At 26.3% G+C, this 50477-nt stretch overlaps 2 protein-coding genes across 2 annotated transcripts; one reads left to right on the top strand and one right to left on the bottom strand.

Moving 5' to 3' along the window:
- Positions 1 to 6155: 6155 nt before the first annotated feature.
- LOC135926079 (putative GTP-binding protein 6) lies at positions 6156 to 18732 on the top strand. The gene is made up of 7 exons (XM_065461750.1): positions 6156 to 6379; positions 6422 to 6603; positions 7226 to 7587; positions 16857 to 17068; positions 17115 to 17263; positions 18206 to 18382; positions 18516 to 18732. The coding sequence occupies exons 1-7, from the start codon at positions 6299 to 6301 to the stop codon at positions 18655 to 18657; spliced, it is 1305 nt and encodes a 434-aa protein (XP_065317822.1). The 5' UTR covers positions 6156 to 6298; the 3' UTR covers positions 18658 to 18732.
- A 9712-nt stretch (positions 18733 to 28444) lies between these two features.
- LOC135927355 (leucine-rich repeat protein soc-2 homolog) lies at positions 28445 to 46718 on the bottom strand. The gene is made up of 16 exons (XM_065463322.1): positions 46526 to 46718; positions 46412 to 46480; positions 46340 to 46369; positions 46109 to 46294; positions 45972 to 46067; positions 45808 to 45928; positions 40366 to 40474; positions 39211 to 39304; positions 35730 to 35834; positions 35483 to 35597; positions 32893 to 33017; positions 32737 to 32824; positions 31729 to 31798; positions 31574 to 31641; positions 29574 to 29743; positions 28445 to 29474 (listed from the first exon to the last, which is right to left on the bottom strand). Exons 1-16 carry the CDS (start codon positions 46640 to 46642, stop codon positions 29433 to 29435), a joined length of 1605 nt encoding a protein of 534 aa, XP_065319394.1. The 5' UTR covers positions 46643 to 46718; the 3' UTR covers positions 28445 to 29432.
- Between the last annotated feature and the right edge of the window lie 3759 nt (positions 46719 to 50477).

The following is a 50477-nucleotide window of genomic DNA, read 5'->3' as shown; positions in this document are numbered from 1 at the left end:
ACTCAAGGTAAATATAATAAATGCAATAAATATTTGACAGTTTGCAAAGTAAAAAAACCAGCATGATTGACGAAACCCTATACTCAAGAAAGATATTAAAAATTCACAAATTATCATAAAAAAAGAGAAGCATATCTACCTTTTCAGGTTGAAGATTACTTCTTCTTTCTTTAAGAATTCTCCCAGTCGTGGAAAAATTCCGCTCACAGCTTGCACTTAAAGCAGGAATTGCCAATTTTGCTAAAATTGGAAATTCGCTTTGATGAGCCGCCCACCACTCTAACAAATTATCCACCTTTAATGTTTTATCTATTATTTATGTAATTATAATATTCATCATCGGGTATTGACATTTACCAGAATTACCATCGCCCCATTTGTCATAAAAGATTCAGTTTGTTTAACAACAGTCGTAATTTAACTGGTCGATGGTATTTCATTTAATTCCTGAGCCTCTTGTAAATTTAATATAATCTTTTATATAGTTTTCCGTCATTTTGCGATCTGTCCCCGACTACATACGTAATTGCTTGAATTTGGGACAGAGAAAAAGAGAAATAAAATGATACTTGTGTAAAACAAATTTTTCAATTAAAAAATGCTTTATATTAAGTAAAATCAATTTTATTTATCCTTTTCGCTTTGAAAGGTATTACAAACTTTAAGAAGTGATATTCCTTTATTTGATTGTTTTGGTAAAATATATTCTAAAAATTTAGATATGAATTATAAAAAATATATTAATAATACTTGAATATTGGGGCTTATTCAGTGGCGTAGCCAGGATTGATCCATGGGGGGGGGGGGGGGGGTTGAAAATTTTTTTAGGGGCTTCGCCCCCAAACCCCCTTATCAAAATTTGCCAATATTTTGTGTATTATACCCAGGCCAGCATAAATATTAAAAAATATTAGAATTAAAATTTTTGCCAAATTTATAATTAATAAGCGACTGAAAGCATTATTTTTAAAATGTTATCAATGTTTAGTAAATTGTATATTAATTCAATCTATTCGATGTAAAAAAAATTTGCCTCCCCCCAAACCTTCCAATTTTATGATCAACTCAATATATCTTATTCTATGTTAAAAATAATTATTTTAATTAAATTTTTGCATATAACAATATTTTGCAGAGATTTTATTTATTATTAACTTTATTTATTTAACTATGTATTTATTTTAATAATATATAAAAAAATAAATTTCAAAATATATAAATTTTATACAGATTATTATATTAAAAATTGAATGTAAATAACTATATTTTAAAAAAATAAAATTGCAATAAAATATGTAATTCTTGCTAAAAAAATACAATTTAACAATTTTATTTAGTATAAACCCTTTAATTAACTATGTGTTTATTTTATATACAAAAAATAAATTTCAAAATTAGAAATTTTATACAGATTACTATTTTAAAAATTGATTGTAAATATCTATATTTTAAAAAAATAAAATTACAATAAAATATAAGTAATTCTTGTATGCAATTTAAAAAAATATAATTTAACAGTTATATTTAATACAAATGAGTATATTATATAAATAATTCTTATTGTAGGTGCAATACTATTATTAAAAAAAATTCATTATAATTAAGTTTTACATATAAAAATTTTATGACTAAGAAAATATTACAATTATATGATTTTAATTTATAAAGAGAGGTCTACTTTTCTCTGAGATTTGGCTAATTCATCTAGAATCAAACTTTTATCTAGAATAATCTCCTTATAAATATTTAATAGGGCTAATCCATTTAAACGGTTTTCACCGGTGCTATTTCTTAAATAGGTTTTTAACCTTTTCAAAATTGAAAAAGATTTTTCATTAGTGCAGGTATTAATCGGTAAAGTAGCTAAAATAAAAAACAATGTTTTGATATTGGGCAGGGAATCTAAAGTGCAATTACACATGGAAAGGGCCTGCAAAGCATTTTTTGGTCTCAAAGAGTACTCTATTCTACCAAGATTTTTATACCAAAATTCGACATCACAAAGTAACTTATCATACGACCCTAATAAATCATCAGAATAAAACTCTGAGATGTTCTTAATATCCTCTCGCGTTTCAAGTGTAATCAACAATTCAGACTCAACCGGCAAAAGAAAATAAAAGCTTTTTAAAATAAAATTGTGACTTATAAATCTTTCCTTTAATTGAAATAAAAATGTATCAATAAGTGGAATAAAAATGTTAATTTTATAAAAATCCTCAATCGTAGATGCATCAATATTTGAGCGATTGGATTGTCTAGAAACTACTCTAGGTTTAAAAATTTCAATCCCAAACATATTAGCGATCTCCTTTACTTTCTCATATATTTCGTGAAATTTTTCATCCACATTATCTCTGATATTTGTTAATATTTCAACAATATCCTTTGCCCTATTCATAACCTCCCTTAAATCCAAATCAATTTTTTGTAACATTTTGCTAAAATCATATGTATAATTAAATAAAAAATAAACACATTGAATTGAAATTAAAAATTGAGGCTTCGTAATAGCCTGTAAAAGATTTTCCGCATCTGCGGAATCTTTTTCTTTGCGTAATATGTATGATTCCAGTGCCGCAAAAATAACCTCATATAACTCGATGAAAACCTTCACCGATTGTTGTCTTTCAATGAATCTTGTGGGACAAAATCTTTTTAATTTTTTTTTTGAATTTTTTGAATCAATTTCATCGAACGTTTGGGTAAAAATCTCCCTCTTCTTGGGTGGGGTAAAGAAATCACAAACCGACGATATTGTTTCTAAATTTTGAAAAATATATAAAAATTATATAAAGATATCTATAATACATAATAAAATCTAATAAATTTCAATTAAATCAAAATCTTTTTACGTAAACTGTTCCGGATGTCTCTAATTTCACATGCCTCAGTTATCATCAAATTCAGGCAATGTGAACTGCAGTGAACATAAAGAGCTGTGCTATAAAGCTCTCTAATTCTTGACTGGACCCCTTTAACATGGCCACTCATCGAGGGAGCTCCATCGTACCCTTGACCTCTCAGTAGATTTAAATTTAAATCCAGGTTTTGAAGTGATTTAATAATTTGATTAGCATTCGTTTCTGACTTAGTGTCTGGTAATTCAATAAATTGAACAAATAGTTCCTTCATTTTATAATTACCTGATTCCATATCAATAAACCTTATTGTTATGGATAGTTGTTCAATATTACCAATATCGGAAGTTTCATCCGCCAAAACACTAAAAAATGGTGATGCTTTGACTTTTGAAGAAACTTCCTTTAATATAAACTGATTGCATATTGATATTATTTCATTTTGAATAGTGGCACTTAGGTAAGTAGCATTTTTAGAGGAGCTTTCAAAAAGCTTTAGGTAGTTGTCATTATTATTACATAAAAATTTCAATAATTCCTTGAAATTTCCTTCATTGTGAGAAGGGGATGTAAGTGTTAGGGGGCCAGGAGATATCCTATGAGCTCTTAACGCCAAGCCCTGCCTCCCTAACCAAATGATAGCATCAATAATTATAATCTTGATCGATTTTTTGTAACAATATCAAAATTTTTTTTATTCATTGGATATTGATATCTTTTGATTCATTGAGATTTCTTTTAAAGAATCCATTATCTCACAGGAATTAAAATGATATATATTTTTTTGATGATAATTAAAATTTTCGAGCGCATCTTTCCATCTTGTGTACACCTGACTTACCAATGTTTTGAGTTTTTGTAACCCATTTCCAGCATATCTTGGGGAAAATATGACGCAAACTTTACAAAATGCGCCCTTTTCATCGGCTGAGTAAGCAAGCCACTTATATTTGTTAAGCCAGGATGCTTGAAAGGTTAAATTTCTTTTGCCCAAGGCAATGGAAATTTATAACATTTGTCAGGTATCCAAATATTTTCAACAGCTAACAATTTTTCATTATCATTTTTAAAATGAAAATTTAAGTTAAGTGAAACATCTTTTTGAGAACGGTGTGGTATTTCTATATTTTTTTTTAGATTTTAAATGATATATTTCAATATGAATTTCAATGTTAAGAGCTGAGCAGCACAAGAAAAAAATCTGGATTATAAAAAATGTATCTCAGATAGATATCAAAGTTTCTTAATAAAAATTTAAAGACAGATACAAGTAGAAGGAAATTACTATAGAATATCATTACCAATTTTAATTAATATTTTTATATTTGTAGGATGATTTACACTCATGGAAGTGAAGAAGGTAGTAATATTTAAATTATGAAAATAAGTTCCTAAATATTATAAGCTGCCCAAGATTGTATATACAAAAGATTTTAAGAAAATAATTATGTTCTTCACAAATAAATAATAAAAACTGTATTTTATAAACTATTCTAGTTTAATTGGTAATGATAAATCATCTGTATCTAAGATTCATTTTTTCACAACAAATCTGTATCTAGATTATTTTTCTGTAGGGCCTGCCCAACTCTGTTTGTATTGTAGATACAAGTTTTCAATACTGCTCAACTCTGTTTGACTTATAATGTACTACCTTTTGTAAAATAACACAAAAAAATGACTAACTTTAAAATTATAACTAAATATCGTACATTGCAAAATTTTAATAACTCAAAATGAAAATAGTATAATTTACAAATAAAAAAAATGGAATTAAAATAAATACTATACCATCATTTGATGATTTTCCAGCCAAATCAACTGATAGCTCACATGCTTTTGTAACACATAATGTTTCTATTTTTAATTAAAAAATATTAGAAATTATAAATAATTTAGAATATATACCATCATTTGATGATTTTGTAGCTAACTCATCATTGGTTTTCCCATGGAGTGGTAATGGTATGTCTGGTCTTTCTAATTGCAAGATTTAAATAAAAGATATTATAAATAATACCATTACCTCGTCATCTGAGGATACAACGAAAACCAACTCAACTGATGGCTGATTTTTACTAGCAAGAGCAACATCTATATCTATATATATTTCTAATTCAAATTACACAACTTAAATTTTTATATACCTTTTTCTTTTTGTTGTTGACGAAAAAACTTACGGATATCCATATTTAAAAATTATAAAAATTAAAATTTACAAACTATCTATATAGTTTAAAAATATATATTTAATAATTAAATTTATAAATATCTAATTTAACTATGCCAAGCCAGAAAATATTTACAAAATATCTTTATTGTTATTTAATAAATTTAACTATGCCAGAAATTATTTACATACAATATATCTTTATTCTTTTGTTGTTATTTAATATTTTAGTTCATATAATTTATATATATTTTTAAACGATGGGATCATTTAAAATTAAAACTCCTTTTTTTATAAATATATTTCATTGTGATATTCATATTCATATTGTATTATATATAATATATTATCTTATTTCTCTAAATTGAAACCGTTTTTTAAATATAATTATTTGCAATAAAAAAATAATAATTTTTTATTTTATAAAAAAAAAAAAAAAAATATTAAAAAAAAATTTTTTTTTCATGGGGGGGGAGGGGGGTTTCGACCTCAAACCCCCCCCCCCCTTTGTCTACGCCACTGGGCTTATTTAAGATATTCCTTTATTTGATTGTTTTGGTAAAATATGTTGTAAAAATTTAGATATGAATTATAAAAAAATATATTAATACTTTGAATAAATTCGCAGGAAATTAATAATTAGATCGATCTGTGGGTTGTTAGGTAGTGTTAACCATCACCCAATATTATATTAATCATAACTATAATATAATATAATCTTATAACTATTAACTCATGTAAAAATTTTTATAAAAAATATTAAGGCCCGGGCAGGGTTTAACAATCTTAGGCCCGGCCCGGGTTTAACAATCTTAGGTCCGGCCCGGGTTTAACAATCTTAGGCCTGGCCCGGATATATTTAAAAAAAACTGGCCCTGCAGGTCTCTGACGATAATAGAATAGGGCGTAGATCCACTTATTTTATTTATTACTACTGAATTACAAGGTTTGTTGGTAGCCTTTAGAAAAAAATCGGCATAATTATATGAAGTGGGCTTACATATAATTCACCGCTCACTTTGGGAAGGTTTTATGATCAACGTGCTAGATAAGATAAGAAGAGATGCAAAAAAATGTTATTTTTTCGCACAAGATATTAAATTACATTGTTTATGCATCAAAAATTTATACTGGAGCTGAACCCTTTGATAATTATATTAATTGTTTGTATGACATAAATAACAATAAAGAAAATAAGTTGCAGAAAAATTTAAATTTTAACTTCTTGGCTATTCAACCCAATATAAAATGGGGCCCACAGAAAAAAATGATTACTAATCCGTACCTTCAATTAGACGAATTAGTTTCTCTTATTGAAACATTACCAAATTATAGAGTTTTTAAAAAGGTAATATTTAATATTATTTCTATCTTATATAAATATATGAAGCTAGTTGTACCCATAAAAGATTACAAAAACGATTCTATATTTGGTAGAGGAAAAGTGGAGGAACTCACAGAAATAATTAAACATGATACCAATATTGATGGAGTGGTCATAGGCCTAAGTTCAATAGATGTTGCTCAATATATTACATTACAAAAGATATGGAGGAAACCATTATATGATAAGTATGTATCATAATATCTTTGAAAGCAATATTTTAATGCTAAGAACCCACTATTACGTCTTAAGTTTCTTTGCCAATCTTAAGAATAATTATATAATTTAATCAAAATTACTAGTGTACTAAGTTATGAAAATATATTTTTGCAATTTGTAATCTTTGCTAAATTTAGTTTGTTATATTCTATTTTATCATTTAATACGTGTTATCATATACCTTACTTTAGGCATTTAAATAACTATATCAAGATAGCCAAATATTATTAAGCCTCAATATTTAGCATATGACCAATGTTTAGCCCTCTTTTAGCGAAATCTTGAAACCTATATAAATTTCTTTTGGAAAAATTGATTTTACCATTTTTTTGAAGTGCCCAAATCAAGGTTTTTTATAACACTGATATTATATAAAATCTGACCAATATCATCAAAATGCATAGCAACTACTACTCAATTCATATATAAGCTATATTACTCTATTATTATTATAATAAATAATTATTTCTCCACAATATTTTGATATTACTATCATTACATTATATCAGAGACAAAAAATAAGATATTTGCTTTCTATTTTAATACAAAAGTTTCACCATTTTTATATATTTATATACATGTTCTTTATAGATATAGAATTATATTGCAAATTTTCAAACATTATGCTAAAACTAATGAATCTCGCCTACAAATAGCCTTAGCTGAAATACCTTATTTAAAAATGAAATTAAGAATGAACCAACAGATAGTTAAAATGAAGGAAATAGATCCAACATTGGATATATCATCCATTTTTCATGAAAACATTTATTTTAATAATGATAATCGTACATCATTCCATGAAAAATTAGAAATTTTAAACCAACGGGAAGATAAATTAAAAAAAAGTCTTGAAAAAATTAAGCAAGGTAGGGAAAATCGTAAAATGTCAAACTCATCATCTCTTCAAAATCCTTATCCTATAATAGCAGTCATTGGATACACAAATTCAGGTTTATTTTAAGATCATTGTCTATTTATTATTTATGAAGGCCTAAAAAATGGAATTATTTTTTTAAAACTTAAGAATTAGTATCTACCGTGGCCCCTACAACGGAAGGGGGTAAGAAGCAACTACTTCAGTAAATTTGAGTGGGGGTACCTTTTTTTAAATTTTCTTTATTATTTAATTCTTTTACTATTTTGTTACATCCATCATGATCAAGTGATTTCTGGTTTATAAATGTAATAATAAGACCCCCCTCGTAGATTACATTTAACAGGTGCTTTTCAATCATAGTTGATGGCACATATGATGTTTCGAAATCAGAAGCAATAGCTTTGATAGTAAGATATGTTGAAAATAGTGAGACATTGAAGCATGTTGAAAGACTGATTGACATATATTGTACGGGACCACAGATCTCGATATTAAGCATAATATAATATCCAAATTTGGCTCGATGAATTTACCCCTTGAATTTCTAGTTGGGCAAAGTTATGATGGCGCCTCAAACATGAGTGGAAGAATCAATGGTGTGCAGGCCTTGATTAGAGCAGAGGCGCCAAAGGCAGCTTTTATTTGGTGTTATTGTCATCGATTAAATTTAATCATTGTTCAATTATGCCAATCAATTAAAGAACTTCGAATTGTTCTAGGAATACTAGATGAGATTTATATCTATTTTAATGGTGTAAAAAGATATGAGGTACTCAAAAAATGTCACTGTAATGATCTGAAAAAATCGCAACGATTTCTACGCATCAAGAATACCACTCGGTAATAGTACCTTATTTTAGAGATCTGCAATTCGGGCCTACTTTTTTAAAAAAAATTCGGGTTGGGTCGGGCCTAATATTTAAAAAAAAAAATTCGGACCGGGCCGGGCCTTGAAAAAATTTTTAAAATATAATTAATAAATTGGGTCCAATTTTTTTTTGAAAATAAAGATATTTAATTTTATTTGTAGAAACTAGACGCCATATGGCGTATATCTAAAATAAATATATAATTAAACTTTTGAAATTTTTTCTAAGAAACAAGGCGGCAACAATTTTTATTTGTAAAAAAAAATATTTAATTTTATTTAATTACAAACTAGGCGCCATATGTCATGTCATATATCTTTTATTTTGGGTATAATAATTAAAAAATTTTATTTTATAAAAATTAAATTGTAATTTTTTTTATAAAATTTAACTATAATTTAAAAACGGATTTATTTTTTTAAAAAATCATATAAAAAATGGAACATATATTTGTAAGCCCCATTTAGGTAAAAGCAATATATGGGAAAATTTTGAAGACATATTTGATGATAAAAACAAAAAACTTGATTATGACCAATGCCAAAAATGTAATAATATATTACAATATAAAAGTACATCTGGAAATTCTCATTTAAGACGTCACAAGTGTGTTAAGAATGACGATTCCTCTATTCCTAAAATAACTAGATATATTCAAAAGAAAACCATAGATATAAATTCTTCCTTAACTATTAAAAAGAAAATATGTGATACCATGATCTATTATTGCACCAAGGTCATGCGTGCGTTTGATTCGATAACTGGAGATGGCTTTATAAAAATGGCTCAAAATTTTATTCAAATTGGCTCCATTTACGGTAATATTGACTGTAGCGAAATTATTCCCCATCCAACTACTTTATCGAGAAGTTCTATAGTTATGACGGATCAAATTAGAACAAATTTGGTTAATAAAATAAATGTTCAATTATTTGATAAAAAGTGCTCTACCACCACTGATATGTGGACAGATTCCTTTAAAAAGTTTTCCTATTCAACTGTTTCAATTCATTATATCGAAGGTGAAACCTTATATAAACATGTTTTATTTACGAGTAAGTTTATAGAAGAGAAAAAAAACCGCCGCGAACATACATAAGGAAATGCTACAAAATTTTGCTGCAATTGGAATAATTCCCGATCAAGTGAAAAATATAATATTTATATCTGATCAAGGAGCTAATATAATTAAAGCCCTAGAAAAATACACCAGATTAAATTGCAGCGCACATCTGTTAAATATAGTTCTTCGAAATACCTTTAAGAAACAATCTTTGAAAATTATCGCTCCTAATATATATCAAACCCTTATTTCTGCTAAAAAATTAACCGTGTATTTTAAACAAAGCGGCATGAATCAATATTTAGACAAAACATTGCAACAAGATATCGAAACAAGATGGAATTCGAAATTATATATGTTGAAATCTATTTATAACCAATATGATGACATCGTCAATTTTTATCATCCAAGGGAGATATTAATAAAATGGAAAACTTGGAGAAATCTATTTTAAAAAATTTGATTGATATTTTACATCCTTTTGATAAAGATACTAAAGAACTAGAAGGAGATATTAATCCTACTTTATATATAGTACTGCTATGCTTTAATAATATTCTTCACGAGGATTTAAATGATACTTTTCAAAACAATGAAATAAAACAAATAAAAACCAATTTAAAAATTTTTTTATTATCTAAATTTAAAATCGATATTTAGCATAAAATAGCGACATTTTTATGGCCCAGATATAGAAAATTAAGAATGTTATCATCAATGGAAATATTAGAAGTAGAAAATTCAGTGAAGAATTTTGTAAACCTTCAATTGATATTATAGATTTGGATATACAAGGCGTTTCTCAAATTATGGAATCTCCTAAAAGATCTAAAGGTACATTTAAAATTGTTCTATTTATCTTATTTTTATATATCAGACTATGAATATGAAAGATGGGAGGACAATGAGGAAGAATTTGAAAAAAAACAGATGAGCTTGAAATTTATAAGAATTTGAATATAAAAGAGAATATAGAAAATATAGATCCAGAAAAAGATATATTAAAATGGTGGAGCAAAAATGAAATTAGATTACCAAAGATGACGAAATTGGCTAGAAAAATTCTAGTTATTCCTGCAACGTCCACAACGTCAAAGAGAACTTTTTCAAAGACTGGAAAGCTATTAGAAGAAAGAAGAAATAGACTGAAACCTGAAAATGTTGATGCTTTGATATTTTTAAATGATAATTATAAATATGAATCTAATATATAGATGTGTAATTTAAAATTATAATTATTATTTGTTTGGTTTAAAGTATTTTGATAGTATTTTAAATAAATAATTAAATACTAGATAAATTGTCTGTCTAGTGTCTACTAAGAAAATACAAAATGTTAAATATAAAAAATTAACTAAAAGCTAAAAAAAATTAATTTCTATCGGGCAGACAAATTTTTACTTTGGGATGAATAAAAAAAAGTTCGGGCCGGTAAAAATTTCTAAAAAAAAATGGGGTTCTGGCCGGGCCGGCAAAATTTTCTAAAAAAAAATTCGGGTTCGGGCGGGGAAAACTTTTTTAAAAAAAATTTCAGGCCGGGCCGGGCTTAATTTTTATTCATCCCAAAGTAAAAATTATTTGTCCGCCCGATAGAAATTAATTTTTTTTAGCTTTTAGTTAATTTTTTATATTTAACATTTTGTATTTTCTTAGTAGACACTAGACAGACAATTTATCTAGAATTTAATTATTTATTTAAAATACTATCAAAAATACCTATAAACCAAACAAATAATAATTATAATTTTAAATTACACAACTATATATTAGATTCATATTTATAATTATCATTTAAAAATATCAAACCATCAACATTTTCAGGTTTCAGTCTATTTCTTCTTTCTTCTAATAGCTTTCCAGTCTTTGGAAAAGTTCTCTCTGACGTTGTGGACGTTGCAGGAAAAACTAGAATTTTTATAGCCAATTTCGTCATCTTTGGTAATCTAATTTCATTTTTGCTCCACCATTTTAATATATCTTTTTCTGGATCTATATTTTCTATATTCTCTTTTATATTCAAATTCTTATAAATTTCAAGCTCATCTCTTTCTTTTTTTTCAAATTCTTCCTCATTGTCCTCCCATCTTTCATATTCATTGTCTGATATATAAAAATAAGATAAATAGAACAATTTTAAATGTACCTTTAGATCTTTTAGGAGATTCCATAATTTGAGAAACGCCTTGTATATCCAAATCTATAATATCAATTGAAGGTTTACAAAATTCTTCACTGAATTTTCTACTTCTAATATTTCCATTGATGATAACATTCTTAATTTTCTATATTTGAGGCATAAAAATGTCGCTATTTTATGCAAAATATCGATTTTAAATTTAGATAATAAAAAAATTTTTAAATTGGTTTTTATTTCTTTTATTTCATTGTTTTGAAAAGTATCATTTAAATCCTCGTGAAGAATATTATTAAAGCATAGCAGTACTTTATATAAAATAGGATTAATATCTCCTTCTAGTTCTTTAGTAGTTTTATCAAAAGGATGTAAAATATCAATCAAATTTTTTAAAATAGATTTCTCCAAGTTTTCCATTTTATTAATATCTCCCTTGGATGATAAAAAATTGACAATGTCATCATATTGTTTATAAATAGATTTCAACATTTATAATTTCGAATTCCATCTTGTTTCGATATCTTGTTGCAATGTTTTGTCTAAATATTGATTCATGCCGCTTTGTTTAAAATACACGGTTAATTTTTTAGCAGAAATAAGGGTTTGATATATATTAGGAGCGATAATTTTCAAAGATTGTTTCTTAAAGGTATTTCGAAGAACTGTATTTAACAGATGTGCGCAGCAATTTAATCTGGTGTATTTTTCTAGGGCTTTAATTATATTAGCTCCTTGATCAGATATAAATATTATATTTTTCACTTGATCGGGAAATATTCCAATTGCAGCAAAAATTTGTAGCATTTCCTTATGTATGTTCGCAGCGGTTTTTTTCTCCTCTTTAAACTTACTCGTAAATAAAACATGTTTATATAAGGTTTCACCTTCGATATAATGAATTGAAACAGTTGAATAGGAAAACTTTTTAAAGGAATCTGTCCACATATCAGTGGTGGTAGAGCACTTTTTATCAAATAATTGAACATTTATTTTATTAACCAAATTTGTTCTAATTTGATCCGTCATAACTATAGCATTTCTCGATAAAGTAGTTGGGTGGGGAATAATTTCGCTACAGTCAATATTACCGTAAATGGAGCCAATTTGAATAAAATCTTGAGGCATAGGCCATCTCCAGTTATCGAATCAAAGGCACGCATGTCCTTGGCGCAATAATAGATTATGGTATCACATATTTTCTTTTTAATAGTTAAGGAAGAATTTAAATCTATGGTTTTATTGGAATCGTCATTCTTAACGCACTTGTGACGTCTTAAATGAGAATTTCCAGATGTACTTTTATATTGTAATATATTATTACATTTTTGGCATTGGACATAATCAAGTTTTTTGTTTTTATCATCAAATATGTCTTCAAAATTTTCCCATATATTGCTTTTACCTAAATTAGGCTTACAAATATATGTTCCATTTTTTATATGATTTTTAAAAAAAATAAAATCCATTTTTAAATTATAGTTAAATTTTATAAAAAAAATTACAATTTAATTTTTATAAAATAAAATTTTTTAATTATTATACCCAAAATAAAAGATATATGACATGACATATGGCGCCTAGTTTGTAACTAAATAAAATTAAATATTTTTATTTTACAAATAAAAATTGTTGCCGCCTTGTTTCTTAGAAAAAATTTCAAAAGTTTAATTATATATTTATTTTTACATGCCATATGGCGTCTAGTTGCTACTTGCTACAAATAAAATTAAATATTTTTATTTTACAAAAAAAAATTGGACCCAAAATATTAAAAAAAAATTTTTTTTTTACTTTATAAAACTAATTAATCTAGAATTTAATCAAATTTTAAAATTAATTAATCAAAAATATTTATGGATAGTACTTGCTTTGTGGTTTTAAAATAAAATTCAAATTATATGAAAAAAATTCGTTTTTACCTTTTAATAATGAATAATCTTGAATCTCCAGGTTCGTATCCTGGTAATACGGTTAACAACTGACAAAAAAAATATGTGGAACAGAAAAAATAAGAAAAAGAAATCTACTAAACTTAATTCCGAAAAATCTAAGTTAAAAACTACTAACTAGCCTTCCAAATCTAATACTAAAAATCAGGGGCGGAGGCGACGCTACAGCCTCATGGGCATTTTTTTATAGCGGCCTCATTTATATGGGGTCTTCGTCCCCATACTTCCATTTTGTGGGCCTTCGGCCCGCTTTTGCCCGGTCTTCGACCGGGTTCCCTTAAATGGCTTCTTATTTTTTGAAAATAAGTTAAAACTTTTTACATTTTTAGTAAAAAAAAGAATAGTATTATACAATAATCATATATTTTATTTTAAAAAAATGCACATTTAAAATCATATTCATTACCTATATAAAATAATATTCATCTAAAATATATATTTTATATTAGATTTACAACGATATTGCACTATAAAATCAAATCATACATCACATGTTAAATATAAAAAAAATGCATACTCAATATATTAAATCAATTAATTATAAATATAAAATTATTGCAGTCATATAATATTACAGAGAATAAAATTGCTGCCCTTTTATAAAATCAGGCACCGATCATATTGTAAATAATATTAATAAGATTCTAATAAAAGAATAAATAAAATATATAAATTTACGTTAATAAATCTCTCATTAACTTTGAACCTTTGCGCAAATATACAGGAATATCTTCTAGTTCAATCTATGCTAATAGTTCTCGTTCAACTTACATCATTAAAAACGCTTCTTATTTTTCTTGGTCAATATTAGCTCTCAGCTTATTTTTATCATTTTTAATTTACTAAATGCTTTTTCGCAATTAACCTGCGTAAATGATAAAGTTAAAATGTATTCATAAGCCAAAAATAAATTAGTGTCACTTGTATTCTTATTGTATCTTTTAAGAATTTCATACACGCATATTAAACACTTGGTACATTTATTATCACACTCTGATTTATTATCATATTGTAATATTAATATTCCATCTTCTTCATTTGACTCCTCACTTGTACATGCGATATCATCGTCCGTTTCTTTTAATTCTGCTACCAAATCTTTGAATACACTGAATGAACATAATTCGTTTAAAAATTTATCACTCAATATATATGTCAATTGTGCCAGTTTTTCCAAGGCCTTTTCAGAAATACCTTTACTATTTATTTCATCACAATGTCTTGGATACAAATATAGCACATTCAAGATAAGCTCTCAATTCGCAGAAAGTATTTCCGGAAAGGACTAAGTTCGAATCTATAAAGGTCAATCGATTCTTGAGGACGTTCATCTTGACATTTGTCACTATATATTCTCTTCGCTCGTCTTATTCGATCTTTTTACAGAGCATTTTCCAGATACTCTCCGAGAGCTATAAATATGAAAATGTTTCATTTAAATTAGCCGCCATTTTATTGCTTTATTTTGAATCGATGTAATAATCGATGATACAGAAGATTTAGCATCTTCTTTCATTTTCCATGCTGACAAAGTACCTAATTTTTTAGTTTGAAGATATGACAGTGGCCCCATTATTTTAAAAATTTCCAAATATATTATAGCTGTACTTAGAGTCATAAATTTACATAAATTATCTAGTTTTTGTCTCAAATTATTTATTATCTATTATAAATTGAAGTGCCTTTATCGTTATTGGGAGCAAGCTCTCTTTATATCCATCTAAGGGCTTTTTCACGTGCCCACCACCTTTTCTCACCCATTATTTGCAGTCTACTCTACTTATTTTGGCCAGATGAATTATTCTGTTTTACCCAAGCATCTATCCTTTTATCTGATTCACCGATCTGGATTTTATTTGATTTCAATGAATTAAGAACAAGAAATGTTGGCTATATTATTTCTACAATAAATCAATGTATAAAAATATTAGCTTTCACTCTACTCAAACGGAAGCGTTTTTACTTCATTTGAAAAAAACAAAGAAAAGAACGTGGTAATGATGTGTAGCAGCGACGTTATTGATATATTATTTAAAATATAGTAAACGACATGACAATTCTCAAGGAATGTGATATTTAAATAATAGAGATATCATTAAAAATAAATAAATAATAAGAGAAAATAATGTGAACATAATAATAATTTTATTCTAATCGGCCTCTATTTTGATATTTTCCTCTGATCGGCTTCAAAAATCGGCATTTTCTCGCGGCCTCGTGGGCAAAATGCCCACCGGTTCTTATGGCCAGTCCGCCCCTGCTAAAAATATTCAAAATATAAATTTTTATTGAAATGTATTTTTGAGAAAAAATCCATAAACAAAATTTTTTATTAATTTCATCGTAAAAAAAATTAATTAATCATCGTAAAAAAATTAATGATAATCTTGATTTTATAAAAAAAATCATAATAATCCAAATGTCAATCATTAATAATAAAAAATAAATAAGTTCTAAACTAGGACAAAAATGTCAATCATTAAAAATAAAAAAATAGTTACAAACAGTCTTATGAGAGGCAATAGAGCCGTAATTCCTTCTAAATTACGGGGTAAAATCATTGATCTATTACATGCCGGACATCAGGGTCGGGATAAAATGAAATCTTGGGCTCGTGAATATGTATGGTGGCCGGGTATGAGTGATGATATTGAAAAAATTACAAGGAAATGTGTTCCATGTAATACCTGTGCCCCGTAAAGAAGTAGGGCAATTTTGGCCTAAATCAAAGAGTGACAGAGTATGAAGAGATTAGGTCTATGTCACCCATGTTACCTGGAATTTGAGCTAATCTCCAATTAAATTGAGTTAAATTAAGAAAACCATTTTTCCAAAAAAAGTTTTAAATAAGGACTTAAAATGTTCGATACATTCTTTAAATAAAAAAAAAGGGGGAAATAACATAGATCCCTAAACAAAACGAAGACTAAAATTTGTTTTTTAGATAATAAAATAATTTTATTTCTACAAAACCTTTAAACCTAATAATTTCTTTTGAGCGCACCTTCATTAAACATTCATCCGTTTGATTTTGGACCCAATTCTAAATATCCTCACATCACCTCAATCAGAGCCTCTTTTTAATCGAATGCTTACATGTCCCAAAAATATTGCATTTCTATTGATACCAATTTTTAAAAAACATATATTGAATTACTTTTAGCATAAAATTACAAAAAAATTAATATTTTTTCGAAAATGATAGAGCAGGGTTTTTGATTAAATTTAAAATTCCGAATCTTTTTTGTAATTTTTTTAATCTTTTAAATTTGATTTTTAAATCTTGCCTTTATATTATTTTTTGATGTTATTATATTTAAAAAAAAGGCAAAACATCTTTGATTAAAGCACTAGCTGTCAATCAAACAAAATTAAGCCCGGAAAATAGACTGTTCGCTACTCTTGACGTCAGCTTACATCAAGGGATTTTACCCTACAGTGAAAAGGTTCTATATTTGGACACTATTGGTTTTATTTCAGACATTCCGGTATCACTGATTAGTGCGTTTCAAGTTACGCTTAGTGATATTAATCGCGCAGTATATACATGATTGAATTTTTTAAAAAGTGTTTATTTAATATTAGGATATCTTATTACATGTCAGAGATGCTAGTCATCCAGATACAAATTTTCAAAACCTTACGGTTATGGAGACGCTGAAATCTTTGGGAATAAAACAAGAATTGATTGATAACATGATAGAGGTCCACAATAAAATTGACCTCTTGCCTAAGTAATAAAAAAAAATCAACCTGCCCCTTTCGATTTTGGGAAATTTCACACCTAATTTCACTCGGCTAAATTACCTTAGGCGTATGAAGTACTTATAAACAATATTCTCCAATTTTTTATAATTAATTTTCACTAATAAATACTTCTTTTTTTTACTAAACATATATAAATATATTTACAAATTATATCTTCACATAGATACTTTATATAAAATATTGTCATTCAATTGAAAATTATAATTTTTGGCGAACACATCTTAAGCTTTATATTTTTTTCGATATCCCCGTAATATCAACCATCATCGACTCACTCTCCCAAGACCACGTTGGATCGAGCTTGGAGACCCATATTCGACCATCCCCCTATGACGCGTTCCTTACATTTTATTACGAAAGTTGATATAAATTAGTTTAAATAGGTATAAATTTTATTTCCCCGGAGTGTTATATTTTGCATTATAATATCGTAATTATACCTGTTATGACATCGAAAAAAAATTGTATCCCCATAATATTAACTTTAATTCGCGCATCCGATTTTACCAAAATCGAGAGGGGAAGACAACGATTTGACATGGAATTTTCTGTCGTTAAATGATAATTTTTTGAATTCATATACAACATATTTAAAACGTGCATTTCGCGAAATGTTGTATTTAAATTTGAAAAAACATTTTCATACAAATTGGGAGAAACAATTCCTATTTACGTCAACATAAAATAAATTCCATATTCCTAACCTGAAAATTTATTTATTTTTCAGCGTAATAAGGAAAAATGCTAAATGTTATAAAATTGATTTATATTAAAATTATAAAATAAATATTCCCAAACCCGGCCACCCTGAATTTTTTTTATCCCAAAAGTAAAATTAACCGTATGGGTTCGGTTAATTTTACCGCTAATTAAAATAAATTATAAAATTTATATTTAAAAAAAACTAGACTCACCGTACATACAAAAATCGAGAATCCGAAACTGAAAATATTTCCTACATCAATAACCAAATCTGTAGGCTTGTCTGAGTTGTTAACAGGAATCCATATGCTCCTACTGAAAAGGCAAAATAAATCAACCATCCATTTAAAAATTCCTATTCAGCTTTACTCAAAAATTTATAGGTATTCATTTTTATAAAAAAAACTCAAAAACTATTGCTGTCGCATTTTCTAACTGGTTTTTTTTAAATAAGCTAAGTCAAGGGGGGGCTGCATCCCTTAACGACCCCATTGTAAATCTTATTATTTTTTATAGCTATCTTCTCAAAATGAATGCCTCGATCGTTAAGACTGAACCGACGGACGACTCGCAAAATTATATGCTTGAAATCGTGATCGATCAGAAAACGTTGTCCATATTCAAAATTAATTTTGACCCACGATATATTGTAGTGTAATATGAATGATTAAATAAAATGAATAACAAAATATTAAACTTTTCAAAGATTTTTGGTGCAATAAAAATAATACATCGCTAATCCTTGTGTAGTTGTAAATATTTTATAAATAATTTATTTAAGATTGAACTAATATGATTTATGGGGTTCGAGCCTATCTCTTATCATTCTGTTGATAGGCCTTTTCATGTGAATAGCTCGTATCTATAATTCCTATTATCCCTTAAACGATAACCCGATTGTCAATTTTTAAAAACGGCCCGATTAAGATTATAGCCAAAATAATATTATATAAGTCTCGAGATTTGGTAAATAGAAGTCTAAACCTATCTGCCACTTATAAGTAAAATTTACAGGCTTACAAAATATTATTTTGGCTAAAATCTTAATCTAGCTCTTTTTAAAAAATCGATCCAAATCGTGCTTTTTAATAACACCTGTTAATATATATTTTTAAGAAAAATTTTTGAATTTCATATAAATATAACATTGAATTAGGTATTTTTAAAGCAAACTGGTTTAAAAACCAGGCCTTACTTAGAAGATATTAATCTTTATGTTAAGGCCATGACTGGGTTCTTCTTATTTCTAAAGAGTGGTATAGCTGTCTATAACTTCTTCTAAACAGCTTAAAAAGAAAGAGGCTATTTAAATTTGGATGATGAAAATTAATTTTATTTTATTTATACCAAAAAAATAAATAACAAATAATATTTATTTAAACACACTTAAAATAAACAGAAATAAGATGTTTTAGTTCAAAATCTGTTTAGCAGGACTAAACAAAAATATGACGAATCAAGACACATCCTAAACCGGTTCTTGTATTGGCTGTATCTAAAAAAGGTATCTCTGATTCTGAGCATCCTTTTATACTATCAAATGTCAATTAGGATGTGGGACTTTAAAAAAATCATTACATAATATTGTCAAATAAAGAAAAGTTAATTAGACTGAATATGCCCATAGAACATAATGTTTCGGTAATAAATGTTGTAATTGAGAATACAAATAAATAGTATATTAACTACTAATACTTTATTAATATAAATTGTAATTACATAATCATAACTAAAATAAAAAAATTAAAATATTAAAAATTGTTTGCAAATTCATAATAATTATTTTTCAAGTAAAATATTCCCGATTATATATACTTTTCATTTACATAGTGTTTAAACAACAAACTTAAATAATCTTGAACTTTATCTAATCTGAATAATACATCTTTTTTATTCATTTTTCTTTAACTCATTTGAATATTACAACACCCTTCCACTTAGATTAGACCCACATTCTGCGAAAGACCATAAGTCGTGCATGTATCCGATTACTACTCACCGGCAAATTCTGTTTCTTGCCTTCGTCTGGTATTGATGAGCTCTTTATCTCTGTATGCACTTACTAACCTGATTAAGGCATGCTTTTAAACGATCCACGATTGATGGTCAACGATTATCGATACTACGTCTTAAATTCTCCTGATAAATAAATTGTTCTTTTGCTTGTTTCTAACGTTCTCTTGTAACTAGTGATACGTGCTTTATCTCGGTCAACGATGGGCGATGCTTGATCTACGATTAACGATTGTTTTCACGAATTCTTGTTTCTAAGATCATCGATTTTGTATCCTATACTAAAGTTTTGATAAGCAATTGGCGATAATTGATCAACGATTAACTATTGCATCCTTGTATTGACCACTTGTTCTACCTAGTCGCTTGTCAATATATCAACTTCATCTTAAGATCTCTTATACGATATAGATTTCTTTTATCTTTTGATCAAATAAAAATTCGATCTCTACATGAGCTCGATTGCGGCATAAAATTTCTAATGATAAAAAGCCGTTTCTCTTTATGAAATTTTTGGTTATATATAAAACGATAACTTGTACCTATTGAAAAAAAATAAAAAATACCCTTTACTCTCAAAATATAACTTATCACTCCAAAATAATCCTTTCTAATAATATTAAATAAATATAATAAACATTACTAGAATTCATCTTTATTTATGCACATATAACATTATAGATATTAAACATATTAAATCTTCCCCAATCAATCCCGTCTTCATCCAATATCTCCACTCCAAATCCAAACAAAGAATGTTATTTTCTAACAACAACCCATGTGATAAATTCGTTTTCCTCCCATCCACCAGGAAAACTCATTTTCCTGTCAGAAAATAACTGACATTTGATGTATTGTATTGAATTTATTTCTTCTTTTTTTTAACAGCTACAACAGTACCTAGTGACTAATTCTTTTTAGCTAAACGACTAATTCTATTCTTTTCCGAATACGACCATTAATATTGATACCATTGTTTCATTGCTCTCATTCTTTATCTTAGAGTCGATAGTCATTTCTAGTGTTGTTAAACGGCTCGTTTTGAGCCGATTTTTAAAAACGGCTAATTCAATATATTAGCCAGGAAAATATTTTCTAAGTTTCGAGATTTCGCTAATAGATTTCCAAACCTTCGTTCTTTCTATAAACAAAATCTTCAGGCTTGCGTAATACATTCAGGACGAAATATTGAGTTAGCCGTTCTTAAAAATCGGCTCAAAACGAGCCGTTTAACAACACTAGTCATTTCATACATCCCCTTCCCCATTTATTTAGAATTTCTTTTCATAGTTAATTAGACTAAATTGTCGTAATTGCCCTGGCACCTCCACTCTCCAACATCATTGTCAAATAATGAAAGTTAATTAAACTGAATATGCCCTTAGAACATAATGTTTCAATAACAAATGTTAGTTGAGAATTAAAGAGAATACAAATAAATAGTATAAATAAATTAACTACTAATACTTTATTAATTAATATAAATTGTAATTACATAATCATAACTAAAATAAAAAAATTAAAATAATATAATATAAAAAAATTAAAAATTATGTTCGCAAATTCATAATAATTATTTATCAAGTAAAATATTCCCGATTATATATACTTTTCAATACTATTCATTTACATAGTGTTTAAACAACAAACTTAAATAATCTTGAACTTTATCTAATCTGAATAATACATATTTTTTATTCATTTTTCTTTAACTCATTTGAATATTACAACAAATATCAAAGAAGATGATTCCATTTAATCTTGTTAAACTGCTCAATTTTTTAAAATGGCTAACCCATAGCCAAATAAGTATCATGCAAGCCTCAAGATTTCGTTAATAGATGTCCAAACAAACCTTTCTGCCATTTATGAGCTCAGGTTTGCGTATTTTATACTATCATAGGTCAATTAGGATGTGGGACTATTAAATTCATTACAGGTAAATCTCAAAGAAGGTACCTTTTATTTAGTGTTATAAACGGCTTCCAATATTTTTGCAAAATGTTATGCAAGCCTCGAGATTTCATTAATAAATATCCAAACCTTTCTGCCATCTATGAGAAAAATCTTCAGGCTTGCGTAATAACTTTGGCGAAAATATTGAGTTAGCCATTTTTAAAAATCGAGCCGTTTAACAATACTACTTCCTTTCATTTAGGGGGAGGAGGATATTTTGGACCAAATACTGCGCTCATTGAAACTGCTATTTGTTTTTAAAATTTTTTATGAAAACTTAAAATTCTCTTAACAAAGATTATAGAGTTGTCGTTAAAAAATTAAAATACCTTATACCTGTCGAGATATTTGAATAATTTTGATGAAATAAATACATTTTGTGAGATCATTAAATAAAATGCAAAGATTATTTTAAAATGAATGACATCCTAAAATAAAACAAATATTAAAAATAGTTCTAAATACAATTGTAAAGGTGAAAAAGGTTGAAAATAGTTTTTATAACCTCTAAATTAGTGTTGTTAATCGGCTTAGCCGAGTCGGCTCAAACAGAGCTCACCCAAATTTTGGGTCGTTTTTTTCGACTCCAACTCAAAGTTTTGGTCGTTTTTTTACGACTTCGACCCGAGTTCAAGCCGAAAAAAACGACTTCGACCCAAAATATGGGTCGTTTTTTTCGACTCCGACCCAAGTCCAAGCCGAAAAAAACGACCTCGACCCAAAATATGGGTCGTTTTTTACGACTCCGACTCAAAATTTGGGTTGTATTTTTCGACTCAAACTTAAAATTTGGGTCGTATTTTTCGACTCAAACTTGAAGTTAGGGTCGTATTTTTCGACTCCAACTTGAAGTTTGGGTCGTATTTTTCGACTCCAACTTGAAGTTTAGATCGTATTTTTCGACTCCAACTCAAAGTTTGGGTCGTTTTTCTGACTCAGACTCAAACATCGGGTCGTCTTATTCAATCCGACCCAAAATATGGATCGTTTTTTTTAAAGACGCCTTAAAGTTAGGGTTGCTTTTTTTCACCTAACCAAATATCTAGATCATTTTTTTCGACCAAAAGTCAAATAACATTTAGTAGATATTAATATTATAGGCGGAAAAGTTTCTTAAAGCTTTTTTAAATTATAACGCTCTGATTTAACTATTCCATCATAGTTATTTTTTAAAATTTTTAAGTAAAGATGTACCATAGAAAAGAGCCATTTGTTATGATGGTTATTTTTGAACTTTTTTAAATGAAATAGATAAAAATATATATTGTAGACATGTTAAATCAAAATTTCAGTGAAGATGTATCATAGATAAGTGACAATTGTCATAATCGACATTTTTGAACTTTTTTGAGTTTTTTTATAGCAAATTGCTAAAAATATATATTCTTAACATGTTAAATTAAAAATTCAGTGAGGATGTATCATAGATAGGTGACAATTGTCATAATCGTTATTTTTGAACTTTTTTCAATTTTTTTAAAGGAAATAGCTAAAAATATATATTCTAAACATGTTAAATTTAAAATTCAGTGAGGATATATCATATATAGGTGACAATTGTCATAATCGCTATTTTTGAACTTTTTCAAATTTTTTTAAAGGAAATAGCTAAAAATATATATTCTAAACATGTTAAATTTAAAATTCAGTGAGGATGTATCATAGATAGGTGACAATTGTCATAATCTTTATTTTTGAACTTTTTTCAATTTTTTTAAAGGAAATAGCTAAAAATATATATTCTAAACATGTTAAATTAAAAATTCAGTGAGGATGTATCATAGATAGGTGACAATTGTCATAATCGTTATTTTTGAACTTTTTTCAATTTTTTTAAAGGAAATAGCTAAAAATATATATATTCTAAACATGTTAAATTAAAAATTCAGTGAGGATGTATCATAGATAGGTGACAATTGTCATAATCTTTATTTTTGAACTTTTTTCAATTTTTTTAAAGGAAATAGCTAAAAATATATATTCTAAACATGTTAAATTAAAAATTCAGTGAGGATGTATCATAGATAGGTGACAATTGTCATAATCGCTATTTTTGAACTTTTTCAAATTTTTTTAAAGGAAATAGCTAAAAAAATATATCCTAAACATGTTAAATTAAAATATCAGTGAGGATGTATCACATTCACAGATAGGTGACAATTGTCATAATCTTTATTTTTGAACTTTTTTCAATTTTTTTAAAGGAAATAGCTAAAAATATATATTCTAAACATGTTAAATTAAAAATTCAGTGAGGATGTATCATAGATAGGTGACAATTGTCATAATCGCTATTTTTGAACTTTTTTCAATTTTTTTAAAGGAAATAGCTAAAAATATATTTTCTAAACATGTTAAATTAAAAATTCAGTGAGGATGTATCATAGATAGGTGACAATTGTCATAATCGCTATTTTTGAACTTTTTCAAATTTTTTTAAAGGAAATAGCTAAAAAAATATATCCTAAACATGTTAAATTAAAATATCAGTGAGGATGTATCACAGATAAGGGACAAAAAATGGTTATTATATATACGAGTAGTTAGGTACATAATAATCCTTAAGTGATAAAATGAGATGCTAATATATTTCTTGTAATTTTAATTTATAATAAAATTCTTAAATATGTTATTGTCATAGACTGGGTTAGAAAATCAACTATCACATAAACTCATCTATGTTTTATTCATATTATATTTTTAAGTTTGAGGATATAAAAATATTTCCTCTTTGAAGTTACTAGTTAGGATAAAATTTACTTGGCACATCTTACAATGATATTTATACTTGTTTTTTTTTTCGAGAATAAATTTTATGCGATATCTCATGAAGGAAATTACATATCATTGTACAGAGAAATAAATTTGTATATATTATCTGCACCCATATCTTTTATATCAATCTCTATCGATGACATTTTAAATTATATTGGAAACTAGATTGTGTAGATTTCTAAATATTAATTTAAAAGATTAAGATGCTAGAATTAATTATAGATATATCTTAATAATTTGTATATGCATTTATTATTTAAAATCTCTCGTTTTAAGCCTATTTAGCAAGAAAAATATTGACTAATTCTGTAATTGATAATAGATATCTATACCTTTATATAATCTATGAGAAAAATTGCTCTCATAATATTCTACTTAATAAAATAGTGAATAATTAACGCCTGAAAAAAAGTAAGCGCTTTATAACATGGTTCAAAGTTAATCCCAGTATTAATTTTAATGTGTAATTTTTCTCAAGTGTTCAAAATTCTAAATCTTAATATCAAAAACTATTTTAGTTATCAATTTAAAGTCAAATAATATTAAAACACTAATATTCTCCAGTATTCATAAAAAACAACAGCCTGAAACAAGAACACTAAGCTCAAAACATCTTAAATATTTGATACATTTATAGTTTAAATATTTTTATTTAAATTATATATATTTATTAATGTACAAAAAATTTAATTTAACAATATATATAGATATAAAAATTATGTATAAAATTTATTATTCATGATATTGATATCCCATGAATTTAAACATAAACACTGTTTAAGTGTTTCGGAGGCCATGCGATTTCTTTTCTTTGTTACGGTGTCCACCCCTTTTGAGAAGACACGCTCGCTCTCAACGGATGTACTTTGCTGCGACAAAAAATCTTTAGCCATCTTGCAAAAGTACGGAAAACGCTCAGAATTACAGTACGACTTAAAAAAACTCGACTTAACACTACATTTTTGAAAAATATGGCTCGCCTAAATTACTAAATTATATTTTAAAAAATTCATATTTTATATTAAAAAAATGCATCCGGAATCGCAAATACTTATAAAAAAAATTTATTGTTTTATTAGTTTAAAAATTCCATATGGAAGTGAAGTGACTATTTAAATTCTAAAATTAAAAAAGATATTTTATTTTACTTGACGTGGTGCCAGCTAGACGGCAAATTTGTTGAGATTTTTTCTTTTATTCATTGTTAGGGATAGGGATATGATTAATAATCATTTTTTTTAACTTTCCAAATTTTTTTTATTATTTTTGAGGGTAGCCAAATTAAATTTTAATTTTTATTCATTTTTTGTTTTTAAAATTATAATTCAATTTTAAAGAGTAACATATATTTTATTAATAAAAGTTGTCCAATTTTCAGGATTAGTCAATATTTTTCTTGCTAAATAGGGTTAAAACGAGAGATTTTAAATAATAAATGCATATACAAATTATTAAGATATATCTATAATTAATTCTAGCATCTTATTTTAAATTAATATTTAGAAATCTACACAATCTAGTTTCCAATATAATTTAAAATGTCATCGATAGAGATTGATATAAAAGATATGGGTGCAGATAATATATACAAAGTTAATTCTCTGTACAATGCTATGTAATTTCCTTCATGAGATATCGCATAAAATTTATTCTCGAAAAAAAAAACAAGGTATAAATATCATTGTAAGATGTGCCAAGTAAATTTTATCCTAACTAGTAACTTCAAAGAGGAAATATTTTAATATCCTCAAACTTAAAAATATAATATGAATAAAACATAGGAGTTTATGTGATAGTTGATTTTCTAACCCAGTCTATGACAATAACATATTTAATAATTTTATTATAAATTAAAATTACAAGAAATATATTAGTATCTCATTTTATCACTTAAAAATTATTATGTACCTAACTACTCGTATATATAATAACCATTTTTTGTCCCTTATTTATGATACATCCTCAATGATATTTTAATTTAACATGTTTAGAATATATATTTTTAGCTATTTCCTTTAAAAAAATTGAAAAAAGTTCAAAAATAAAGATTATGACAATTGTCACCTATCTATGATACATCCTCACTGAATTTTTAATTTAACATGTTTAGAATATATATTTTTAGCTATTTCCTTTAAAAAAATTAAAAAAGGTTCAAAAATAACGAATATGACAATTGTCACCTATCTATGATACATCCTCACTGAATTTTTAATTTAACATGTTTAGAATATATATTTTTAGCTATTTCCCTTAAAAAAATTTGAAAAAGTTCAAAAATAGCGATTATGACAATTGTCACCTATATATGATATATCCTCACTGAATTTTAAATTTAACATGTTTAGAATATATATTTTTAGCTATTTCCTTTAAAAAAATTAAAAAAGGTTCAAAAATAACGAATATGACAATTGTCACCTATCTATGATACATCCTCACTGAATTTTTAATTTAACATGTTTAGAATATATATTTTTAGCTATTTCCCTTAAAAAAATTTGAAAAAGTTCAAAAATAGCGATTATGACAATTGTCACCTATATATGATATATCCTCACTGAATTTTAAATTTAACATGTTTAGAATATATATTTTTAGCTATTTCCTTTAAAAAAATTAAAAAAGTTCAAAAATAACAATTATGACAATTGTCACCTATCTATGATACATCCTCACTGAATTTTTAATTTAACATGTTCAGAATATATATTTTTAGCAATTTGCTTTAAAAAAACTCAAAAAAGTTCAAAAATGGCGATTATGACAATTGTCACTTATCTATGGTACATCTTCACTGAAATTTTGATTTAACATGTCTACAATATATATTTTTATCTATTTCATTTAAAAAAGTTCAAAAATAACCATCATAACAAATGGCTCTTTTCTATGGTACATCTTTACTTAAAAATTTTAAAAAATAACTATGATGGAATAGTTAATCCATAGCGTTATAATTTAAAGAAGCTTTAAGAAACTTTCCCGCCTATAATATTAATATCTACTAAATGTTATTTGACTTAAAAAATGATCTAGATATTTGGTTAGGTGAAAAAAAGCAACCCTAACTTTAAGGCGTCTTTAAAAAAAACGATCCATATTTTGGGTCGGATTGAATAAAACGACCCGATGTTTGAGTCTGAGTCAAAAAAACGACCCAAACTCTGAGTTGGAGTTGAAAAATACGACCCAAACTTCAAGTTGGAGTCGAAAAATACGACCCTAATTTCAAGTTTGAGTCAAAAAATACGACCCAAACTTCAAGTTTGAGTCGAAAAATACGACCCAAATTTCAAGTTTGAGTCGAAAAATACAACCCAAATTTTGAGTCGGAGTCATAAAAAACGACCCATATTTTGGGTCGAGGTCGTTTTTTTCGGCTTGGACTTGGGTCGAAGTCGAAAAAAACGACCCATATTTTGGGTCGAAGTCGTTTTTTTCGGCTTGAACTTGGGTCGTAGTCGAAAAAAACGACCCAAACATTGAGTCGGAGTCGAATAAAACGACCCGAGCTTTGAGTCGGGGTCGCGACTCGCGGCGTTTTAACTCTAAATACTATATAGATAAATAATATATTAATTTTTTTTAAAAACCTGGACAATTCAAAATTTATTTTTTAAAATTCTGATATCCTTATTAAATATTTCATATTATAATAATATAATTTATAAAAAAAATGATAGTTCAATAATTTTAATATTAATTTATCGTTGATTTTCAAAATATAAAATGTTGTATAAAATATAAATATAATATATTACACATTACTGATAACAATTTTGTTTTATAAAATAGAATAAAATGGAAAAAGCTGAGTGAAGGGAAATTTATTTATAGAATAAGAATTCTTACAACTTGCGATAAGGTACAATAATATATCAAAAAGCTAACGCATAACAAAAAAAGTGGTTTTGAGACTTGTTTTTTTTTGAGAAAAGATTATTTTGGGGCAAATTGGATAAATCATAACATTTTATAATCATTATAAATATAAATTAGCACACGTTATTGAGATTGGTTATTTTATTTGTATATTTAAAAAAACAAAAAAAATCGAGGCCCTGGAAATAAAGTTTTACATAAACTCGTGAAACAAGATCGAAGCACTTTTTCCGGAATGGAATGCAAATTAGTCCTTGTTCCAGGTCCTGATTATATCACATCATAAATAAAACCCTAAATTATTAGAAGACTTTTGAATCTATTAAATCCTCATAAATTTAAACGATTAAAAATTATTAAATGTCTTGGGTTAGGTAAATCTTTTAAAATTTGTGTTACTCTTGATTACAATCGATTGTACAAATAAAAACTAAAAAAAAATTGAACATAAATAAAAGCAGGGACGTCACTAGTCTTTACAATCTCAGGGGGCTCAAAAAATTATTTTCAAAATTACCTTTTTTTAGCTTAACAATATCTAAAATTAACTTTTTTTAGTAGTAAAAAAAAAATTTCAGAGGAATCGAGCATCTGCCCCCCCCCTCCCTCTTCCACTTGTGACGCTACTGATAAAAGCATGTTTATAAAATATATTATATTTACATATCTCAGGATATTATATTATAAATAAAATAATGCAAATATTATTGGGAAGGAATAAATAGCAATTTATATTAATTATATAAATGAATATCAAATTATGAAATATTATTCTAATAGTGTAATGCATGTTCGATCATTTCATTATGATGGCGCGTTAAAGTAAGGGCCTTGCGTTCTCAAATACTAATTCGATATTTAAAAATATGTGTATATATATGAGTAATCAATATTTATTAAACTTATTTATTCTAAAAGGCAATTATAAAATGAAATAATTTATACATGAATAACGGCTGAGGGACCACCCGATATGATATCTGGCGGGAATTGAGATAAGGGGCAATTTTCAACACTCATGATTTGTAAATTGGCACACATGGCTAATTCAAAAGGTAACATATGTAAACTTGGATTATCGTTAAGGTATAATGTTTCTAAACTGGTCATATGTTCTAAAAAAAATTTTTTATCAAAAGAACACACATTATAATAGAAAAATAAAAATGATCATTCTATAAAAACCGAAGTGAAACCATTAGTGTTGCGTAATCGGTTAAAAATTTCGCCTAAGCCTAATTAGATTTAGCCTAAAAATCGACTAAATTTAATTAGGCTTAGCTGAAAAACAAAAACTAATAGTAAAAATTAAGCATCGGCTAAGGAGCTCGGCTAACCGTCCGTCAGCGTTACGTTAGATAATTCTAGCCTTAATTATTATTTATTTATTAAGATGATTTATATTTTATTTATTATGTAACGTTGACAGCCAATTAGCCGAGCTCTTTAGTCCATGCCTAATTAGTTTTAGCCAGTTTTCGGATGGGTTCAATTAGGTTTAGCCTATTTTTTCACCTAAAAATTCGGCTAAGCCTTTTAGAATAGGCTAAAATCAGCAGGAAGCAACACTCAATGAGGACAAGCATTGCATTTATGCCATGTAATTCAGGTGTTTTTTGATATATCACCAACAATTTATATTATATTATTTTTCCAAATTTGGTCATAATGTAATGAATGGATGCAAGGTGTTCTTAAAAAATTACTAAATATTTACTGGTTCTTGAGAAATGACAATTTATATAAAAGTTATTTTTAGAAAATTAAAGAAAATAAATAATGATAAATTTTTGGTTGTAAAAAATTTGCCAATAAAATATTTTTTTAATCTTTACTAAATTTTCAAATTTAAAAATAATAATCTTATTTTCATCAATTTGTATTATTTTGAATATTGCCATTACAATAATGCAACATCAGGACATTATGATGTTAAATTGAGAAAATTAAGATTCTCCTTTTTTAATAAATTTTCATAATTAACATAGGTCTCGTAGTATTTTATTTTGATGTTGCTGCACTATATGGATCTTTCCCTAAGGAAATTTTTACAAAATGCTAAATTATCTTAATATTCTCAATTTCACTATGTACAAAAGTTGATTATCTTTTAATAATCTAAATTAGATTGATCTCCCAGACATATAATATTGAACCACCTGCTGTCCTGGTTTCTTTAGAAATTATATGGATAGAGATTTCAAAATATAATAATCTTCCCCTCTCGATTCATCATAAAATTATTCAAGGGATTTTTAATAAAACTATCACGAAATTAAGAGTATTTTTTTTTACTTCAAATAATAGTTAAAATTAATTAGAATAACCAAGCAAAAAAATTTATAATTGGAACAATTGTATATTAGAAATTTTAAAATTTGTGATTATCTTTTAGGATACAAAGCTATGTCTAGAAACCACGTTCTCTTATAATTGATACTGGTAGGCCATATGTATGTTTTAATTCTTTTATAAAAATTGAATTATGTCTGATTGATATAATAGAGGTAATGTTTCCTTAATATAAATATTGATAATTTAAAATTTGCCAATTTTGACATAATATTGTCCAGATGTTGCAGTTTAATATAACGGTCATTTTTAAGGGGCCCTTTACGCTTTTTATTTATTCTTCATAAATATGATCTAAAGATGGTAATAAGTGAGTTAACTGATTCCGAAATTATTATTTTGAGCCTAAATACCCCTTCCGTAATGGGTTAACATTAAATAAAATATATTGATTATATTAATTTTATATATTTAATATTCAGAGTAAAATCATAATATAAAATTCCCAACTTAACGCAAAGTAAAATAATATGTTTTTTATAGTCTGACACTGCTAGATTAAATTGCATTATTTGAAAGAAAACGCAACATTAAAAAAAATTAACTTTCAATATGGAAGTACTATAAAGTCGAATATATCCAATAATTCTAACCTATTTCCTCCGGAATCGATGTTAATAAATTTTCGCCAGCTCCTAAATAGGTTAAGTTACTGAGATTCCTATGTATACAATAATACGATTTTTTAGTTAATTAAAAAAAAAGGTGGTAAACGTTAAAAAGTGTTTATCATGAACTATTATTTTACCCTATTGATCTTGGGAGTGAGGTGATTTGGTTGGATTGTATGATAAGTTTTGTCAACTCTTTTAGAAACCCTGAAGTTTTATGTGTTTAACATTTTAAAACATGAGTTATCTTTAAAAAATTAATTCACTCCACTAAAATTTTAGTAAATTTTTTCTTTTTTATAATCATAAAATAATTCCTTCCTTTATTATTCGTAAATATTTTAAAATCTTTATGGAACTTCATCTTATTAAACAATTTTTCCAAATCTATATTCTTAATTTTCTCCCAAAATTTAATAATCCACTTTTTTTGTTTTTGAATACATTTAAAGAATAATAATAATCTTCGAATTGAATATCTGATTCCAAACGATATAATTATTAAGGTTGTGTCCAAAATTGGATTTCTTTTAAATTTATAAATTTCAAAAATTTTAATGAAAATAAATAAATAAGCCATTTTTAACAAAATAAAATCCAAAATATTTCTATAAAAAATTTAAAAACTACATACGATTTTCATTAAAATTTCTGAAGGTTTTAAAACTTTTAATTTTTAAAAAAGATCTTGGACGAAACATAAATAAAGAAAAATTAATAAAGATTTAATAGTAGTAGTAGTGTACAATAAAATAATCTTCTATAAAAACAGGGATAAGTCCCTTACTATGTGTGAAACTGTCAAAACAAGCTCATAAACTAGCTACATTTTTATTATTATTACAGATATTATAAATTTAATTTTAACAATGTTAAAGTTTCATTTTTCAATAGAAATTTTGATAAATCAGGTGATTGTAATGGGTACTTGGGTTCTAAGCACTGACCAAAGTTTGTGATTAACTTTAAATATCATAATATTATTCTTAATAAATCCATTTGAAAGTATATTTCAAAAAAATTAAACTTATGAAGAAAGTCCTCCCTGTCTATTAATATGAAATAAAATTTAATATATTTTTCTTATCAAATTATGACTTTTGAGAAATGTAAAGTCAATAATGTATGACAACAAAAATGCAAACCTATTTCAGTCGGTAATGATTCTAACTTGTTTTCCTCTACATCCAAGACTCGCAATTTTGTCAGATTTCCAATAGATATAGGTAGTTTCTAATATTTTATTTGAAACATAAATCAAGATTAGATAAATTAAAATTTATATTTTAAAAAAAAAGTACCTTTAGTAAATTGTTGCTGAGTATTAAGACTTCGAGATTGATAAGATTTTGAACGGCGTCAGGTATTTCTGCCAATTGATTGGTTCCTAAATTTAATTCGACAATTTGAGTCCATGTTCCCATATCTAGTATATTCGAAGTAATAATAAGTAATTCCTATATAAATTTATAATTAGAATAGTGACATTCGTATCTAATCTCGGCAAGATAAATAACCAATAGAATAATTACGAGGAATAATAACTAATTTGACCTATATTTTTATAAAACATTTCAAAAAAACTCTTAAAATGATTTACAAGAACTAATGCTTACATGGTGTACTATTTCCAGTGGTGTAGACAAGAGAGAAAGATTTGGGAATACTCCTCTCCCCTCACATGGAAAATATGACTAGTAAAAATTTTGTGTTTTCATAGATCTAGATAAAAATTTGCTCGCACTTCTTAAATTGATAAAACTTCCCCATTAATTTTCTACTTTTATAAAATAATATTATTTCTTCCTTTATTTAAAAGGATGAGTGAAAAACTCATTAAAATATATGAATACAAAATACTTTAACACGCATTAAATATTTATATAAAATATTAAAATTTAAAGAAAAAAATTATTATAAGCCATATGAGAGTCATTTGACCTTTTCTATTTCCAAGTATAAAAGTAGACTTAGTATTTGCTAAACAATCGTTTAAACTTAGCGTTTGAGAGTAAAAATAATTTATTGTAATCGATAATTTTTCAAAGATATCACAAGTCTATTTGACTACTTTTATTCTATCGGTAATAAATTATAAAAGTATCAAGACTACAGCCATAAAATTATGATTCTAATTTTTTATATATTTCATTTATCTAAGTGCTTCTATATTTTTCGTTCTTAAATCTTGATGATAATAACCTTTTTATTTATATGGTTTACCAATCAGATTGAAGCATTAAATTAAATGTATAAGATAAGCATTACATATTGGCCTAACCTTAAGAATTAGTGCTTGCAAAATTATAGCAAATCATGCTTAGGACTTCGTGTTATTCAGATGAATATCAATTTTTTCTTGGAAATATAATTTGATTCAAAATGTTAACTATTATACTTCTATATCTATTATATAAACCGAAATTATAAGATTCAAAAATATTTTAATTGGGAAAAAATAAGCTTCTTAATGTATTTAGACCTAATTGATCACAATTTAAAATTTAATATTTATCAGCTTATAAATGGTTTCTGTTTATTAACTGGAAAAACTAATTAATAAGTACTAATCAGGCATTACATTTCTATAATTTTGGTTCTGGCATAATGCCAATATTAGCATTATCTTCTTATTTTGCCAATAATGCGTTTTTCTTTAAACTATCAACCAAATGAATTGAAGCATTGAAATGTACTACGGAGATATAAATTTCAGAGTTTATGCTTCCAGAAGTTTAGCTGGCTTCGTTTTTATTTGGCTTATAATGTAGTTATGTTTTTGGAGATGGTGCAATATAATGAAGAATTAATAAGTAAAGGCGCTAATTATTAACGCAAACCTGATATTTAGACCTTCTATATTTTCCGTTCTACCAGGATGCCACTTTTTTCTTATTTAACCAATAACCCCTATCCCCTTTTTAAACCATCTGCCAAATATATTAAAACAATGAAATATACAAATTAAGTACTACTTAATGGTCTGGATAAGTATTTTCTAAAAGATGGACTTATTTCACGCTTTAAAAAAGAGTGGCGTCATAGTTTTCATTTTGGTTATAACTGGCGATTTTTATGGTACTTGTTATATTCCAATTTTATAAAATTGTGGATTGTATATTCCAATACTACTTTTCGAAATTAAATAAATTTTACCGTTTTATACTATTATTACACTTCATGCTTCTTATAGTCTTTGTTATCCTTTTTTTTATTATTAAAATTTTCGTAAATAGATTTTTCATAAATAAAATTTTTAGTTGATTTATAAAAAACCATAACACTTCACAAAATTGATTGAGAAATTAATAAGTACTAGTCAGGAACTAAAGCGCAAACTAGATAGTTAGTTTTTTTCCATTTTGACTTTTTTTCTTATTACTCTAATAATTCCTTAAACAACTACTAAAAGAAGATTATATTTAATTAAGCATTAAATAGGGATAAAATTTTCAAAAAAATGCTTTAAGTCGCTTTATAATCGTTAAGTTGGTAAAAATTATGTTATTTATAATTTTTTCCTTTAAACTAGTTATATTGGTTTAAGCACTCAAGGACTAATAAAAACTAAATATTGGCTTAAATTTTAGAATTGGTGCTTCAAATAACGGAGAGGGTTATATATTTAAAAAGCAAGATAAAGATAACCATGAAATTCAAAAATACCAACCCCGAATTTTTCATAGGACCTGTTTCGGGACAAATAGAGACCAAAATAATTATTCGTAACCCTCAACCCCCCCCCCCCATTTGGTACATAATTTCTACTACGCCATTGACTTTTTTCAAGGGTAAGGTTCCAATCCAGACTAAACCTTTTTCAATTTTAAATTGGTTTTTGAGCACATAATAAATGATTATTCAAAAAAATAAGAATATTGTAAGTAATACCTAATGGAAAGAAATTCAATTGATTATCTTTCATATTGAATTTGGTGAGTTGTTTCGCGGTCGAAAAAACGCCGAAGGGTATTTTATTGATTGTGTTGTGTTCCATGTTTAAAGACTTTAAGAAACAAAAAATATAATAAATTTAACTCAGAGAATAATGCTGATGATTCAGTCTTAAATACAATTATCAAAGTTATCCAATAATCGTTTTAAATTTTTTTTTTCTAAAAAATCATGAAAGAGAAACTGTGCAGGTCGAGAATTGATTAGGTCCTCCAGGTGGGAAATATGAAAAGTTGTTTCGGGCTAGCGTGATATTATCTAAAAGCGGGAGAGAGCACAATAATCCTTCCTTAAAATAATGGGATATAATAAATATTCATCATGTGATTAAAAAATTATGTTACAGTGGAGTTAATTCATATTTATAAATATAAACCGAAATAAGCCAATATTTTTTAACATAACAGACCGATCTGTCAATTGGTCTAGATTTGTTTTTACAATTAGGATTTACACCCAACTTAGAACTAATTTGCCGGGTCCGTAGTACGGTGTGAAACCAACCGTTGTCCACTATTTGTAAATAGAGATCGGATTTTAAAGAACTTTAAAACTGGGAGGAACCAGAAAAAATCAAATTCATAATCTAAAAAGAAATAAACACGGTTCTTGCTTTAATAATATTCTAAATTCATCCAAAAATTTGTAGGCATTCAAATAAATAAACAAATTTAAAATCATTTTCATAATTAAATAAAGTCAATATCATGATTTATTAAATGTCTGCATAGGTAATAGGATAAAAAAAAGACCAGGGCAAGAGTATCCTGAGGGGAAAAAATAATATACAAAATATACCATAAGACAAAAGAACATGGGCAAAATTGACCTAATTTAAAATTTTTTAAATTTAAATGCTTGGAAATTTAAAAAATTTATTAATTTCTTCCACATGAGGTCTGCAATGGGCGAGTTTTTAGGCCACACGCCCATACTTCTGTCGGGAGTGGTCGGGTTTTCTAAAATATTTCCAACATTAGGCGGGTGACGGGCGGATTAAAAAATATTTTTAAAGTAATGGGGGGGGGGAGTGGGAGGGTGAATTTTTAATATTTTTCAGGTAAAATAAGCAGAACAGACTTTAATTTATTAAAAATAGTTTTATTTCATATTACATATTATGTATGTTTAATTGAAAATAGATAAAAATAGGTAAATAAAAAGCCAACCCAGCCATTAATCATTTAAACATTAGGAGGATGGGCAGGTTAAACAAAATTTTATAAATAAATAGGTGGGCAAGCGGGTAATTTTTTTAAAAAAAATTATAAGTGGGCGGGAGGGTAAAAATTTTAAAGCAACGTGTGGGAGGAGGCTTTTGGCTAAAACCCGTCCATTGCAGACCTCTAGTCTTAACAGTATAATACGGTAAAAACTAATAGATACTAATTAGCTGCTTCGCAGATTTAACCGAATGAAGTAGATTTGATTCTAATAAAATTAATTATTTCTCATGATCTACTTTTATTGGATTAACCTTAACTACATCCAGACTTGCCATGAACCGGGAATCAATACATTTAGACAACGTCTAAACATTTCCCCAGTACTCCACATATGTGCATGGATTTTTATAAAATTTTGTGTGAAACCAATGCACAGTGTTTGAGCATTATCAATACTCAACTGTTATTTTTAGTGAGTGGAAGGAATTAATAATTTTCTAAAAACTTTCCCATTTTTCTAAACATTTTAAAAACCCAATAAAATTTGGGTTTTTTGTCCGACGTATTTCTATCCGGGGTTTGTAGAGTCTTCATGTCGAGGACACTTCTGACCGATTACCCCTATCACTAAATAGGAAATTTTCTTTGGTTTAAAAAATGATAAATGTCTGTTTTCGGATTTTATTACATAAATATTTTTAACTATGATAAGCACATATTTTTATTTATAGTCTAGACTTTCCCTTATAGACAATACTTCTTGGAGTATTGCATCGCGAGCCTGCGACCCTAAATATTAATATTTCCATTCTATTCTTTCTTTTGGATTTGATGAAATATCACAATTAAAAAATAAATTAACAAACGCGAAATGTAAATATATCAGAAGTGGAAAATATTTCCTATTCATTTCATATCCTATTTTTGTAATAAAATAAATAAACATAATTATTTTCAGTTATTGCTGAGTATTTAAATTTAAAGTATAACAATAAATTGACCAATTTTGAAGGTTGTAAGAATAAAGAAGGGCATTAGAATTTTATTCCTAAAACTTAAAAACCTATAATAATTAAGCCTTTGTAGAACTGGTCAATTTAGACAAAGAGTAAGGCTAAATAATGGCATTATAATTTTTACTCATAGAAATAGCTAAAAATCTTGAAGTGAGCATTTAATAGAACTGATTAATTTGAACGGGTAAGGCTTTTAATAAAAAATAACTAAGCTTTCTAGAGTAATAACTTAATGGGCAATTTGGAAAAGTGGAAGGGCCAATTAACTAGATAATATTTTTTAAATACTAAAAATAGATAAAAACCTTAAAAATAGATAAAAACCTGTATAAAGTAAACACTTAACGAAAACTAGCCAATTTGGACAGGTAGTGATCCCTTGGTATTATAACTTTTATCAGCAAAAAAAAAGTATAAAAATCAATTGGGTGAGCCTGTGGTGAAGAATAAATATTGGCAAGATGGATTCCTTGCAAATTAAATGAATCGTGAGGTGTCCATTCTAAGTCCGTTTAATTGATTTGAAACATGTATGGCAAATTGTGTTATCAAAAATGTTCGTGACAATAGTTGAAGGAATGATTGGAAAAAATTTTTTTATACATTTAATAAAGTACCAATAATAAATTTAATTAAACAAATTCATCGATTGAAAAATCACAGGTTTCGCTTCTCGTATTTTATACATTTTGAACCATTCACAAAATAAGACAAGATTATACTAAAAACTCAGTCAGACCGCAAAAATGATCAAAATTTTAAAGAAATCGGGGCTGGACTAAAAATCGATCATCCTGATGTTTCCGATATAAATAAACATGAATTATAAATTAATATTATAATATTTATTTTTGACACGGTGACCAATGCTCACGGTCGGTCAATACTTTTCATTTTAGCTGATGCTCAAAAGATGGTAATTGACTTTCATATTTTAAAACATTTTTTAATTGATAAAAAAATTAATACACAATTTTCTAAACCGATAAGAAATAAAAAATTCAAGTTAATTATTTTAAATATAAACAAGGAAAGGAAGCCAACTTTTTAAAACGGTCAACTCAATATTTTTACCAGAAAGATACTACATAAACCTTGAGATTTCGCCAATAGATCTCCAAACCTTTGTGCCACCTAGAAGCAACATCTTCAGGCTCGCGTAATATTTTTCTGGGTAAAATATTGAGTAAGCCGTTTTTAAAAATCGGCTCAAATCGAGCAGTTTAACAAGATTAGAAAGGAAAATAAAGTAGTATAGGTGCTTCTCTGATATAAACATTGAATCAGAGTTTGAAAAAAAAATCTCGATTTATTTTTTAAGAAAGATTTTTGATCAAAATGAATAGCTAAATTTTTTTGTAAATTCTTTTAGTATTTTACAATTATCATGTATAAAAAATCTTTCGTGATAAAATCTTCTAAAAATCAAAGATTTTTGCTCAAAAATATTGTGAAAATTTTTTTCCTCTACATTCGAACTTACCGGTAAATTCACCACATTATTTCCTTCTATGTTAAACTCGTCCATTTTTGTGCATTTTTTTAAGGTACATGGGATCTCTTTTAAACAGTTGTACCTAATTTTTTTTTATATATAAAAAATCGCAAAAATTAATTGAAAAAGATACCCATTTATTTTTTAAAAAAAGAAAATTGGTGAAAAATTACAGCATAATCTTATTTTTTCTTACCATATTTCGTGTGCACGATTAATTTTAAATTTTTTTTATTACAATCATTCGATGGCGGTCTCATCTCTAAGTAAGTGACAGGACAGACGTTTCAGGGTTCATTTTTTATAATAGGAACTTAATTAGAACCAATTTTTTGAAAGGGATCCGAAATACACCCTGATTCGATGGGTTGTCCATAAATGGTCCCTATTCGGTCCGTGTTCTCAAAATTTCAAGCCTCCGGGTTTAAAACCCTGAATAAGCACTTACTCTATTCGAGAATAAACATAATTTCGTGACTGGTATATACAAGCAAGTACTAGATCATTTTAAAATTAGTTTTACTTTTTTTTCTTTCGATATACTATTAAAAAATAATTTGGAGAAAAGTTACGTTTCTTTTAATAATATATTCGATCGAATACTTAAAAATTTGTTTTTCTTAGAAGTCATTATCGTAACATTATTTTTTAAAAAAATCGATAAGAATCATCAAATAATTAATAGGAATGACATGAAAAATAGAAGACAATTATTTTTTAAAAAAAGATGGTTTAATAAAAAAATTATAAAATGTACATCATGGAAACAATTATAAGAATTTTTAATTTGACAATCTCTTTAAAAATACATAAGATAACATAATATCTTCTACTCTTCCTCCACCAATAAATATTTTTATTTATAAAAAAACCCCTTTTTTATTAGAAAGAAAACTCCAAAAGTTGATAATAACGCCATCAATTCGAAAGTGATTAAAAATATTCTTAGATAATTGCATACTAAAATTTACCCTTCAATTAAAAAAATATTCTAGACCCTTCTCCCCTTCCATACTTAAATAAGGGAGTATTGAAAGAAAGCTGAAGAATACTCTATAAAATTACACTACATGAGGGGAAAATTACTATATCAGCCGATAATAATTCCTGACAAGATTATCTTTCAATTATTTTTTTTTAAACTTCAGTCCCAAACGTATGAGTTCCTTCATATTTCCAATGCTATCGGGAATGTCAATCAAGTCGTTATGTTGCAAATTCAGGGAGGTTAGTTGAACGCATTTCCCTATTTCTGTTCGTAAATTTGAAAATGAAAAAAGGTTAATTAGAAATATAATTTTATCCGCAAATAAATTAAATGACATCTATTTCTTTTAAGATAAAGGGAAGGTAAATTAAACCGCGTTTTTAATGAATAACAGCAATAATCGAAATACCAGTTATTTCCATAATTGTTTTTAAACGTTTATTCCAATCCAAAAAGTAGCGAATATAGGTTCAGTTCAATCTCAGATAAAAATAAGATTCATTGTTCAGGTTCAGTTCATAACAAATAACAACATAGGTTCGATTTGAACATTTAAAAGCCTGTTCGAATCTTTTCGAATAAAAACTTATTAGAATTATGTAAAGAAAATAACATTTTCTATAATACAATCTCACTATTCCCTAAAAAATAATATTATCCATATAAAATTAAAATATATTCAAGATCCTATTCCGTAAAATTATATTCTAGTGGAGAAAAATCTTTTAAAAAGAGTTCAGGCCAGTAACCTGTTTAAAACGGTTCCGGTTTAGATTTCTGATTTATTCCGATTCAATAGTATTTAATTTATTCATATATCTCATTAGATAAAAGCATTAATTATACTATTCATACAAGCATACAAATAAATGTTTATTAAATTATAATATCACGAATAATGAATACACACATTAAGTGTCAGATCAAACGATGCAAATTAAAACTAAATTTTTATTTTTTAAAAAAATCCCATCTTTAAGTATAATAAAATTTATATCACCTAAATTAAAAAAAAGAAGAAGTATAAACAATAATATTATAAAATAAAAATATTAATACATTAAGTTGAAAATTATTTTATATATATATATATTATTAATATTTTTTCAGATAATATTTATGTAACAAAATTTATTTTAGATATATAGATAATGAAGGTCAAAACAATATGGAGGAACCAGGAACTTTTGCATAGATACCGGTTCTGAATTCTAATTTTTTTTAAACAGTCGGGTTGAGTATCGGATTTTATAAAAAATATATTTAATATTTATTAGTATATATTTTAAAAAAATAAAATAATAATTAATCGACAGTATTCAATAAATAATTCATCAATGGCTATTTCCAAACAAAAAATGTTTTCAGATCGATTTTCTAAGCATGTTTCCAGATATTCATCTTTATTTTATCCATATATACAAAAAATGGTTGTTCTCGAATGGCATTTGTGGCCTAATCGGTGAGTGCATATGTCACACCAATCGCATAATCTGAGTTCGAATTCAGCAAGGATCGGGTTTAAGAAACCATGTGGATCTGTGCTACGGGTTATAGTATATAGAATATCGGAAGCGACCGCGTGATTCCGTTAATATATATGTTAAAATAAAAAAAAGACATATTGCATTTTAATAAAATTTGGTCGTTGATTGGCAAATAAATATGCTATATAATGAACAATTTATAATGAATTACAGGAGAAATCTTTCGAAGAATTCATTTTTGTCAAGAATAATATAATATATATTATATGAGGATAAAATTAACAGGGACCCACATCATAACGAATATTGGTTCGGTTCGGATAAAAATAATGGTTAATGATTTCGCGAATTCGTAAAAAATATTAATATCGGTTCGGTTTAAACCTTTACAGGTGGATTAGAATTGTGTTTAAAAAAAGGAATAATTTTAAAATTTACTATTCTCTAAAAAAATAATATCGAGGCGTATTCAATTAAAATTTCAAGATTCTCTTCTATCAAATTTTATCTATAAGGAGGAAGAATAAATCTTAGGGCTAAGAACCCTTCTATATGCTAACTTGGGTAGCTGAGCATCGTCAAATTGCAATTTGAAAAATATCTAAATAAAAATCATTACTTAGGAATGTGCCGATTTAAAATTTTTAACCGATACCGACGATATTTTTTTATTTACCATCTATCCTTGAACGAATGTTATAAAAAAAACAACTAGCTTTCACGAATGATTAAGTGCATTTAGTTTTTTTATTCTCCAAAAGTTTATAATCACATTTAAAATATGGGAAATGTTCATAATTAAATGTATAAGGCTAAAATCTTCTCGAATTTCGCCAATAGATGTCCAAACCTTTCTACCATCTGCGGGAAAAATTCTTCTTAGGTAATTTTTTGGCTAAAATATTAATTAAGCCTTTTTTAATCGGCGAAATGAGCAGCTTAACAACACTGGCTGTAAATGAGCTTCTAGATATCTTAAAATATTTTTATCATTTCAGATGTAATATAACATCATATTTTTCTTTTAAAATAATTCGATTAACGTTACAAATAAATTAAACTTTGGTCCCTTTTATTAGCTTATTATTATTATGAAATTAATTATATATAATCAAATAACCAAAAATGAAAATATAGGATCGGTTTTTGAAAATGTCGGCCCGATTCGATTTATAATATCGGCCCTAATAACTACTGACACTTTTTAATCAAAATTGATTATTAATAATCTCTAAAAGAGCTAAGATATCAAAAGGTTCCATCCGTTCCTTAATGTAAAATATAAGTGAATTTAAAAATATTGAAAATCTTTTTTAAAAAAGGAGGGACTGTTAGAATATGCATATCTATACTATATTATATTAACAAATTTTTATATTCATTACATCGTATTTTATAATGCACTTTTTAAAATAAATAATAATATCGAATTTCAAGCAAAAAATTCATCGCAATTTTCTTAGCCCGATTTTTTTGATTTGCACTTGGTAACTATTTTTTAAAAAAAATATGTCGCCATTGGTGACTGTATAGTGGCTACTTTATTGGCGTGTTCTACTCAACTTTTAAAAACTCATTTTTTTCTTCTTTCTGGGTTAAAATTTTATCCGTATATATATAAGATAAATATACCGAGTATTAATTATATTTATAAACGTCCTAATTTTGCTTTATTCTTATCATTTTTAATTTAAAAACACATAAATTCAGTATCTTGCAAGTAGTGGATGTTAAATTACTTAACTTTGTCCAGCTCCAGCATGTTGTAGCCAGGCTTTTAGCCTAAAAAATGACTTAAACCTCAACTTGAAGATTGTTTAAGACTAAAAACTTGGTAAAGCCTTTACAAAGATTTGCTCGATCAATTTATTAAATTTTAATAATCCATATTTCAATAGAATAATCCAACCAAAACTATAAAAAAAAATTATTTCACAAAATTGAAGATAATCTAATGCAAATTTTTTTTTAAAGCTAGCACAAAAAATGTCAGATATTTTTAGTACATTTTTTTTAAATAAGCCTCCAACATTTAAAAATTTTTTTTAATGACCATTTATTTGTTATTTTATTTTATATAATTTAATTTATTTTTGACATTTTGCAGAAAAACCTTTTGATATTATATCTAAAGACCCCAACATATTATTGAAATTCTATATATATATATATATATATAAAGTAAATTAATAATGTAAATTTGTATAAAAAAATAAAGAATACATAAAAAAAAATTTAGAGTTTTCTAAAAATATCAACTTTTTTTAAAAATAATTAAATTTTATCAACTTGGAATTTCCAATATTTTCTAACCCATTAAAGGAAGTCATGATAAGTTAGCTATCTAGTTCCTACCAAAATATTTTAAATAAATCTAAATTAATATAGTAGCACAACCCAATTTACAGTTAATTTCAAAATCAATAAGATAATTAGTTATTATGTTAAAATGTTATATAAAAATTTAGATCAATACAAAGTATTATCTTTTAGAGCACAAGTTGGCACAAGAAAATGTTTGCAGACTCATAAAATTTTTATTTTGAAGGAAAAATACATAATTTTCCAAATTGTTAACTTAAAAAAATTGGGACTTCTGGTACCCAGGATTACCAGGTCTCCCTCTTCCCAAGCCATATTTTTTTCAACATAGATAGAATTATCTATCACAAATCTCCCATAATAATAATCTCTTGAAATTTTAAGAATTATCCCACATTAAAATTCACATTATATTTAACATAATTAAATGATAAATAATAACTTTTAGAAATATTATTTGTAGATATAAATTTAAAAAATATTATCAACAAATATGTCGTTTATTTTATTAATTATGTAAAGCGATTTCCTTAAATAAAAAAATCTCAGAATCCAATTTTTCCTAAAGGAAGTTAATTTTCAAATTATAATAGTAATTGTTTTATACAACATATGAGACATAACTAGTGTTGTTAAACAGCTCGATTTTTTAAAAATGGCTAATCACTATTTTATAGAGAAATATATTATTCAAGCATGAAGATTTTGCTCATAAATGGCACAAAGGTCTAGACATCTATTAGCAAAATCTCTAGTCTTAGGGAATATTTTTGTGGCTAAAATATTGAGTTAGCCATTTTTAAAAATCGGCTCAAAATGAGTCGTTTAACAACACTAGCCATAACGTTATTTGTTTATTTTGGGGGTACATTGCCTTGTATAAAATATAAATTCAAGCAAATTCCATCGATTTTATTATTATTTTTTAAATATAGATCTTTAAAGTTTAATTACCAAATTTCTAAAAATATCACATTTAAAAGATATGACATATCATCATTAGCCAATTTTTACTGAGATATAAGAAATAAATTAAGAAAATATATAAAATTTGGCTTGCAAAAGAATTTCTTTGGGTAACAAAAATTCTGGATCGATTAATTTACTTTTCTATAATAAATAAAGCTTACAAAAAAATAATAAAAATTAAAACTCTAAGAATAAGATATTAGGGATTCTGAAGAATATAATATAATTGTAATAGAAACAATTAGCCTCAAAGGCAATTAAATATATGATGAATTTTAAATATATATATTATTAATTGTGTATGACGATTAATTGCTTGTTTTATAAAATATATATATACTGCGGTACAAAAGGTAAAAAGTTGTTAAATTTATAATAAAAATTGATTTCATCACAATAATAACTACTATTGCTTCCAAATTGAGCATTTAGTTTTGTTATATTTTAAAAGAAAATATGCATCATTGTTTAAATTGAAGAGGTATATTTTAAAAAAAAGTTGTTAATATGTTTTAAAAAAATAACATTAAAAATAAAAAAGTTCTAAAATTTGTTTGATACCTACCATTAAATAAGTTGTAATTTAGATGCACTATAATGAATAAAATGATAGTAAAATGGGAGTCAAATAGCCCTGTTTCATTGTCAGGCCAAAGATCTAGTTTTTGAGTTGTAGGTTCACAAAAAATAATTTATCCCCAGGTCTGTAAAAATTTTGCACAATTACCAACCTCATCTCAATAATATCTTTAATTTATAGCATAACCCCTCCCCTAACAAACTATCAGAGCTCTGATTAACAGATATTTTTAAAATAACCTGTAGGTAAATGTTCCAAATGATTGTGTGATAAATCCAATGAAGATAAATTTGTCAGATTACCTATACCTTTGGGAAGTTCTTTAATTTTATTTTCTCTCAAGCTTAATACTGTTAAATTCTAAAAAAAATATTCAATTATAAATATTATAAACTATACTCACAGATAAATTTTTAATGTCATCATCTACAGTTTTGATCCTATTAAATCGTAAATGTAAGGTGTTTAAGGTATTTAACTGATAAATGACTGCAGGAATCTAAGTGAGAGTTTAATTAATAAATATTACAATTTTTTAACTTCATTTAGTTTATTATGTCTTAAATCCAAAAATTTTAATTCTTTTAAATTTGACAAAGATTCAGGAAGTGATGATAAAGAATTTTCACTTAAGGCTAGTGTCTGCAAATTAGAAAGATGTCCAAATTCACTAGGCAGTGATGTAAGCTTATTACCATACAAAAATAATTCTTGCAATTGTATAAGCTAATTTTTAAAACAAAAATATTACATCTTTGTATTTAAGAATACTTCTTTGATAGATGTTGGAACAATAGTTATCTAAATTTCTAAAATATAACAAAATCAATAATATATATATACTTGAGATTTGCTTAAATCGATCCGCTTTGCATTTTCTTCCTTGCATTTATGTAATTTTTTATTAATATCCTAGAATAAAAAAAGCTTTAATTATTTTTAATTAAGTATACTAACTAAATCTGTTTGTAGAGTAGGTTTTTTCTTAGATGTAGGCTTAGGTTTGTTATTACCAGGTTGAGTAACCATGACTTGTTTTGGGCGAGATGCCTCAATTAAAGGCCAGGTTGACATTTAATATTTTAAACTGAGTTTAATAAAAATTCATAAAGATTACATTCCGTAGTGCCCAACTGATTAGAAGAGTAAGGGCTTTCTACCGAATTTTAAAATATCAAAATTAATTTATGAGTTTATTAGTAAAAAGGATTATATTTTATATATTTTTTATAATGATATTGACTTTAACTTAAATATCTTAAACATTTGCAGGTACCTCTACCTAGTGTTGTTAAAAAGTGCGTGGGTCGATTTTTAAAAAAGGCCTGATTGAGATTTTCGCCAAAATAATCTTATGTAAGTCTCGAGATTTGTCAAATAGATGTCCAAACCTTTTTGACATCTATGAGAAAAATCTCCAGGCCTATATAATATTATTTTGGTTATTAATTGGGTCGTTTTAAAAAAAAGACACATGTCCTAGTTTGTAATATTATTGTTGATATTTATTTAATTATTAGAATGTCAATCATTTTTATGATGATATTTTTTTTCCTCGTTTTTTTATAATCGATGTTTTAAAATGATTATGATTTTTGTGAAGATTCTTTTCAAAATATTATTAATTTTTTCAGGATTTTTTCATATTTTAATAAAGATTATTAATTCTATTAGGATTTTGTCATATTTTAATAAAGATTATTAATTCTTTAAGGATTTTTTCATATTTTAATAAAGATTATAAAGTTTTGAGTAAGTTTTTTTCGTATTTTTGGAAGTACTTCTATTATTTTTTGAAAGTACGTTAAGTTTTTGCTTTTTTTTAGATAGTGTTGACCGTGTTCCAGGATTCGAAATCCAGGATTTATTCGTTAATCAAAGGTAAAAACAATTTTTTTATATATATTTTAAATTTTTTTTGGACACAACGCAATTTATATATATATATTTTTGAAAGTCCTTACACCGTAAAATAATTTAAAATTTTGTAGGATAGAATTTTTAAATTAATTCGATTATGTAAGGTAAAGAAGCGAATTTTTAAATATTTTTAAATTATTGTTTTACCACGGCAAATTTAAAGTAATATAAATTTTTGAGATAATGAGATGGGCTTTATGTTTAATTTTGATATTGAGTCTAGCCTATTTAATAAAATTTCGGGGTATCAGTATCAGGGTATTACTTATCAAAATTTTTATAAAATGGTTGATAAATTTGATGTAAATAATTTGTTAGTGACAATATTATTATTGGTCATAATATATGGCTTATCTATAATAGTAAAAATTTTTTTCTGAAAATGTACCTTGGTTGCGACCAAGGTTTATAGTAATTGGAAAAAAGACATTCCGGTGTCAGCTGATTGTTTGGAAAAAATTTCGGTCTTAAAAAGTAATTTAAATGTGGTTTTAAATGAAATCAAGAACGGCAGACCAGAAATATAGAAACGTTGAAATGTAATAACGATGAACGTTTGGAAATTGTGGAGAGATATATGATTATCCTCCGGGAATTGAAAGAAATAAAAGAGGTGATTAAGATCATATATCAGGATGCACATAAATTGATTAATTCTAATAATAATGGTGGTAAAGGCCAGATATGTGGTCAGACGGGGTCAAATGGAAAATATATTTCCAACAAAAAAATAGTTTCTCCGGGAATAAATATATTATTGAAGATTTTAGATGTACCCGCTGTGGTTATAAAGGCACAGGGTAGAGACCTGTGTGGTCAAAGAACAAAATTTTCGAGAGGGTTTTCCGTTAAGGAAATTGGTACTGGAAAATTCTAATGTTAGAAAAATTTCTGGTACTAACACGAATAAATTTGAGGTTCTACAATCAAATTATGGTAAATCCCGTTTGTATTTTAAGTGCATAGGCGTAGCCAGGATTTTCCTAAGAGTTGGTATTAAAAAATTATTGGGGGCTTCGCCTCCAGACCCCCTTAGGGGCGGGCCTTTGGACCGCTTTTGCCCGGCCTTCCGCCGATTTACCTTAGTCTATATATAGTCATAAAATATTTTTACAAGATAAGAGGTTAATTTTAATAAAAAAATAAGCCTGGAACAAATATGAAATATATTTTTATTAGTTTATATAAAATATAATAAATTACTTGCATATACATTAATATAAAAGCATGGTAATAATTTCCAAAGAAGTATAAGAAATTTATTTAGAAAAAATAAGTAGGCATATAGTTGATATTCTTCTATTATATAGAATTAGTTACAAAATACTAGGTAAAATTACACTTTTACAGACATATTTGACAGTTCGAGAATATATTAGAGTTAATATTTTAAAAAATTTTACTAATCAATGCTCTTGATAATAAATATCAGAGACCTGCAGAGGTACCATTTGCACGGCCCGACCCGGCCCGGTGTAGGATTGTGAAAGCAATACCCATTGTAGTTTCAATACTGTATTGATATTATCATTGTAGATTCAATACCGTATTGTTTTTACAATATTGTAGAATCAATACCGTATTGGTTTTAAAATACGTTTTCATCGCTTCAAATATATTGGCGGCCATTAAAATTGTAAAATATTTATTATTATACATTTAATTTTCGCTTCAAATATGTTGGCGGCCATTAAAATTGTAAAATATTTATTATTATATATTCTTTTCATCGCTTCAAAAATATTGGCGGCCATTTTCGATTTGTAAAATATTTATTTTAAATAGATTTAACTTTTTTGAAATTTTTTGAATTACATAGATTAAAATATATATTGTAAACATGTTAAATTAATTTCAGTGAAGATGTACCAAAAGTGACAATTGTCATATTGTAAAATATTTATTTTTTAATCGCGTCAAAAATATTGACGGCCATTTTAGATTTGTAAAAAATCTATTTTATATATTTAATAGTTAAAATATATTTAAATGATTTTCTATTCTTTTATATAATTTTATTAAGGAATTTATATTTTACTATTTTTTATATCCTGTATATTTTTATTTTTTTACTCATATTTATTAATTTTCTCCTTATGGTTAAAATGATATTGTTTGTTCAACTCCATCCTGTAGAAAATTGTAATTAAGAACAATGTACACAAATTTTCTTCATTTACCATCTTATTATTGGGATCAAGCCTTAAAATTTTAATAAACAAGCTTAAGCTAATCACAGATATGAGGGTTTCTATTACAACAAAGGATCTCAATCATTATCTCTATCACTATTATTATGCGATCATTGCCTGTTGGCTCATCTTAAAATCTTCATTCCTATCTCAAGCCTTAAAATTTTAATAGACAAAAGCTAAATTAAGTCAAAGCATCTCAATAAATATCTATTACTGAAATATGTTTTAATCATTTCCTGTTGGCTTCTTAATCGTCATTTCATTTTTTAGATGCATATATAATTTTATTTCTATCTGATTAAAATTACATTTATATTTATGGAACACAAAATATTTTATAAAATCAAATTATATATTTTTTATTGCAATAAAAGACTGATTTCTTAATACTATATAAATAAAAAGGATATATCATTTTATTTCAAAAATACAAGAAAAATATTATAAAAAGAAAATATATCCCAATAACGGAAACATGATTATTACAAATTGAGTATATATTATATTATAACACGATTAAAATGATCAGAAGTCGCATTTATTAAATATATATTTAAATTAAAATTTTTTATACAGTTATTTTTTAATAATGAGGAGTATGTAATGTATTTCATCTCATTTCCATTTTTGCAATATATAATGATAGGTGTTTGAAAAAATGTAGCAGATGCTACAATATCTAGTTCATCTGCCCACGTTCCAAGTTGATATTTTTTTGTATCAACTATATGTGTGATTATATCTTTTCCAATAAAATCACTAAAAATATCTTTATTTTCAAAATGCATCATATA

The sequence above is a fragment of the Gordionus sp. m RMFG-2023 genome, chromosome 3 (assembly GCF_954871325.1).
Source record: "Gordionus sp. m RMFG-2023 chromosome 3, tfGorSpeb1-WG-v2, whole genome shotgun sequence".
NCBI lineage: Eukaryota > Metazoa > Nematomorpha > Gordioida > Chordodea > Parachordodidae > Gordionus > Gordionus sp. m RMFG-2023.
This window is presented reverse-complemented; position numbering and strand designations above follow the sequence as displayed.

Coding starts and splice junctions, on each gene's coding strand:
- LOC135927355 (XM_065463322.1), bottom strand. CDS start 46,642: ATGTCAACCTGGCCTTTAATTGAGGCATCTCGCCCAAAACAAGTCATG. Junction 46,481..46,525: donor CTACTCTACAAACAGATTTA/GTTAGTATACTT, acceptor TTTTTATTCTAG/GATATTAATAAAAAATTACA. Junction 45,929..45,971: donor ATGACATTAAAAATTTATCT/GTGAGTATAGTT, acceptor TATTTTTTTTAG/AATTTAACAGTATTAAGCTT.
- LOC135926079 (XM_065461750.1), top strand. CDS start 6,299: ATGATTACTAATCCGTACCTTCAATTAGACGAATTAGTTTCTCTTATT. Junction 6,380..6,421: donor ATTATAGAGTTTTTAAAAAG/GTAATATTTAAT, acceptor AAATATATGAAG/CTAGTTGTACCCATAAAAGA. Junction 7,588..16,856: donor CATTGGATACACAAATTCAG/GTTTATTTTAAG, acceptor TTTAAAAAAAAG/GCAAAACATCTTTGATTAAA.